Below are 72,089 nucleotides of genomic sequence, written 5' to 3'. Positions count from 1 at the left end.
TAGATGTGATTTGAAATGGAGAATTGTATTAACATTTAGGCTCACTGAACTCAAAGAAATGTAATGAGTTTTGATAAATATTCATTTTTTTTCCTAAATGACTTATATTGCTTCCTTTGTAGATTTCTATCTACCTAATTATCAAAATTAAGAAATTAGAAAGTGAAATAAATACAATTATGATTTTTACACAGTATATTCCAATTTATTACATGTGTAAGAAATATCTGCAAACCACAGTACCTTAACTACATAAATCTTTGGAAATGTAATATTTTCTGTAAAACATCGCATGCAAAAAGTATGTTAAAAGAACATTAAGCCTGCAAAATCAAGCACTCAGTAGTTAGAAAATGCTAGAATTAAGGTTGCCTGCGCAACCTTACCTGAGCCTTTTATGCATATGCATTATGATACAGTCTTTAAATACATGAACACATTTTTTCCAGTGGACCTCTGTCTCATTAATCTCACCTTTCTCTTAGCTGTTTTTAATTCTTAAATGACCTTCATGTAGCCTTTATAGCATTTTTCTGTAACACCTTAGAAATTGCCATCCTGGTATCTTTTAACAAAATCCCATTTACTACTGAGAGCTCCCTTTTAAATTGAGAATAGGGCCTGGGAATATGCTATCCCAGCCACTCTGTACTAATAGCCTTAATCACTTTTTGCAAAGTATCATCCTCAGCAGTACCTCTGGCAATCACAGTCCACGTTTTGTCTGAGACTGGGCAGGATTTAATCAGCTTGAAATGTACAAAATCTAGCACTGCACTTTTGTCAAATGCTGTAGCGTATGTCTGCAATCACCAAATCTCACCCAGATTTGTGTTCTAGTTGCAAGTCATACAGTTGTAGCTGAAAAAAACCATCACCATATTCTTGAAGAGGCTGCCAGGGCCCTTTTGGCAATGGCAATAACTGGTTTATGGTTCATTGCAGTTAACACAGGCCTCCCATAAATAAACAGTAGTTTTTACACTCATGGATTAAGCCAAGTCTCCTTCGCTATTTGAGCATACTAACACTGAGTTTTTGTTAGCACCTGTGATACATAAATCACTGGTCTCAGTTTTGACCACACTGTTATAAGAGGACTGTGTCAATCTGTCCTTGGAGGTGTCAGTGTGCAGTTTTGTTTTGTGCTGCTGTCACGTTACTCCAGGACTGGGGCCTCTTTAATTAACTCCTTCAATTTCTCAAACTCTTCATTGAGATTTGCATCCCATTTCCACTGTACATCTTTGCACAGTAGCATTGATTCAGGCAGCTAGATTAAACACGAATTTCTCTACACACTTCACCATTCCAAGGAATCTTTGTATCCGTTCCTTGTCTGTTGAGGCAGACATGTTTCTGATGGTCTCAACTGTACTGTGTTAACTTCTCTCCCAGGTATGTAATTTCCAAAACACAGAATTTACTTTTTTGTTGTTGTTTATCTTTGGCCAAGCAGCTCTGGATCTTTCCATAGCTGGTTGGAGCCTCTGGTTATGCTCTCTTTCTCCTCAATCATCATTTAGATCAGAGGTACCCCCAGAAATGTTTCATGTGGTACACACCAAATCTCCTCATACCCACCTCCCAGTGATGCTGGAACATTAATAGTGAGGGTATTGAAAGCCAGCCCCTCACACCTGTCTGCATCCCCCCAGAGCTGGGGCTGGGAGCAGGGCCGTGACTCTGGGAGGAGGCCAAGGCTGGGGCCACAGCTGGGGGTGGGCATGGGGTTAGGAGTGGAGTCCCAGGCTGGGAGCCTGTATGAGGAGCTGGGAGCTGAGTCCCACCTAAAACCTGGGGTGCTGCAGCACCATCCCACACCCCGAGTTCCTACATCTACGCCACCTCCCCTCTCCCAGTCAGTTCCCCAGTGAGCTCTATTCTGTATTTGAGCACTTCTCTATCCCCTGAAAGACATCCTCAAACTCTTCTTCTATTTTGGTCATCTGCTTTTCTAATGTCTCTAGAGGACACAAAAGGCTTGAAATATATGTTTAACCCAATAATGGGTGCTCTTTTCCCAGGCACTATTACCAATTAAATCTTTTCCAGTTTGTTATTTATTCACCAATTTAGTTCACATAAGGCTTTAAATGAGGATAAGGCCACCACTTGCATTTTCCCTGTTTACCTACTAGCTATGGTTTTTCTTTTAGACTTACTAGGTTCTGGCAACATATTGACTTGCGACCAGTGTCCAAATGAAAAGTATTAGATTTCCAAGTTGCTTTAAGACTGATAGTTCAATCACCTTCTGCTGCAACATTGTACATTGCTCCTATGATGAAGTTATCTGAGCTAATGGTGCTGTTGCCGTCCTCTTCATCCATACTGTGGGCACACTGCTGGCGCTTACCAACTCTTACCAAGTGATAGAATCCATTGCATTCCTTGCATCTTTTTCCGTATGCTAGACATTGTCCTGATTTATGTTGGTTGCCACAGCATACACAGTTTTGTGTGTAATTTTTGCTTGACTCTGAGTTCGCCTTTTTGCCTCAGCTGTCTTTTCTTGTAGTATTTTTTTTTTCTTTACCGTATTTAAAGTGACAGAGGTCTGTCTACCCTCCACAAGCATCATTCTGGACTGGGTGACTGCCTCTACTTGGCAAATTCTAATTGCTTTGTCAAGGATTAATACTGGTGTTGACTATAGGACTAACTTGCTTGCTTGTATATAGATCTATATCTTTTCTTATAGTTTAAGTATTTGGTTTATTGTAATAGGTTTATAGATTTATATTAAAGTAAGTTTGGCTGTAATGCAAGAGACCTACAGGCCAAAACCCTGTATGTTAAGCTAAGGCAAAGTTAGCATAGCTATATTAAGATCTTTTACCCAGAAAGCAAAGTTGACCTATGTCATGTTACCTAAATAGATAAGTATCCACACATATGTCTAGGACCTTTTATCTAGACCAATAGACAATAGAAAAATGGCATAAGGGGTTTTTCAATTTGTGCCCACAGATTTAACAGGTACACCACAAGGAAACTTATGTGTGTGTATATACATGTCATCAATACGCACAAACATACTAGCCTATGGAGAAAGCATACCCTAACATTTTGTGTGTGAGGAATGAAATTTGGGCATAAGAGGAAGGATTTCTGGCACTTGTCTCCTATAAAATAGGTGACCCACCTCGCTAGAATACTTCACGCTATCTTACTTACTTTCACTCACTCTTTCTATTTTATTCTATCTACTATGACTACTACTATTAGTAGGCTATACTTGTTCTTCTTAAACTTTAAGTTTCAAGGGAACTAGGCTAAGCTTGGTTTCCCTAAGTTTTTATTCTTTGTTTATTAGGTTTTGATTTTAAGTTTAGGTTAGTCAAGTAAATCCTACGTTAGCTTTGATAGCTCTTAGTATTAGTTTCTTCTAAGCACTGCATCCCTCATTCAAGAATTGAGGAACCTGAATTGCAAGGCTGATCCTGTGTCTCTTACCACCAGGTGATCAAGGAAGGGTGTGAGTATATTAACCAAAGCTTTGTAGCATATAATACTATATTACCATATGTATCTTTTGAACAACAGTAATGCAGTTGTAACTTGAGTATTTTACCATTTACTTACTATTATTGATTTTAATAAAAAGTCTTTAAGGCTATATCTGTCTCAGTGTGAGCTTCCTGTCATACCCCCGAGAGTCCTTTGTAAATTCTGTGGAGCCTGATTCGGACAAGAACTTTTATCTTCTGATCAAACAGATTGGCGAGCCTAAAACTCATACTATTAATATTATTAATTAATTTAATTAAATAAGAATTAAATTATCATCAGTGCACCCTAAATCAGGCTACACTGGGTCTTTCAGTAGTCCCTTTCTGAGTTTTCTGTTCCAGTTTCCAATCTCAATGTGGTTGCAATGCTGAGTGCCACAGCCTCAAATGTTTAGGTGCCTAGAAAAATCAAAGGAACAACCTTGTAATCCACAAAGCCTGAGTTAGGTGCCTAGGTTTCCTATAAAAAGAGGGGAGATAGGCACTTTAGAATGCAATCCACAAAAGCCAGCATGACAGGTGGCTCCCCACACAAGCTAGTGAGTGGAAGATGCCAACAACAGGGCTGTATACTACACTCCTCCCTCAGAGATAGGCATTTAAATCCAGGCTGTAGAGAGGCACATATCTCTGCTTTGCAATCCATGAACAGGAACCAGCTGCCTGAAGTCAGGCAGTTTAGGTGCCTAAAGTATTTCTTGCAGCACTGAGTTAGATGCCTGCCTCACTCCACATAAAGCCACTAGAGGATGTTGTGGTGGAGAAAGTTCTGAACAGGGGGCTCTTACCTCTCAGGAGAGTGCACTGAGCTATCCAGTATTGTGATGTAGGGCTTCCTCAAGCTCTCCTGTTTAAGCCATTCCACAGTGGACAAATACTTAAATAATCCCTGGGCCGAGAGAGAGAGAGAGAGAGAGAGAGAGAGAGAGAGAGACAGTGAGCATCTATGCCGGGGCTAGGGCTCCCGCTTGGGAGGTGGGAGCCCCCACATCCAGTCCCCCTGCTCCAATCACTCTTATTTATCCACATGGAATAGCGTCAACAGGAGAGATTGTGGGAGCCTGTGGCGGGCCTGGTACCACACCGCCCCTTTGTGGCAGGGGTGGGATGGGGTGTCAGAACCTCGTCACTCACAAGTTCACATGCTTGCCTCTCTGTGGCCAGCTGGTTGCAGCCTAATGGCCTCCCTCCACACAATCACCCCTTGGTCAGGGTAGTGTGGCCTAGCATCCAGGTAACTCGCCCCCAAGTGTCAGGGCAGTGTGGCCCAATGGCCAGGGTCCATATAACTTGTTCCCCACATGGGAGCAATGCGGCCTAAGGGCCAGAATCCATACAATCCCCCTCTCAAGTGGGGAGTGTGGCCTAGCAGCCAGAGTCCATAGGATTCCCACAGTGCAGCAGGGGGTGGTGGTAATAGGGGGACCCGGGCCCAGCCTCTCCACTGGGTCCCGACCCAGGGCCCTGGTAGTGGCAAGTTCCCCTTGCCACCAGCTCAGCGGGGATCCACCCACAACACGCCGAGCGTCTGTGTGGCTCTAATGCTGTTTGCCTCTAAAAGTTCCCCTGGGTCACTTCCTACCATAAACGCCAGGTTCTCCGCTTCAGGTGGTTCTCCAGTCTGTTCCCCTCCTCTGACATACTACGTCTGGGTATCAGGGTGTGTCCTGGTTTGGCTTGGCTAGCCTTCATATCCTGGTGCACTGGCTGTCCCCTCCTCGGGAGCTGGCAGCATGCCTCCTTCCCCTCTGGCAGTCAGCCTAGACTGAGGCAGCTCTGCAGGCTTTTATACCTGTTCTCCAGTTGGAGCATGCCCAGCGGAGCTTCTGGGGTGTGGCTTTCTCTGCTAGGAAGGAAGAGTTAACCCCTGCAGTACCAGCGCGGGACCGCTCTGCCCAGTCACAGAGCCCCACATCAGAATGTCCCACAACTCGGTAGTTTGTGAACTCTCCTGAGAGGTTGGAGAATCCCCTCTCCCTGTGGAAGAGGGAGGAATTGAACCTGGTTTTCCCACATCCCAGGCAAGCATTCTAATAACTGGAATGAAAGTCACAAGTAGGCTAGAAGGGACTGGATTTTTATTGGCAAATGTCAATAAACATCAATTTCTTAATGTACGCACAAACCAACCAAAATTTTTTCCCCTCAATAATAATTGTAATTGACACATAGGCAAATAACCTGCTGCTTGAAAACTTTGATTTGATTAAAGTATATTTACTTGGTATATTTTGACATATGATGTTGACAATTTGAATTTTAATGTTTATAACGCTTTAAAATTTTGAGTCTCAAAATCTATTGTCGTTAAATAATTGTCTGAGCCCTCTATTTCTTATCTTCCCCACCTAATTTCCTGCAACTGTGAAAATTTAAATGGATAAACATAGAAAAAGAATTGCTTAAAAATAAAGATATTATCCACTGAAATTAACAAAAATAAAAATTGAATTGTGCCAAGCCTGATTATAAAGTGAGTGTCACCACCATTCCCACCTCCTCCTCAATTTTGAATGGGCTGCAATCTGATAGCAGCCTCTGAGCACACCTACTAGATCAGGCCCTTTACATGACCTAGACATTCATCCACCTTCCTTTTTGGTTTGTGAATCACTCTGGGCTTAGGCAGGAGATAGGGGTCCATTCATAGAGTGAGGCAGCTAGATGTATGCTCAGCAGCAGAAGGAATATTGGCACCTAGGGAACTTTTACCCTTCAAAATTAAGTGCCTGAAATCACTTGGCTCCTACAGGATTGCGCAGGAGTTTTGTGGATCACAGTTGAGACAAAACTGGGACGTAAATGCCTAAATCTGTAGATCCCACCCTTAGCGCTTAAGGTACTTGCAAAAACTCTGCCTTTATTCCATGTCCAGTTCCAACTGATTATGCAAAACAACAAGAGTTTCAAAGAAACTTGCCCAGACTCTGCCTGGGAAGCTCAGCCCTTAAAGGCCCAGTCCCCAATACCCCATAGTCTTTACCAATATATAGCTGCCCACCTATTAAGCAAGAGAGACTGTTGAAAATATATCACACTGGTACTCTACCGCCTACATTGTCTCAATATTTGTTTCCAGATCAGAGTCTTAGGGTTCTATTCTGCCCCCTGCCCCTGTATACTGCTCTGGTAACATGTAGGGTTGTAAAAATGCCATAAAAAGCTGGGCTGGGGGTTGAATTCAGCATTTGTAATACATGAAGTCCTAGCAATACAGAAGATGGACAAGTCTCACTACAAGTGTGTATTATTAACTCCCTCTGTGAGGGAGTTAATGCCATGGTCAGGATGTTAATGCTGCTCCAAGGAGAATTATCCACTCCATCATCCTTACTGAACACTTTAGCTCTCTTTTGTCAGGTTACATGCTGATTTGAATGGCTGATGTGACAGTAGGATAAACCTGTATCAGATTAGGAACTCCATTTTGTACTAGGTGTTGAACACAAGCCTGGACATGACCAAAGACAATTTATTGTACTCCATTATAGACAGTTTCCCCATTCAGGAAAAGTGCTTGACTTCTCTTTGAAGGACTACCACAGAGCAGCCATCAAGATTGTAATCTGGCGCCATCAAAGGAAACAATGGTTCTCCTAAATGAGGGCCCACAGGTAGGCCAGGCACGACAAAGGCAGTGGGTGGAGGGGAGAAGGCCTGGAGCTTCTCAGAACAAGTCCACACTACAAACTGTGGCGCTTCTGGTGAAGATGCCCTAAGATGATGGGAGAGAGCTCTCCCATTGTCTTAATAACTCCACTTCCATGAGAGGCAGGAGAAGCTCTTCTGCCAACATAGCACTGTCTACACCAGCACTTAGGTCAGTATAACTACATCATTCAGGGGTGTGGATTATTCACACCCAAGTGACATAGTTATACGGAAGTAATTCTGTAGTGTAGACCAGGGCTGAGTTAAGCACTTGGCACAGAAGAGAGACCCTACTTAAGAGTAAGGTTCTGACCACTGCCACACATAAGAAGGACCTACAGCAGAGAAAGGCCAGGAGGGACTCTCCCCAGCCTGAAATACTGAGAAACCTTGGACTCTCGAAAGGGGTGATATCAGACTAGGGGAGAGTGAAGCTCAGAACTTTTGTTGTTTTCAAAAATCTGTAACCCATGAATGCTTTTAAGAGTACAGTGTATGTGGTTAAGAAATGTGTTGGCTAAACCTATTTTCCTGGCTTTCCTAGCACATCATCAAAGGGATTAAACTAAAAGTCCAGCATGCCCACAGCCTGGGTGAGGGATCAGGTGTAAGCAACTTGGAGACTCAAAATCTCAAACACTGATTTGGGGGTTTAGGGCAGCGGGGCAGCAATGTCTCCATCCCACCCACACAAAAGTGTCAGATAAGAGGTCTGAGCTCATGAATGTGCCTTGGGGCCCCAGATCTGGAAATGGTGACAAGACTCAGTTGTCTTGGAAGCACAGGAGACCAACTGATTGGTAGTAAGACCAATCAGTGACCGTACGAACTGTTCCAAGTTGTAACACTTGCTCCCCAATTCACCATTTCAGCTGACCAGGCTTTCTATCACCCAGTTTCTAGTAGGAGTTATTTTCACAGAGTGGCTGTCATTGGCTCAGTAGAAGGAAAGAATATACAGCATGCCACTGTTTCCTTCTGTGCAGCCACACAACTGTGCTCTGAAGGAGAGAGGAGCATCTGACCCTTAACAAACAACAAATGCAGCTTCTGTATTTGTTTTGAGTCCAGCTGTCTCTCTTTAAATTCATTGTGATCGGTGAGGTGTTGGAAACATTTCCAACATAATAGAAGTCTGACTTTAACTGTTAGAGCTTTGGCTTATAGCCCTGGCTAATTTTCTAGGTTGGGCATGTGCCTTGTTGTGTTTTGCCAAGTTTAGAAGAGATCTCAGCTTGTGTTTCTCTCTGAGGTTTTTAAACTTCTGCTAATTGGTGTGACATTTTAAATAAATTCTATTTAGAGTGTACTTGACTGTATTTAATCCTTCTGACACCACCTCCACAAGAATCCTGCATCTGTACTTTGTCATATTTTTAGTGTGTAAAAATCTAATCTGCTCAGATTTGACTAATTTACAGATGGATTTTAAATCTGCTTCATTCTGGTTGTGTTGAATTTTCAGGAAAGTGAATTAATGGGCATATGCAAAGGCTGCTCTACTCTGGGTTTTGCCTAGAATAGTAACTATCTCAGGGGGACTCTCTCTGACTACCTGTGCTCTTTTGTTTCTGTTCTGCCTAGCTGAATATTGGCTTTGCTATGTTTTTCTACTTATCCACCTGGTCTTGCAAGGTTGTTTCATGGATGTATCTAATTTTCTCTCACTTTGCTGGATTAAAACTCTGCTCCAATTTTGCTTTTGCCAGCTGGAAGATTGAGGGAAACATTCAAAGCAGTGCATGGGAGTAGAGCAAACAGATTTTGTGAATAAATAACAGGATTTGTGCTTTTACAGTCAAAGAACAATTCTGAAAATGGATCCCCAACTGCCTGATTAAGTAAAACATGCTCTGAAGAATCATGAAAGCCATGCAATCTGACAATGTATTATATGCATGCAAGGTCAGGCTGGAACTCAATGGAGGCCTTAACTAGGCAAGCTGCAGGCTGTGAAAGCTAGCTATAATGTGAAACAGTGCATGCATGTGTGCATGGATGTTAAGTGCCTTTAGCCTATGAATAAGTCTGTCTTTGGTTCAGGAACTAATACATTCATTTTAAACAACTAGAGAGAGGTTTGCATTGAATTTTACCTAAGGAATATTATTTTATAACCGGTTTCACAGTAGCAGCCGTGTTAGTCTGTATTCGCAAAAATAAAAGGAGTACTTGTGGCACCTTAGAGACTACCAAATTTATTTGAACATAAGCTTTCGTGAGCTACAGCTCACTTCATCAGATGCAGTAGCTCACGAAAGCTTATGCTCAAATAAATTTGTTAGTCTCTAAGGTGCCACAAGTACTCCTTTTCTTTTCTAACAATTTTTTCCCTCTCTCAAAAGAAGCTTAGGAGAGAAGGCTATAACAGCTGCAGAGACAGTGAATGGAAGAGACAGTGAAGGTGACTGGATGTAGAAGCTTGGGGGGGGGGGGGGGGGGGGAGGATGTACATTATTCTGGAAAAGGTACCTGAAAGGTCCTTTATTTGCAGGAAGTGCCGCCTGATAGAATGGATAAAAGAGAAGATCCAAGGTTTGGAGATGCAGCTAGAAACTAGAGTTGAATTTAGAAGGGGATTTGAACAGATGATAGAGAAAAGGCAAGAGGAGACTGAAGGGAAACCTCAAGACTTGCAGCTGTGTGCTGGACAAGAGAACTGTAAGAGTAGACTGCTGGTTGAAGAAAGTGGCCCATGGCAATATTTGACTAGGAGAACAAGGCAGAAGAAAAGACTGTCTAGCAAAGGAGAAATAGAGCTGAAGGTTTGCTAAGTTGGAAAATGAAGGGGAGAGTAACAGAAGATCGGGAAGAGACAATGGATATAGCCAGAGATTGCAGCCCCAGGAGGGGAGTGAATAACTCACAGAAGATTGCAAGTAAGAACAGAAGACAAGATGACTTGCATCCAGAAAGAAGAACAGATGGGCAAAGGCCGGAGAATTGCACCAACATCAGGAATAGGCAGGTCTACTCCTTACTAAAAAGAACAGACAGGTCTGTCACCAGAACTGATCTGAAGAACAGAAAGGTTTGTTGTCTGACAGGAGCTAAGATATGGACGTGGACAGGTGGCTAAAGAGAATCCTAATGGGAGTGGGAAAGAATCCACTCATTTTCCTTCATATAGGAACAAATGATACTGCAACACATCAAGGAAGACTGTGCCAGGCTGGGAAAGATGCTTAAGAAAATGGAGGCTCAGATGGTCTTCAGTGGGAAGACCCTTCACTGTCTCTAGAGGAGGGGAATGAAGGTGCGACAAATTATGATCAGCAGATGGCTCGGGTAGTGGTACTATACAGGAGAGTTTGGGGATGTTTGACTACTGGGGGGCATTCACAGACAGAGTACTGTTCTCATGGAATGGACTCCACCTGAGTAAGGTTGGTAATAGACTTATGGAATGGAGGCTGGCACAAGTGATTAAAACAACTTTAAACTAGCAATTCAGGGGAGAAAGTTGGGAGATGCTCATGTAATTTCCACACCTGATTCTAATACTGAGCAGGAGGAAAATCAAGTAAAAAGATACAGCAATGGAGAAAGGAACAACAGAGGGTAGGAGAATGGACAAGAGGAAAGGTAATACTAATGCCAATGATAGGTGATACTGACTGTACCTAATCTGACAATGAATCTGGGAGAACCAAGCAGAAACAAATAAGATGCCTGTACACCAGTGTGAGGAGCTAGGGTAACAAAATTGAAGAACTGGAGCTATTGGTGGAGGAAGTGAAACCAGATATTATAGGGATAAAAGAAACATGGTGGAATAGTAATCATGACTGGAATACAGGTATTGAAGGGTATGTGCTATTTGACAGAAATAAAGGTAAAAAGTGGTGGAATAGCATTGTATATTAATAAAAGGTAGACCGTGAAGAAACGAGAAGTGGTGGAATGGATAAAATGGAATCTGTTTGGGTCAAAATCACTTTGGGGAAGAATGGTAACAGGCTCCACTGGGATAGTGCCAGGGATCTGCTACAGATCCCCGGGATTTGATATGGATATGGATAGAGACATCTAATATTTGTAATGCTACTGGGAATTGTGTGATTATGGGAGACTTTAATTTCCTAGAAATAGATTTGAAGACAAATCCTACTAATAATGGTAGGATTCCTGGATGTAATAGCTGACAAATTTCTTCACCAAATAGTCTCCTAACCAACAAGAGGTGATACAGGAAAGTAGCGAGGATCTCATAAAACTGGGGTTCCCAAACTTGGTTCGCAGCTTATTCAGGGTAAGCCCTTGACAGGCTGTGAGACGCTTTGTTTACCTGAGCATCCGCAGGTATGGCCACTCGCAGCGGCTGCGGTTCACCATTCCCAGCCAATTGGAGCTGCAGGAAGTGGTGCAGGCTGGGCCACCACTTCCCACAGCTCCCATTGGCTGGGAACAGCAAACTGCGGCCACTGGGAGCTGCGAGCAGCCATACCTGCAGATGCTCAGGTAAACAAAGCATCTCACAGCCCACCAGAGGCTTACCCTGAACAAGCCATGGACCAAGTTTGGGAACCCCTGTCATAGAACAACTGATTTTAGAGGATAACCTTGGTTTGAGTAATCATGAGTTTATTTGGTTTAACTAAATGTAAGGATAAACAAAAATAGATCTGCAAATATTGTCCTTGATTTCAGAAGGGCAAATTTAAAAACAATTAAGGGAATTAGTTAAGGAAGAACTAGACTGAAGAACTCAAGGATTTGAATGTGGAAGAAGCTTGGAATTACTTTAAGTCAAAGTTGCAGAAACTATCTGGAGCCTGCTTCCCAAGAAAGAGGGGCAAATATGTAGGAAAGGGTTGAAGACCAACCTGGATAAACAGGCATCTCAAATAGGTTATTAAGATAAAACAGAAAGCCTACCAGTAATGGAAGAAGGGATCGCTCAGCAAGGAAGCCTACCTCTTAGAGGACAGAAAGTGTAGGAATAAAGTGAACTTCCAAAAGCGAAGCAGAGCTGGACCTTGCAAAGGAAATTAAAATCAACAGTAAAGGTTCTTTAGCCATATAAATGAAAAGGAAAGAAGTGGGACAGCTAAACACTGAGGACAGAGTCCAGATTATCTTTAATCTAGGTATGGCCCAACACCTAAACAAGAACTTTGCCTCAGTATTTAAATAATGGTAATGAGGAATTTGGGGGGAGTGGCAGGTTAGCTAATGGAAACAAGGATATGGAAGTAGAAATAAGCACATCTGAAGCCAAACACAAGCATCTTAATGGCACCAAATTGTGGGGCCCAGATAATCTACATCCAAGACTATTAAAGGAACGGTCACATGAAATTGCAAGCCCAAAAGCAAGGATTTTTAGTGAATCCATAAACTTGAGGGGTCATACCCTATAACTGGATAATTGCAAATACAGTACTTCTATTTAATAAAGGGGGAAAATTACCTGGGAAACTATGAGCCTGTTAGTTTGACTTTAATTATATGCATGGACCACCGGTATTAGAACAAATTTTGAAAGCGAGAGTAATAAAGACAGAGGTAAACAAACTAGGATAAAGGTTTCAGAGTAGCAGCCGTGGATAAAATACAACATGGTTTTACAAAAGGGAGATCATGCCAGACCAACCTGTTCTTTTGCTTTGAGATGATAACCCATTTTCTAGACAAAGGAAATCTACCTAGATTTCAGTAAAGCATTTGATACATTTCCACACAGGAAATTTAGATAAACTATAGAAGATGGGAATTAATATGAGAATTGAAACCTGGGTAAGGAACTGGTTAAAGGGGAGACTACCAAAGGTCATACTGAAAAGTGAACGGTCATGCTGGAGGGATGTTACTAGTGGAGTTCCTCAAGAATCAATCTTGGGACCAATATTATTTAACATTTTCATTAGTGACTCTGGCACAAAAAGTAGGACTGTGCTAATAAAATTTGTGGCTGACACAAAGTTGGGAGGTATTGCTAATATAAGGAGGACCAGAATATCATACAAGACTGGATGACCTTGAAAATTGGAGTAATAGAAATGGTATGCAATTTAACAGTGCAAATTACAAGGTCATGCACTCAGGGACTAACAACAACAATTTTTGCTATATGCTGGGGATTTACCAGTTGGAGGTGACAGAGGAGGAAAAAGACCTAGGTGGTACTGGTCAATCACAGGATGACTATGAGCTGCCAATGTGATGTGGCCATGAAAAAAGGCTAATGCAATCCTCAGAGGCATCAGGTGATATATTTCCAGTAGAGATAGGGAAGTGTTATTAAAATTATACAAGGTACTGTGAGACTTCATGTTTAAGGAAGATGAATCTGGGACAGGTGCAGAGAAGGGCTACTAGGGTGATCCAAGGAATTGAAAACCTACCTTATGAGAGGAGACTTAAGGAGCTTGGCTTGTTTAGCCTGACAAAATGAAGTTCTGAAGGGAAATACGATTGCTTTTTATAAATACATCAGAGGAATAAACACTAGAGAGGGAGAGGAGTTATTTAAGTTAAGGGCCAATGTTCAAACTACAAGGGATATAAAAGGTCATCAACAAGTTTAGGCTTTAAAATTAGGCAAGGGTTTCTAACCATCAGAGGAATGAAACTCAAGAACAGCCTTCCAAGGGGAATAGTGGGGTCAAAAAACCTAACTAGTTTCACAACTAAGTTTGATAAGTTTATGAAGAGGATGGTATGATGAGGTTGCCTACAATGTCACATGGAGTACCTGCGACTGCTATTAGCAAATATCTCCAAGAGCTGGACAAGGACACTAGATGGGTCAGGCTCTGAGATAATACAGAGAATTCTTTTCCAGGTGTCCCACTGATCAGTCTTGTCAACATGTTCAGGGCCTAACTGATCGCCATATTTGTGGTTGGAAAGAAATTTCCCTCCAGGTCAGATTGGCAGAGACCTTGCATTTTTTGTTTGTTTGGCCTTCGTCTGCAGCAAGGGAGATGGGTGACTTGCTGGTTTGAACTAGAGTAAATGGTAGGTTCTCCAGAACTTGAAGTCTTAAATCAAGGTTTGAGGACTTCAGTAACTCAGGCAGAGGTTATGGGTCTATTACAGGAATGAGGTGCTATGGCCTGTGATGTGCAGGAGGTCAGACTAGATAATCATGATGGTCCCTTCTGACCTTAAAGTCTATGAGAACATTTTAAGACAGTAATACATTCTGATTTTAAGTTCTAAGTATCCAGTACACACACTGTAAGAAAATAGTGTTAATTGCTCAAACAGGGAAAGTAACTGAGAAATCTTAAATGGAATCTGCCATATATTTGATAGGTAAATTTAATTTAAGCAGTTAGGGGGCTGCTGTGGGTCTTGTTTTAATATTCCAAAACTTCTGAACAGCCTCCTTTCCAAAACAATTGTGAGGTGTGTGTCCAGGTATATTTACCTTAATCCCTTAGAATAAGTGGGAAGGATGACATGCCTCCTGGTATTCCCACTCCTTCCCCATGTCACCCAGTCCCCATTCTGACCCTCCCCAGGCATATACCTACAGAAAGCCCTGCAGTGGGTCCTAGTAAAGAGGATTAGTGTCACATAGGTAGCTGACCTCTTTTTACACATGGGAGAGGTGAGATCTGTGCACAGAGTCTTCTCTGAATGTTTTTCAGAAGTCTGTTAGTAGGCTCATTTTATTTTGCGTTATACAAAACACCCAGGAAAGATATTGTTTGAGCTCTAACACTTTAATACACATTCTGCATAGCAGAGAGAGAGGAGAAACAAATCACGAAGGTTAAACTGTTGAGTGGAGACCAACAGTGAAATCCTGGCTCTACTGAAGTCAATAATCAAACTCCCATTGAACTTCACTGGGGCCAGGATTTAACCCCAAATTCCTACATATTTGTCCTGATTATTCAATCCTTGACATCAGTGATGTCAAGGACTGAATAATCAGGACAAATATGTAGGAATCTGAGGTGAAATCCTGGTCATAATCCAATAGAAAGATTTCCATAATCCAATGGAAAGATTTCCTCAATGATACCTGCAAGAGCAGCCTCCTTACGGTGAACAGGGAGCTGAAGTAACATCAACTGCATCCATCCTCTTCCTATTATTTCCGTCTATATCACCTCATGTCTTGGTACCTTTCTCAATTTATTCTAGATACAGATTAGAAATTCTAATAGCGTGAAAAATACTCATCATAAATCATGCAGGTTACTTAATTAGTACCCATTGTAGATAAGTCAAAGTGACACAACCTTTCCACAATGCATCATATTAACCTAAGAAAGATGTTTGGCTTTTGATTTAGTGAGCTGGTGGAGTGCATTAAATAGTGCAAGGTATCAGTTTGCTTCAGTTAGTAGAAGATAAACTTGATTGCCATATTTTGCTTACACGGCTTTCCTCTGTCACAAAGAATGGAGAAAAGAAAGAAAGAAACGATACGACATAACAAGGAACAAATCTACGAATTTTGGTGAAGTTATGAACTTAATGATAGTGCAGCTGGGTGGGAAGAGTTTGAGCATAACTGGAGAATGTAAAAATAATGAAATAAACGTCGCAAAATGAGTAAAAGGGTCTTGAGTTTATTATTTCAGGGTAGTGGTAGATTTTAGAGGCGGACATTGACATAAATAGATACCATACCATTTGCATTTCCACTGTATTATCCAACAATGAAAAAGTACAAAATTCGGATCCATTCTCTCAAGCACTTACTACTGAGGACAGTAGTTAATACTGGGAGTAGTACCTTTTCAGGATCAGGCCCTGAAAAAGTAATTAAATATCTGCTGAGAACTTGATTACATGCTCTTGAATCTACGTAAGGATAATATTTGGAAAATGTGGTATTTTTTCTTGCTGTATCTGAACTCAATGAGTTCCCACTTCACTTTGCAAATAAAATATTCAGGGGTGAGATAAGCTTATTCAGGTAGAAATAATTGTGGTCTCCTGAGATACATCAGCTACTGAAAGCCATGTGAAACCATGGCTTCATAAAGGTCATAAATAAATCAATAAATTTTAAAAGACCTTTCTTTGCTGGGTGATGCAGAGCTGCTCTTGGAAGAGACTTTCTAGAAGACAGCTGGTGCCTCCTGCGCAAGACATCTAGCCAGCCAATCTGGTTTCTGCCCTCTCCCTTCTTGCTGCAGCAGTATAGCAGCATGATCTCTGTGTAGGAACTCCACAGCCCACGGAAGTTACCATAGCCCAAGGAAATATATTTTTTTAAAAAATACATTTTTGAACAGTAACCATACTATAGATGGCTAAAAATCTTCCTTTGATGTACCAGAGTAAGAAAAATACAGATTATTCCATAGCACTGTTTCATGACTCATTCTTTGGGGTTTTTTGTACCTCCCATGTAATTTTTTTTAATGTGAATTTCAAGGTACAGCTTAACAACAAGGTAGCTAATTCAGCAAAAGGACTGTCTGTTACTGCATGCCTGATCACCATCTAACACTATAGGGTTTAGATTCTGATAGGACCACTAAGAGCTTCAGCATTCTCTTTCTTTAGTTCTTTGTTTAAGAAGCTGCATACTATGCGCAATCCTACACTTGCATTTTTCTTTTCCTGAAATTTAGTGTTTCACGGATGCGAATTATGTAGGTGAATTCATACTGCTCATACAAATAGCAGTAAAACAGAAAAGTAGTGGGCTTAGAATACTAAACTGACATCAGCAAAGCCTTCAATGACTGTCACACAGCATCCCCACTGACGACTATCATGATTTATTGAGCAAGGAAACTGTTTCTAAATGGCAAATACCACCACTTAACTGCTTACTATGTTAAAAAAAATACAACAATTGGATTCCAGATTAGATATGATGCAAGTCTGTTTGTCTCAGCTTTTTTTGCCTGCAATGCTGTGCAATTCTTTTTAGTGAAAAGTTTGGGGGGGGGGGGGGAAGAGAACAGGGTACAGAGCACTTTACAAAACTATCAGTCAATTCTTGATAATGAAGTGATTGTGTTGGGCTGTTGGCAAATACAGAAGGGTTTCTACTGAAAACAAAACAAGCCCCAAATATTTAAATACAGTCAAATTCATAGTTAAAGCATGGTTGCACCCCAGAAAGTGACTTTGTAGAATGACACTGTGGATTTCCATACACATTGCATCTCACTGATTTCCCAATCAAATTTGCTGAATTTTTAAATAAAAAAGCATTTTTTTTTCCAGACCGTCCTGGAAACAAACACTAGGGCCTGGTCTACACTTCGAGTTTATGTCAGATTTAGCAGCGTTAAATCCAAATTAACCCTGCACCCGTCCACACAACGAAGTCATTTTTTTGACGTAAAGGGCTCTTAAAACCGATTTCTGTACTCCTCCCCAACGAGGGGATTAGCACTGAAATCGACATCGCCGTTTCGAATTAGGGTTAGTGTGGATGCAATTCGAAGGTATTGGCCTCCGGGAGCTATCCCACAGTGCACCATTGTGAGTGCTCTGGACAGCACTCTGAACTCGGATGCACTGGCCAGGTGTACAGGAAAAGCCCTGGGAACTTTTGAATCTCATTTCCTGTTTGGCCAGGCAAGCTCATCAGCTCAAGTGACCATGCAGTCCCAGAATCGAAAAAGAGCTCCACCATGGACCGAACGGGAGGTATTGGATCTGATCACTGTATGGGGAGAGGAATCCGTGCTATCAGAACTATGTTCCAAAAGACGAAATGCCAAAACATTTCAACAAAAGCTCAGAGGCCATGAGGGACAGAGGCTAAATCAGAGACGCAACACAGTGCTGCATGAAACTTAAGGAGCTCAGACAAGCATACCAGAAAACCAAAAAATCAAACGGACGCTCCGCGACAGAGCCCCAGACATGCCGCTTCTATGCTGAGCTGCATGCAATTTCGGGGGGAGGGGGCGCCACCACTACCCCATCCCTGCCCGTGGACTCTGAGGATGGGATATTCTCAGCCATGGCTGAGAATTTTGCAGATGGGGAAGATGATGAGGAGAATGAGCTTGGGGAGAGCACACAGCCAGGATCTCCCCGACAGCCAGGATCTTTTTATCATCCTGACTGAAATACCCTCCCAACCCAACGAAGCCAGAGAAGGGACCTCTGGTGAATGTACCTTTTTAAATATAATACATGTTATAAAAGCAAGCGTTTCTTAATGATTAAGTAGCCCTGAGGACTTGGGATGCATTCGTGGCCAGTACTGCTACTGGAAAAGTCTGTTAAAGTGTCTGGAGATGGAGCGGAAATCCTCCAGGGACATCTCCATGAAGCTCTCCTGGAGGTACTCTAAAAGCCTTTGCAGAAGGTTTCTGGGGAGGGCAGCCTTATTCCGTCCTCCATGGTAGGACACTTTACCACGCCATGCTAGTAGCAAGTCATCTGGTATCATTGCATGACAAAGCCTGGCAGCGTATGGTCTCGGTGTTTGCTGGCATTCAAGCAAAATCCGTTCTTTATCTCTCTGTGTTATCCTCAGGAGAGTGATATCGTTCATGGTAACCTGGTTGAAATAGGGGAATTTGATTAAGGGGACATTCAGAGGTGGCTGTTCCTACTGGGCTGTTTGCCTGTGGCTGAAAAGAAATCCTCCCCACAGTTAGCCACGCGGTGGGCGGGGGGGCATTGGTGCTGAGCTGTTCGCGTTTGGCTCGCAGGGATCTTCCTTGATACCAGGCAGGCGGTGGGGGGAGGGGAAAAGCGATTATCCCAGAGAATTGGATGCGGGGAGGGGGTTAGTTTGGTTTCTGCTGCTGCACGTTAACAGGAAAACTGCAGCAGTAAATGGCCAACTCAACGGGCTTTGCTTGGTATGGGAAAGGAGGGGGCTGCTATTATGAAGGTTGCAGAAGCTGAAAGACTATGGCTTACCATGGCCACCTGCAAGTCGAATTCTGTTGCCCGGCCCTGCGTGTGTGATCTCTAACACCAAAGCTGCAGGCACTCAATATAAGATAAAAAATGGGACCTTGTACCAAAAATCACATGGGCTATGTAATGTGAATAGTGTTGTTCACCGTGAAAGAGTATAGCCATTGTTCTGTAAAATGTATCTTTTTAAATACTTCGCTCTCTTTTTTACTCCAGCAGCTGCAAATGTTTCAAGCCTCCCTGCTCCGTCCCAGAGGCTATCTCAGATAAAGTGGCGAAAAAAAAAACCACACACACGATGAAATGTTCTCTGAGCTCATGCAGTCGTCCAGCACTGACAGAGCTCAGCAGAATGTGTGGAGGGATGCAATAGCAGAGTACAGGATGGTGGCCGATGAATGTGAGGAGAGGTGGCAGCAGGAAGATCAGAGGAGGCATGAGAAAACACTGGGGATACTGCGGGATCAAATGGACATGCTCCGGCGTCTGATAGAGGATGGCATGAATGGCAGCAGGATCACAGACAGCCGCTGCAGCCCCTGCTTAACTGCCCTCCTTCCTCCCCAAGTTCCATAGCCTCCTCACCCAGATGCCCAAGAACATAAAAATTATGTTTATGGTATTCTGACTTAATCTATATCCATGCTGGGGCTCTGATAGAAGCTTTTCTGATACTGTTTTGACAAACAGATTGGTAAAATCCTCACTTATATTTTGTTCATCTACAGATAGCAGGGACATACTTGGTAACTGCCAGAATCAGATTTGTTGCATAATGTAACTATGGTTGCATCTTTGAAATCCTGAGGAATTCTCTCAATTTCCCAGATATTCTTAATAATTTTGTATACGTTGTTCACTGGTTGGGGGACTGCAAGTTTAAAGATTTCATCTGATATGTTGTCTTTGCCTGGTAATATACCTGATATCATTTTTGGTAGTTTTTTTGCACTCTCTCGATGGGAGCTAACTCAGCAATTTCTTCATGTATGGGGTTAGTTCCTCTAGCACCTGTCAGATGACAGAGGTATGGCTGAGTAGCTTAATAGAGTGCGCACCCATCTTTCTTTTGTCTTTAATTATGGCAGATCCACCTGAACTCTATGGCCCATCAAAATTAGGACCACCTCCATTAAATAGTCTTCAGGGAGTCAGAAAACAACTTTTTATGTTGTTAGTGTCAGCATAATGCTGTATTTCTTCTGCTTTACTTTTCCACCAGTTATCCTGTAGAACATGAAGCTATCTTTGAGTCGTGGCTTGCAGATACCTGAATTTCTCTCTCTCTGGTGTTAATTTACTGTCCTTTTTGCCAAGACATAAATACATTGTTCTTTTCCTGGAGGAGCTTTTTGATTTCATCATTATTTTCAGCAAATCAGTTCTGGTGTCATCCTTGATTTTTGCCTAAAGTTTCTTCTGAGTCTTGAAGGATGGCCAGTTTGAATACATTGCACTTTTCAAATATATTATTGGTAATGCTATCAAATTTTTCCTCTAAGCCTTAGATATTCTGGTGACTTTCCAGCTGTTGGACAAAGAAGTCTCCTTCATCCAGCCTGCTAAAGCAGCCTTAGTATACTGGGGATAAACATTTCCCCTCCTGACTACCCTCTACCTGGTTTAGCCCACCCATCAAAGGGAGAGCTGGATGTGAAATGTGAACCACCAAAAGAGGATCACTCAAAAATAATATGACTTTCCTGACTTTCAGAGGTACTACTTCTCCTACACCCCCATATAGGTTTCCACACTTCTTCAAAGACAATCTCTTTCTCATCTTGAGTTTTGAATGCTTAAAATAGAAGCCCTTATGTTAGTCAGTATACAATGTATATTAATGTAACAGAGGTATATGGTGGAAAACTCTTACTACACACATTGGAAATGTGTGCGGACTTGTATTGATAAAGAAAAGAACCAGAAAACAACCCTATAATCATGTAAAGCTAGGCTTCTGTCTTTTTTCTATGCTTATCTGTCTTCTCTCTAAGGTTATGGGTAAAAGGAATGTGAACTGTGTGTAACCTGTACTCCCCGTTTTGGGGAAAGAATTCCTTATACAGATAAGCTTCCATGTTCATACCTACCCCAGAACTTCAAACAGACTGGGTTAACTGGTTTGAACTGGAAGAGATATCACACTGTATGTTGAACCAGGCTATAAAAGCTCATCTCTGTTCTTTGTTCGGGGCTTCGCCATTTTCCTCTGTGAAGGAATTGGTGAGCCCTTCAGCTGTCGTACTTGCTAGCATTAAAGTGCCTCACTTTATCAAAGAGCCACGACTCTGTGTCTTGTTTGGCTAATACAGAAGTCCAGGGAAGGCTACCCTCCTAACCCTAGACGGGAGGGGAAACCTTTTTCCCTAACAGTATCATTATTGCTTACTGAGCTTCACAGTCATCCTGATGTATGCTCATTCTACTTTTCTTGTAGATTTTGTGATTTACCAATTCCAAAAAATGAGAAGGCAACACCTTCTGTCTTTCATCCCATCTCTCTTCCACTTCTCTATCCCACCTCCCTCTAGTACCCAACACTCTATTTAGCTCATAATGATTCAATATATTCTTCTCAACACCTATGAAATTCAGACGTACATTTCAATCAATCCTAATAACTCTATCAGTGTAGTACACAGAGATTGAAGTAGGCAGCTCCCATTAAAAAAGGAAATTTCCTATCTACAGTTTTAATCTGTGCTTAATTTTCCCTTGAAAAGAAAGAAGACTGGTTGTGGGTTTTTAAAATATTTTATATTATTTTAAACTTTGAAAAGTTTTATTTTAAATGATTATATATCATTTAAAATGTCCATGCTGACTCATTGTGTTGAGAACAACACTGACAGAACATGTAGAAAATAGCTTGTAAATGTAACAACAAGTGATATAACCTAAGACGAACATCTAAGAACAATGGGACATGCCAGTGGAGAAATATTAACACCAGTAGGGAAAAAAAATGCTCCTCTTGCTTGCTGGGGTGGCAGAGGTGGTCTGGAAGCAACACTGATACTCCTGCTTGGGGAATCTGCTGGGCTGGGAGCAGCATTCCCTATTACCCTCTTAAATACACACCACACCATGATTTATTTCCTCCTCCTTTTCTTTGTCTGCTTTTCCTTGTGGCGGTGTAGTGAGGGGGAAAGCAGAAGAAAGAAGGATACATGCAACATCCAGGTGCTAAGGCTTGTCCCATCTGCTGCTGCTGCCACTGCCATTGGGTGGTGGTGCAGGGCTCTACGATTGGTTCCTGTCTGGTGAGGGAGGTGTATAGGCAGCTTCCTGGGCATGAGGACTTCCTGTTTCAGCCCCACCTTTAAGCTAGTCTGCTGGATATCCTGTGATACTAGAGATTCAGATGACAGCCTGTTTGGGGATCCGGAAGGGATTTATTCCCATATACTAAAATTGGGAGATTGTTGGGTGAGTTATTTCTCCTTCCACTTGGCACCTGGAAGTCTGGAGGGGTCACAATAGGTAAAGCATCCCAACTTTGGCAGGTTATAGTGCAGCTGGTGGGTTAAGAGGGGTCTGATTGGGGGCCCTAGAGCCCAATGAGCTACTTGGGCGTTTGCCCTGGGCACTCAACACAGCACTGTGTGCCTCTATGTCTGGCATAGTTTGTGGCTTCTCTCATCTCCATCCTGTCACATTTCACCTGTCTTTGTTGTGGGAGAAGGGAGAGGTCAGGACCCTGACAGGGTCTCTTGGCCGGCCTAGAATTGGCATGGTCTTCAGAGCCGTACTAAGGTTCATAACACACTATTGCAGTGGTTCTCAACTTTCAGCCCAGTCAGCACAGGGCTGTTGTCCATGTGACATCCTCAGGGCCATACAGGTAGTATTGGATGAGGCCCACATAATACATTGTGGGCTGCATATGCGGCCCACAATGGTAAATAGGTTGAGAACTACTGCACTATTGGAACCCACTGAGAACTGCACTGGAACAATCCTGCCAGCTATTTTGGTTGGTTACTCCGATTCTGTAACAGTTTTAAATAAAGTTGTAGCATCCACATTCTACCACATTATGGTGTCTGTGTCTCAGTGATTCTATGTCCACTTCAGCCGGTGTCCTCTCTCTCCCCCTATTCTGTTTTAAATCATTTAACTACACAGAGAAGAACAAGTTAGTTTTCTCACCATTGTTTTTATGGGCAGTTCGTGGTCACCAGAAAAATGAAGTTCTAAAAATAATACAGCAACCCTCTAATGTTCAGAGATGCTCTAAAAAGTGAGCTGTTTACTTAAATTACGTACTTTCAGGACAGGGTGGCAATATTTTGTAACTGTAGGCTATATATGGAAACTCTGGAATTCATCCAATCAGTTAAGAGAAGAAATGGAAAGTGGAAGAGAAAAGTGATAGACAATGCCTGCTGCAATCTTCTCCTTAAATGAAAAATAGTTTGTAAGTGAAGAAAATCACACTACTTTTCAAAATTTTCCAATGCTAATAAATTATCAAAAGTCACAGCAGCAGCAGACAGATATTTGTATATGATTTGAAAGCCTGAATAAAGCCCTACCAATCTGCATGACATATTTTTGAGAATGCTTAGGGGATGTGTCTTGGATTAAGGAGTAGAAAAGGAGTAGAGCTGTGAGATCTGCAGGTTGGGGGAAGAAGGAGACAGACAGACAAACTGCAAAAGAAAAACTGGCTGAATTCCACATAGCTGATGGGATATTCATTAAACACAAGAAAGTTAGTTTCCAGAGAACAAGATAAAATTATATGTTTTAGCAGGACTGAAAGAATTATGGGGGAACAGAAATGCCAAAATCTTTAGGCATGATGATGGTACTAATCAATTAGAATAAGAATAAAAATGTAAGTAAAAGAATTTCAAATAAATCCCTCAAAAACCCCAACAAGAGACAGACATACAAGCAGCGATACTTAAAATGGTGTTTGCATTTTTCACTGATTACCATTGTGCTGATTTTCATTTAAAGGATTAGAAACAGAGCATCAAAGCTTACTCACAATCAAGTTCAAAGCAGCCATGCAAAAAAAGAAAATATTTGTTTTCCCCAGCAGAAACTTTTGTTGTTCTTTGAAAATATCTTTTTAAAGACTTTTTTTAAAGACAATTGAATTCAATGCAACTGTAAAAACAAAACAAAAAAAAACCCAACCAAAAACCCCTTTAGTTCTTTTCCATATTTAAGGAGTTTCAGTTTAAAGGCAAGAAAAGTCCCTCTCAAATACACTTAGATAGTTGGTCCGTTATCCTATATTCCCTGAACACTAAACAAATAGAGCCCACCACCTCCACACACACACCCCTACCTGTCGGCACTGGGGCATTTTTATCTCCAAAAAATGCCCCAGACTTGGCACTGAATTAAATCAGAGTCTTTTGGAGGTTCAGAAAAGTTTTTAAACAGCAAAACTGTGTGTGTGTGTGTGTGTGTGTGTGTGTGTGGAGGGAGGAGCAGCACACAAAAGACTAGAAGCCAAAATGTTAAAATATTAAATAAGCATTAAGAGATGGTATACTTGCAATATTTAGCAGAAATCAGAAAGTGGTGAAAGTGACATAGGAGATCTCATCTCATGAGATTTCCAGCCTAATATACATAGAGAGGTTTTGATGCTTATCCAAAGTGATATCACTGATCCTTTTGATATTTGCTCATCACAAGTACCAATATTTTCTTTGGGCCAGAGTATAATTATTTAACTGGCTGCTCCCTCCCTGTGCCCCCAGGTTGCATATGAGCCAACAGGAAGAAGGGAGCAATTAGGTCCTTAGCCTCATGGATCAAATAGGCTTTCTGGGGAGAATAAGCTGCATCATCCTTCAGAATTTCTCTGCACACTGTCTCTACTTCAGCTCCCTATGGGGAACAGCAGTTCTGCATTATCCCTTCCTCAGACAAGGGGGTAAATGCTACATTTTTGTCCCTGTATTTGTGTCTGTAATAAGAGTATGGATTAAAAAAATTCAAGAAGCCAATAGGATCATGACATCACTGTTCCTCATTAGCTAATAAATGAAGAAATCAGGGACAATGTGTTGGCACTTTGGTCCACAAAAATGTAACAGGATTGTATTTATTGGTTCCTCTGCAGTCCAGACAGCAATCAAGCAGTTGTTGTGATGTCTGCACCCAAGGACAATTGGCAAAGAAAGCAGAAATTGATTGATTTTTTTCAGATCTTTGGTACAGTAAGAGAGAGGGTATAATTCTTATGATTTTCAGTAGTGCAGCAGCAAAAGGAGAAGGTAGTCAAAAGTTACTTTTTAAAGAGAAGAGAAAGAGTGAGCTCCACCATTTAGAAAGCCCAATTAATTTTGCACTAGAGATATGCCCCAGTCTAGAGCTGGATACAATTTTTCAGTCAGAACTTTATTTCGGGGGAGGGTGGAGAAATATAGCTTTGGTAAAATAGTCTACTTTCTGAATTGTCTGCATCCAAACAAACAATTCCCCAACAAAATGTTTTGTTTCAACGTTTCATTTTGAAAATATTTTTGATTTTTTTTTTGTTCAAAATGACTTTGGTTTGAAATTGATCCCCGACCCCCACAAAAACCCTTTAAAGATGGCCAAAATTGAAATCAAAGGTTTAATTTTGGATTTAATGAAATGTTCCATTCAACACAAAACAAATTTTCTTTTCAACTTTCCAAAAATCCTTAACATTTTCATGATCCTTTAAAAAAATACTATTTCTTGAAATTGCCAGTGAACTGAAAATTCATTATTGATTTAGTACTACTATAGTCAATGGTTTTGGTTTATCAGGTGTTCTCTCTGTGAGAGCTCCGTGGACCTCTAGAAACTACACTTATCATGTCACCTGCGGCTTGGGCAGTCAGGTGTCAGAACTGAAGTGTCAAGATCAGGAGTCAAAACTTGGGTTGGAGTCTAAAAGCGGTAACCTGAGTTTGGGACTGGGTTCAGGGTCCTAGTATAAATTCCAAAGGGCAGGAACAGAGCCAGCATTCAAGAGTCAAAGCTGGGGTCATAGCCAGAGTCCAAGGACCAAAACCAGAGGTCAAAAGCCAGAGTCTCAACACCAAAACAAAGGTCAAAGTCCAAGTACAGAAGCCAGGGGTGAGGATTGGTGTTGGAGTTCAAGGGCAGAAGCCAAGGGTCCAAGCCGGAGTCAGGAGTCTGAGAGCGAGCCAGTATACAGGTCCATCACTACAGCTGGCTGGGGAATCCACCTTGTTGCACATACATTTCCTGGAACTCCTGCTGAGCTTTAACTGAGCATCTGGATGCGGGAAACTGTCAGTCCAGCCTTCTGAGGTGGTACATCCTGTGGTGTTCATCTCCACACGGTCAGCATGGTAATGTCTGCAGGCCTACTGTGATTACGCAGTAGCAGCATGGAGGTGTTGGCAGTTCCACTCCCTGCAGACTTGGGTTCTGTCAGGAATAGGAGATCCAAGGAGGCACAGCTGCAGGGTCCTGACAGCCTAGGGAGCATAGCTGGGCCGCATCAGCTGGACTGTCTGATGGATCACTCCCTCTGTTTGATTGGAAGAGTCAGCAGATGGGCTGCTCAAAGTATTCACTCCTGGATGCAATAGCTTCTGCACCTACTTGTTCCCAGTCTTGTTCCTGCTTTTTTTCACAGCCCAACTCCTGCCCTGGCCCAAGTTCAGGAAACCCAGTTCTGACCCTTGGTTTCTGTTTCTAGCCTCTGACTCCAGTTCTGATCCTGGGCTCCAATTCCTGACATTTACTCTGACCATTGGCTCTGGCTCCAACCACTGCACACAACCTTTTATGCTCCAGTCCCCTGACAGTTTCTAGTTCCATCCCTTCAGATCATCACACATGGTCACTAAAAGCGTCACAGTGCCTGTAAGGATCATAGAAATCACAAATGCTAGCTCTAAAAGCTGATACTTGTACCATATGAGCTCAAGAAGAATTTCTTAGTTCCACAGGGTCCATGATCAGAGATGACCCATGCCTGCTTATAGTGGGGGGAGGGCAAAGTGAGGGCAACTGACTTCAGCAGTGTTACTGAGCACGCACAGTTTGTGTGAGCATGCTCAGTACAAGTGAAGCAGCAAATCGGGTGAGGGGGGGAGAGAAAGAGTATGTAACCCCGCATGCCGTCTCATGCATCACCTCTGACCAGGATACTCACTGAGCAGCTCTTATTCTCTGCACTATGTCAAAGATATACTCACAATACAAAGCATTTTTGCAGTTTCACTTCATGTGAGTTTGTGCACATTTTGACTACTCCCCACTCTTATCTTCTTCTCCTCCCACTTCAGCTACACACAATAATTTCAAGTGACTCTCAGATGAAAAGGCCCAAGAATCATCTTTTTTGGGGTGTGAAAAAAAATCACTGTCCAGCTTTGATCAAAAGTTGGCCCAGATTTGCAGAAAATTCACAAAATTCAGTGAACCTGGTCTGAGATTCAGGTTTGTAATGAAACAAACTGGATTAATGTCTCATGGTTTCAGGTTTAATTAGGAAACTTTTGGACAACACAAGAGAGGACCTTTGTAATCTTGTTTATTCCCAAAGCACAGGAGTATTGTCTTACCATAAAGGGAAAAATGTGGCCCATCTGCAAGAGTTAAGAATAAAGGAGGTAGAGAGCAATATTTTCTTTCCTCTTCCCCACATGGTGACCACAAAAATACAATATAGTCTGTAAAGGATTTTTTGTGCATCTTCTGTAGCCAAATGCTTCAGAGTTAAATAGTAGAAGAGGAGAAAAAGAGAATGGTATAAGCAAGAAAGAACAGTTATTTTCAGCTGAAATTTGAAATCAGCTAAATTTTGAAGATGGTCTGAAAAAAAAGGAAAAAAGGAACAAAACTGTGGGACCCTTTTCCTTCATGTGCATGCCATATGAATAAATCAAAACATAAAAAAATGGCTTTTGGCACTTACACTGGTAGGAACAATTAAACTGAAGGTGGAAGATATGTTCCTCTCTGCATTTGCAGGGAATTGATCAGGTGGGATGTGACAGATATGGCAATTTCCTGCAATATCCTTGGGAGACCTTATTGAATGAAGTATCTTTTGGGTGCATTGTATTAAATGAACGGTTTATGTATTATTGTGGACAATGTGAAAAACGTGCCAGATAAAAATAGACTTTTGGAACAGAAAGTGTTAAGTGGTTTTCCTGGGGAACGTCTAGGGTGAGGTGAATGCAAATTCTCTACCTCTTGTTATGCCAAAACCCAGCTTTCAGAAGGTATGCCCTGAGGCATGGGCCATCATTGTCTGATCACTTGTTACCTGAGGCCAAGATCAAAGTCTGAAGCTGCATGAAGGAAAGACTGAATTACTTATGGTTGTTCTGGTTCTGAATCTGAGACGGTTATGAACTTGTAACCACAGAGAAAACCCATTTGTGGGTTTTGAAGGACAGACACCTACCAGAGTCCGAGGTTGAAGTTAGTGTGACCTCAGGTAAGCTTTTTAACATATGTGTAGATTCTTTTTTTGTTTTTAATGCTTTTTTCTGTAATGCTGTCACCTTATGAATAAATGCGCTTCCTTATAAAGGGCTGGGTGGAAAATTATAGACCATTATACTGTTCACAGCCTCTGGAGAGAAAGTAAAGTTTTAATGCTGGCCTCTTTAGGCAGTCTGGCTTGCTAGGAATATCACAGTGTAGCCAGGGAAGTGGAAAAACTCTGGTCAGGAGGGAGAGAGATGTGGGCCTTTATCAAGAGTGGTAATGGCTGAGGAGCTGGGAACCTAAAGAGGGCACCCTCGAGGGACCACAAAGGGGGAATATTAACTGGGACATGTGATAAATCCATTAACTCCTAAGAGAGGATCTCCACACAGTGGTCCAGAGAAAGACAAACAGAAGAATTTCACTTAAGTACTTATATGGTCCTAGCACCATAATATCTGAACACCTCCAGGGATTTCAAATAAAACCAACAATAAATCTTTCTTCCTTCCATTTGTTTATTTGTGTGCAGGTCTGGGGAGATGAAAGCCAAGTCAAAGAGCTGAGATACACCTTACGGTATGAATTCATGGAGGTGAATCAGCATTCTTATTTTTTTTTGCTGAAAGTGAGTATCAGTGTAATTCAGCTCCCATAAAAGCTGAGTCCCATTGTGATGATTTGAGAAACTGTCTGTACAATTTTTGAATTCTGGTTGAAATTATGAAGATTATGATGAAATTGTTACTATGAAAAGCATTGTACCATGAATGCTCCTCTGAATGTGTATCCACCATCAGATGGCAGGGTTGTGCTAAGTCTCTGCCAGACTGGGGACAAAAGCCAATTGTTAAAGGACTATCAGCATATCAATAGGTTTTACTGGGGGAGAACAAAGGAGTAACTGCATCCTAGGAGAAACCAGTTCTCAATCTTCCCTCTGCTGTGCAGGAACAATGGGAGAGTGGAAAGTTACCAAACACAGAACAAAGAAGCCAAGGTGTTGCTAGACGGATATACAAACAGACTAACAGAGCCACTGAATGCATCCAATGAAGTGAGCTGTAGCTCACGAAAGCTTATGCTTAAATAAATTTGTTAGTCTCTAAGGTGCCACAAGTACTCCTTTTCTTTTTGCAAATACAAACTAACACGGCTGCTACTCTGAAAAGAGCCATAGAGGGGAACTTGACTCAAGACATACTGAAAGTTTGGGAAGAGGATGAACTTATACCAGTCAGTTCTGTGTTCTTGGGGAACCAGGGCACAGTATCTACCCTGTCTGACTCATGAAAGACACCCCCAACAACCAGTCTCTGCTTGAACCAAAACCGATCAGATAAAGACTTGCAGAGAGCAGTGAAGGGCATTGGGAAACACACCCAGATCTCTCCTGACAAGGTTAAGACATCTCCATTAGCATACAGAATGGAGAACAGAGGGAACTCCCCCAGCCTCATCTGCATGAAAGATGGCACAGGGAGACATCGCCATTACCATACAGAATGGAGAACCGCACTGAACTCTGGGACCAGAAAAGCAAGGAAGCACTGCATCATGGGGGATCTCTGCTCCAGGCGTTAATGAACCTATGCCTGCACACACCCAGGCAAGCAGTTATCAGACCAATTCTAGTAATGAATTCTTGATTGATATCCAAAATACTGAAACAGCCTAATTCCATTGTGAGCTCCCTGGAAGAAAACACCACCCATAGCAAAGCGTGATCAGCTCCTATTGTCTAGTCTAAAGAAAACCCTTGAGTCATCAGTTAACCCATAAACAAATCTAGTGTTCTCCCTTGAACCATTGTTCTTTCCCTAGAAAAACCCCTACCTTTGTTCAAGTAAGTGTTCTGATGCTTGGATCTAAACCATGCATCACTTCCTCTGGGACTCCATCTTCTCCTGACTGATCATGCTGGGGGCTCTGCCTGTCTCCAGCACTCAGAACCCTGAGCTACCACATCACCTGGGAACCCCGACCAGTTCAAGCCTCATGGCATGGGTGAGATCCCTCCCTCCCTTTCTCGGTTTTCTTTTCTACCTCAGGTATTAACCTTTAAGAATGTAACAGTTATATTGGTTTAGGTTCTCCTTGTGTAATTATTATCATTCAATAAATAACTTTTATGGTTAAGCTGGTTGCTTCTCTCCCTCTCTGAACTTTACTCTTCTGTGTTTTTAGCTTCCCCGTTCACTCTGCAACAATGCTTCTTTTACCTAATCTAAAGATCCCTGTAGCACCCAAAAATACTGTGGGGTTTGCTCATCAAGTGGGTTACTACCAGTACAACTGTGACATGAAAATGGGGATAGGGACGTGCTAAACCTGTGACATATGATGGCGGCAGCTTAAAAGTGCTGCTCGACCCAGTCCGCTGAGTCCAGAGGTACATAAGGGTGGTAGACTGGAAGTGTTGTTCCATCCAGCCTGCTCAGGCTTACTCTATTCTGGTGCGGTATCTTTGGCAGTAAGGGTGGCAGCCTGAAAGTGCTGCTTGACCCAGTCCACTGAGTCTAGGGACATATGAGGGGGTCAGCTTGAGAGTGCTGATTGACCTGGTCCACTCAGACTTGCTCTGTTAGTGTGCGTGTGCACGCGTGTGTGTTCGTTCATCTGGTTCTGGGGCTGGAGGAACCTGCAGCCTAGGTCCTGCAGGATAGCTCCATTGAGAGGAGACTTGCAGAAGGGAGGAGTAGAGCTCCATATGAAAACACACGTGACAAACAGTACATTGATAGAATTACAGACACACACACCCCCAAGGGTAACCCTAATAAATGAGCATACCCCAAAGTAACGGGCAAATCTGGTAACAGGAAGTGCCAAGGTCAGAGGAAGCAAGGTCATAACAGAAGCCATGCACTGCAGCAGAAGACTCTAGATGGGCCAACAGGACTCTGACTCCGGCCCAAACAATGCTCTGGAGTGGTAAGGAAACTGAGGTAGGGAAGTACATGCAGGGGTTTTTTAAATTTTGTATAAAGCTGTGTTTCTCTCATGAAATTAAGTAAAGAGCAATAATGTGATGCGATTCTGCACAAAGTATCAGTGACCCCTTGAAGAAAGAAACCAGAAGGCTCACATGTTTGGGTGGCGTTCTGGGAGAGGTTGTGCATAAGCTACAGGAGAATTCTGAGGTGCCAGCTCTGAGCCCAAGGGCTAGGCAGCTGGCCATGTGGCCACATCCCTCGAGGGTGTGTGTGTTTCTATATAGCAATAATGGACTCTTTTCACATATGAGGGGGAGGGAGCAAAGAGGGTCTTAAAAACACCCAGGATTCATTGGCTGAATCCCCACACAGAAATATGGTGAGCCCCGGGAAGGGGTAACCAGACCAGTTCTGTTACACACCTGCACTAATAATAATCCCTGAAGAGGTGGAGAGTAAAGAGGAGGAGGAAGGGAGAGTGCAGTCCCCTCCTCTCCCTGTGTTAGGTAAACAGTGCTCCCCTATACATTCCCTCCCACTTTAGCTGTGGCAGTCAGAGCTCCCCATTCCATTTCTGCCATACAGCTGTGGTTGCCTTTGCCAGTAACGCAGCACCTGTCTTTGGCTTTTCACTGTGGTCATCCAAAGCCAATTCCCCTCCTATTTACAGTCTGAAAACATTATTTCAGATAGAATGGCACCCTGCATCATCATATGCAACCATCAAAACAGAGTTATAAATGTATATTTTGAACTTCAATATATTGCCTTCAAGCAAAGGAGCCCAGAGTGTTTACAAACATGCATTATGTATGCCAACATCACATTACACCTGTTATATTGGCATGCAAGTACTATCCCTATCTGACCGAGGAGGAAACTGAGGTACAATGGAGTCTCACAGAGTCAGCAACAGATCCAGAGTGCTTAAACACACCTCGTCATGCTAACATGCCAGAGAATGATTTAAATTATAAGATGCTGAAGAGTCTGTTTTAGAATCAGAGCAGAAAGAGACCCATGCATATCCATACAAAAATACCTACCAGACCTAAAAGCTATTATTTAGTTACTTTCAAATGAGACACTTAAACAATTACATAAATTAATTTGCCTTTGCTGTCATATACCAATTTCAAGAGCCTCCATGGCAAAATACCTGCTTAAAAGAAGCATGTTATTTTCTTATCCTGTTCTGATATAATTCCTCATTTCCAGTGACTTAATTTCTCATAAAATTCAACAGGAGAACAATCATTAGAGGACGGTTAGCAGCTTGACTCTCAGACACAAATCTTTTTTTACATTTCATGAGACATATTTCAAATAATTTAACTGCGCTTTAAAAAACAGCCATTGACATATTTCAACAATGCAACAAAGCATGTTCTAAGGTACGTTAGACAATTAACATCACACTGACTCAGAGCTCTTCTGGTAATACAGCTGTGTACCCTCTCCAAATTGGAAAATACAACTGCAGATGCAGCGACAAATTAAAAAAAAAAAAAAGATACGAATAGTATGAGTAGCAAATTACTCCATAAATAGCAAAGGGTGAGGGATAGCAGTGAACAAGTAAATGGACAAATATATTAAACAGTTTGCACAAAGCTTTTTGTCTACATTGTGATGATCTGATTCTGAAATGGAATGAATTGCAAGAATACAATTGTTTCAAACAACAGTCTAGCAAGTGTGAAAGGGACAAAAATGTAAAACAAAAACAAAACAAAAAACCACAAAAGCCTAAATACAGTCTCTTGCTGAAAGCAATGGATGCCCATATCAAAAGAATCAAACACCTGAGCAGAGGGAGACACGCACACACACACACACACACACTAAAGCGCTCCAGAAATACAAGCAAAGCACAATACCACCCCACCACCTGCACCAAAAAAAAAAAAAGTTTCATTGTTTAATTCATTAGAATATTATTTTGTACATGAACTACCAAGTTAATTAAAAAAAAGTGGAATCTCTAATTTCTTTTTTCTATGCATGGAGAAACCACCTTAAGTGCCTTAATATATTAAAAAAAAAAAAAAAAGAAATAGACCCTACATTTAAAAAAAAATGGCGCTAATGGGAGCAGCAGTCACATACATTTTCCTAGGCTACATTTTATGACTCTTCCCTTCCTCTGGACCCCCCCCCCCCCCCAAAGACATAGATCAGACCTATCTTCGTACTTGTGTAGCCCTAAATCAGATGCAAACTGACGGAAGCCAAACAAAATTCAAAAGGTCAGGCTCACTCTATTTATTTATTATTTGGTTGCAGTAATGCCTGGGAGCACAAGTCGTGGAGCAGGACCCTATTGTCCTAAGTGCTGTACAAACACAGAAGGCAAAGACAGTCCATGTCCCAAACAGCTTATGATCTAAGATTCTCATATAGAGCAGTGGTTCTCAAAGCCGGTCCGCCGCTTGTTCAGGGAAAGCCCCTGGCTCGCCAGACCGGTTTGTTTACCTGCCGCGTCAGCAGGTTTGGCCGATTGGGGCTCCCACTGGCCGCGGTTCACTGCTCCAGGCCAATGGGGGCTGCGGGAAGGGCGGCCAGCATGTCCTTTGGCCCACGCCGCTTCCCGCAGCCCCCGTTGGCCTGGAGCAGAGAACCACGGCCAGTGGGAGCCCCGATCGGCCGAACCTGCGGATGCGGCAGATAAACAAACCGGTCTGGCGAGCCAGGGGCTTTCCCTGAACAAGCAGCGGACCGGCTTTGAGAACCACTGCACTAGAGTAAGCTACTATACCAATTGAAATGGCAGTAGCAGTAAATTCCAGCGTCCTCAGGAGTAAAAGTGCTGACAATAAGGGTGCCATCACTGTATTTATCCCAGCAGCTTCGACAGTTGGGTGTGCCAGGTCCAGTGCACTCTTCTTTTCCACAATCTTATAGTGGCATGCTATTGGCAGAGCTCCAGAGCATTGGATCTTGGTGGTAACTCCCAACTGAGATGAATAAGGCAGTTCAGCTCCCTGAGAACTCTAGTTTCAGAATTTGTCCATACTCAGGCAAGTGTCACTGCATCAGTTATACTTGGATCACATTTTCTAGCTTGTCTTCACAACCTAAAAATGTAGGGGTTATTTTGTTTGTTTTTAAAGCTGAAATTCTGCTGTAATCACATGACTCCAGGAGCCAAGGTCTTATGCATAGAAAATATAGGCTATGCCTTAATCTGGTCCTGGAGTCAGGAATTCTGGGTCTGCAAACAGTTGTGAAGGAACTGGAAAGTCTGTGCTTAACCATTTTATGAAGCAATTACATCGTGGGTTCTAGTGCATCTTATTATTGTAAGCTCCAGAACATAAATGCTTTGCAAACTGATGTGTGACTCTTAAATTCAGTAGTGCAATGAGTCAGACCACAATTCTCCAAACTGCACTCACTTATCTAAAATATACTTAAGCAAAAATAAAGAAATGAAATGTAATGAAAATAAAAAGGAAAACATTTAAAATGATTGAAGAGGTGTTAATACACCAGGCTTATTCTTGGACTGTATTACATTTCCTTCATTAACGTACCTTTCAGCATCAGTGTTTATTGGCAACAGTCTGTGTCCCAGATATTTTCCATCATTTTAGTTGCAGGTATATAAAAAAAAAAAATGGTCTCAGCATGTAATACCACTGACTGTTATCCAATCTGTTATTACAAGAGAGAGAATAAACACAGATTGGCAGAAATGCTTCAAATGCATGCCTCAACCATCAGTTTATGAAACTGAAGAGAAAGTGTGTAGCAGGCTTCTTCTAGATACCTTTATGAAGTTATCTTGCAAACATATTTTAAAAATCACTAATTTAAGAAGCTTTGTATTTAGGAAGATCTGGTATTGGCTGATTTGATGTGTGATGTGTACTGTTGAAAACCATATAAAATAAGCATCATCATAGTTTGTTTATTTAATCTGGGGCTAAGTTAGACCAGATAGCACATGTGAAAAATTGGGACGGAGGTGGAGGGGGTAAGAGGTGCCTCTGTAAAAAAAACCCTTGAATATTGGGACTGTCCCTATAAAAATTGGGACATCAGGTCACCATAGGCTAAGCCAAAATACAAAAGTAAATTGACAGGGTTTTCTAATTAATTGAAGAGATTGATTTTTGGTTTGTTTCTTTTTTAAATACCCTTTTCTACTACTAAATTTAATGCAGCTCTAAAAAAAATAAAAATAAAATAAAAAAAAAATCACACACTCTGACCTGTCTTTCATTTAGCTATTAAATATATAGAGAAAACAGGAAAATATCTTTTCAGAGCGCTTACAGCGTAGATTTTCATTGCTATGGAAACAGATTCTATTACTTATGCATGTTCCTAATAGCAGCAGATGACCTTTTAGTCTAGATAGACTGTTTTGAGTGACACAGAAACCAAACTGGAGGCTGATGATAGGAAGTGCACAAAAACTAGCCATAGAGCAATGACACATGGCTGCGTGTCCAGCACAAATAAGTTGCAGGGTAACCATGAACCAGGCCCTTCTGCATACTGCTTCTAACCCCCTAATGTTGTAGGAAAGGAGAGGACAGGGCCAACACCACATGGCATGATGGCCAGTCCTCAAACGCTTATGTTTAAAAATAAAAAACACCCTCCACACACCCCCCAGAAAAACCCTTAAAGCTTGAAAATGCCTCTGGGAAATGGGTTTTGTATAGGGGGATGGGGTATGAGTTTTAAAAACATATTTTAAAGGGTCTGCTTTTCTCTCACACACTAGAGTTCTGTTTCTCTTTGTCATTTATCCATGCTTCTCCCATGCCCTTGTTCCTCCTCTTCTCTTTCATTTCATCACTTTCTTTCATTCATCTCACACTTTACCTTCTCTTCCCAAATCTCCACAGCTCTCTGATTTGATCCCATCCCCTTTTACCTTCTCTTGTCTGATTTTAGAGAGGCTTATTTAGGGCCAGTGCTTACTAAGCAAATTGGGAGTTTTTGTCCTGAGAATGAATGGCAGGATCAAGCCCAAACACAATAAGAACTAGAGTATATCAAAAAGCTTCAGAAAAGGGGTTTGAGGGAAAGGAGAGTAAAGAAAAAGAAGAACCAACAAAAGGAGCAGCCAAGTGCTAATATATTCCTTGGCTATTCATGAGTGATTCTGTTTATCAAGCCTGACCTTGAATTCCAACAGCATCTCAAAATAAAAAAAAAAATCAAGCACACAAAGCCTACCTACTGGCTTTAGGTATATTGCTGAAGATATTTCCTTGTCTAGTCTCTAGTGGGATTTACATACATAATTCCACAGGGTGGGAAGGAAATTGGTCCCACTGTGACCATGGAAAGTTCCTGAGGAATGACACTCATTAGAGATAGGCTGCTTGTTGGTTACCTCACTTTAACAGGGGAAAGTCTAAGTAAACTGTAATGCTTGGATGACAGAAATGCATTTAAAATGTCAGCTTTTGCCTTTCAAAGCACCTGCATCTACCTGCCAGGAAATCCTTTGAAATCACAGTTTAGTTGTTACACCTCCGAGATAATAGCCTTGTCAATATTCCTGCCACGCTTCATCTATGAATACCTAAGTTGTAGATAGTTCATCTGAAACAAGTGCATTGGACATAAAGGAAGACAAGCGTTACATTGGTTACATACTGATGAACATCAACATTTACAACTTTTACTTAAAGCATAAAGCTTTTGGAAGTATGTTTGCATGTGAGTGCATCTTAAATGAAAGGAGACAGCTGTATATAATACTTTGAAGAGGAACTGTATTCTGGATTTCAAAAATCAGAACAAAGCACTGACTTATATTTCCCAGCAAGCCAAAAAGAATTCAGGCACAATTATCTAACTTTTATTTGTATTATCTGTATTTACGAGTCCCTGAAAGGTGTCCGAGCTAGACATTATTTGATTTTTTTAAATGGTAATAAATAATTTGCAAGCTGCTTTAGATTCATTCACTCTGGCAATACATTTCTCTAATTATGTAAGATCAGGTGCTGAATAAGTGTCCACTTGGTTCTGATTTTTGTGATATTTTCCATTCCTGACACTATCAAAAAAATCACAAAAAGTTATGCTCTCCTGGAGGAAGAATGAACCTTTTGAAGTTCAGGTGTGGGATGTAAAAAGAGAGTTTGACAAACGTAAACCCACATTCAATTTCCTCTCGGTGTTTTAGGAATGGGGGTCTGAATGAGGGCTGTCTCTGACTGTTATCACAGATTGATACTATAATTTTGGGCCAGATTCACAATGGACCAGAGTCACAAAAAGATATGAACAGACTGCTACAACTCCCGTTTATAAGTATTATGTGGAGGTGAATATGGAGGTATTTTCATCCTTCCAAATTTGAAGACCATACCTACTTGTATGAGTGTTCGTGCTAACTGCTGTACAGACACCGTGGGGATCAGACTACTAAAATATAGGTAAAAAATATTTTTTTCTTTGCCCCTCACCTGAAGTGGAAAGATAATAGGTTTAGAAAGCGCATGAATCTACCAGAAGGTTCCAATCAGATATTAGGTTATATCTAGCCCTGTTGTCACTCTTAGGATCACAGATGCAGTAATTTCCAGTCAGCTGAAACTTGAGTCAGCATGGAATGTCTATATACAAAGCCCTGTGGTAGAATCTAGGAAAGGGGATCGACAATATAGATAGGAAACAAGGAGGAGGAGAGTACTGAGTTCTAGGGGAAAAAAAATATATCAAGTGCTAGCTATAAAGAGATCAATCATTTTTAGATAATGGAGGGAAACGTTTTCCAATGTTTTAGTTCTACATCAGGTTGTTTAGGTGTGTGCGGATGTATTTGCGGGGCTGACTTTCAAATTGGACCTCCAGTTTCGTAGGTGTGATTTTGAATTCCCAAGTACTGGCACACACAATGAATGATCAGGAAAAAGCATGAATAAGTCAGAAGGACACGACTGTGAGGGCACAACTGCACCTAAACAGGAGGCCTACTTTGAAAAATGAGACATAGCATTTCTTCTCTTCTTGTTTTGAAGCATCAATTTACAAACTCATCTGATTGCTTAGCCTGTGACTTTCACAGGAACTGTTCACATTTTTTCTCTCTATTAGGCTGCCATTTGATCAATGGCTAATTGCCAAATACAGAAGCTGAATGTTATTTGAGTTGTGTCATCATCAGTGCCCTGACACTTACCCCTTATCTTCTGAAGAAGGACAATAAGACATTCTGTTCTAGAAACAGGACTTATGGACAATTTATGTTTTCAAGCTTTTAAGAAGTATTGTATTTGAGAACCTACTTCTTCAAATTCCTCAGAAGGCAACAAAAAACAAACAATAAAAATAGAAATACTACTGCAACATTAAAGTTGGACAAGCAAATGAGCCCATCAGCAGAGCATAAATGAAACAGGTCAGAGATGGGTGGATTATCAGTGTGGCTCTAGGTTACATTGAATATAAAGGTTTCAATTTTTCAAACACTATCAAACACAGTAGAAAATGGTGCTGTGTTCATAAAACTGAATACAGTTTCAGAGGATTGTTTTCCTTGTGTGTGCTTATTATTATTATAAATATTTTAAAGAAGATGAAATTAGAATAGATTGTCTCCTTGGCAAAGAAGAAAGCATCCTCTCCTTAGGAGACAATATGTATTTTTATTTCCCAGTTAAAAAGTAAATGGTACAGATAAAATGGCAGAAGTAATTGAATTAAAAGAACAAAAACAAACAAACAAAAACGCATGCCAGTGGATCTGCTGGAATGCTAATTAAAACCAAAAGCTACTGTAATGATGACAGAACTAAATTTCTTTAGTGATAGTTAACTCTCCCTGTTATACTTCGATATCTGTTTTCATAATTTTTTTTCCTAGTCACATTAACAGCATATAATAGCAGAGAACAGCCAACCCAAAAACCTGGATGCAAAACTTTGGATTCAAATTTGATCTCTGCAGCTCAGACACATCTCTGACTAGAAGATGATTTTTCTGTAAGTCCATATGATAAAATCTGTAATGAACACCAAGGAAGTTATACACTCACTTATATTATTCCAAGTACTGTAATATCTGAGCACCTGTAAAAATAAATTAATTAATGAATGTCAACACTCTAGTGAGATAGGGAATTGTTATTATCCCCATTTTACAGAGGGGGAATGGAGGCACAGAGGGCAAGTGATTTGCCCAAATTCACAAAGGAAGTTGTGCAGGGCTGGGAATTGAACCAAGACCTTTCATCAAAAGACCATTATTCTTTCCAATTCCCATAGCTAATGTATTTATAAAGATGCCACAAAACATTGTTCAAGGCCTCTCAGCACCAGCAGGTCCATTTATACTGTCAGTCAGCACAGGATGCCTTTTGTGGGCCAGACGTTCTCATGGTTTAAGCTGTGTGATGTAGATTTAAGAGAACTTCCTCCATAATCTCAGTAAAAATCAGGTAATTTACACTGATTTATGAACCTTTGTCCCCTCTATGATTTTTGGTTTGTTTCTTTTTTAAATACCCTTTTCTACTACTAAATTTAATGCAGCTCTAAAAAAAATAATAAACCTTCTGACCTGTCTTTCATTTAGCTATTAAATATATAGAGAAAACAGGAAAAGAGCTTTTCAGAGTGCTTACAGGGTAGATTTTCATTGCTATGGAAACAGATTCTATTACTTATGCATGTTCCTAATAGCAGCAGATGACCTTTTAGTCTAGATAGACTGTTTTGAGTGAAACCAGAAACTGGAGGCTGATGATAGGAAGTGCACAAAAACTAGCCATACAGCAATGACACATGGCTGCGTGTCCAGCACAAATAAGTTGCAGGGTAACCATGAACCAGGCCCTTCTGCATACTGCTTCTAACCCCCTAATGTTGTAGGAAAGGAGAGGACAGGGCCAACACCACATGGCATGATGGCCAGTCCTCAAACTCTTATGTTTAAAAATAAAAAACACCCTCCACACACACCCCAGAAAAACCCTTAAAGCTTGAAAATGCCTCTGGGAAATGGGTTTTGTATAGGGGGATGGGGTATGAGTTTTAAAAACATATTTTAAAGGGTCTGCTTTTCTCTCACACACTAGAGTTCTGTTTCTCTTTGTCATTTATCCATGCTTCTCCCATGCCCTTGTTCCTCCTCTTCTCTTTCATTTCATCACTTTCTTTCACTCATCTCACACTTTACCTTCTCTTCCCAAATCTCCACCGCTCTCTGATTTGATCCCATCCCCTTTTACCTTTTCTTGTTTGATTTTAGAGAGGTTTATTTAGGGCCAGTGCTTACTAAGCAAATTGGGAGTTTTTGTCCTGAGAATGAATGGCAGGATCAAGCCCAAACACAATAAGAACTAGAGTATATCAAAAAGCTACAGAAAACGGGTTTCCTGGCTTCCTGCTGGAAGAATCAGCCAGAATCTGTTAAAGGTGTTGAACAGTAGATGTGCTTATGTAATGAAAGGTATTGAAAAAGGCTCCAAGGAAACAGTGTGCTATTCTCTCCGAACCCAAAGTAATCTGCAGATTAAAATAACAAAACTAATAATGTAATTCACCTCTAGCTGGATTAGTGTCACAGGGGCTGTAAGTGATGTCAGCAACACTCTGCCAAGGCTTTTACTGTTCAGAGATATTTTCAATCCATGTTGAGATGAATGCTGATTCTATTGTAGATATCACTTTTACGGTTTTAAAATACAAAAAGAAATTTTCCTGGCTGACCTGTATATGTTGCAAACTGAAGTCTGGAATTATCCAGACAAAGATGGTCACTGACTGTTGGCAAAGTTTAGAGTATTCTATTAAACACACACATTACTGAAAACAGCATTTCACCTACTCCCAAACAAGCAGCGGTAGGACTGATCACATTTGTCTTTCATGACATGAACCAAACCATCCTATTTCCACTCTGCCAACTAGCATTATGACCAGGGTCAATCTGTGTGCCATGTCTAAAGAGTAACACAATGCAAGAGCATGTACAAACTTGCCAAGATTGGGCCACTGAGATGAATTAGTGCCGCTGCCTTTGTGGCCATCTGACCTGCCTTACCGAATATGCTAAGATGTAAGTTCCTGTTACAACTCTAAATTCAGTGGAGCATGGCCAGAACAACACAACAAAAATAACAAACCATGCAGATCATCTCCCTGGAGCACAACAAATACATTACCCAAGTGGAACTTATTTATGGAACTGAGTCCCTAATGTGAGAAAATACTTTAGGAAATTACAGGTAAACACTAGAAGAGCTCAGATATTTTCTTTCTATGATATGATCTAGCCCTGCATTAGTACTTACATTACCACTGGGTCAAAGGGTTAATTGTTGTTGGGTGTAAGTAATATTTATTTTTATCATCTCTTATCTGCTTTGAAGTTCGCTGCTACTAAAATCAGTTTGTTGCTGGTTCTTTGGTGTGTTGAAATCATTTAGTGAAATCTGGAAAGAGTTAATACAGTCAGAAAGGCAACGTTCCACAATAACGTGTCTAAATCCCTTACAGATTAAGACCACCTTATTTTGTATGCAGGCATGTAATTTCAATGGATCAAACCTAACACTTTTTCAATAATGAAGAGGAAACTTTGTACTTTCTTTAGAGGTATTGTTATTACAGGAATGCAGAGCTTCATAATCATTACTGTAATTATAAAACAGAGCTGTCCTAGTGTATTTAGCTGTTATCAGGTAAAGCAACATGTGGAGTATTGTATTTGAGAACCAGTATTGGAGTATTGTATTTATAATCAGTCAGGGATTATAGAACATAGAATGACACAATGACTCCTACTTCTCTGGAGTTCAGTTTCTGGCATCATCAGTTGAATTATGGTCCTCAGCCACATTATTTAGCAATGAGTGTCCATATCTTGACGTGTCAGACAAGGTATTATTCTAAAGAGCAGTAAACTAAATCTGTTCCCAACAGTGACACTGGAAAAGTTCTGTAGAACTAGCTTTCAAAGCAGTATTTCCTTACCCTGAACTAATGGTTCCCACTTTGGGCATGGGGGAAAGCAGAACCAAACAAAAAGGAAACTGAAAATTAAAAAAAAAAAGTGATGCAACTCAATTATTAACCCAACAAAAATATGCAATAGTTTTCAGGATAGAAAATTAAAGTATTTCTTCCAATAAAATACATTTTAACAATCTACTTTACCCACCTGAACACAGAAGGATATGTATATTCCTCCTAATTTTATTCTAGAGCATCACTTTCTAGAATTTTGAACAAAAAAGTCATTTCAATATGACAACATTTCATGTCAATATAATGACAACATGGTATACGCAAATGTTTTGAGTTTTAAAAAGACTCAGATTTAAGAGAGTTTGAGATATTTTCCCTGTGCCTCAAGGAGAAATTATAGGTTATACTTTTAATTGAATAATACAACTAGCTATAGATTTATATTCAGATTTTATTATTAGCACATTCAATTACATCTTTCTTTTATAGATAACAAATGTGAGTTACGTATGTTGTTTCTTAATTTTGGGGGGAATTGGGGTGGGTGACTGAATATAGGAATACTTAAATGTGAAAGGCCTAATTTCACAAACACCAGGTGTACAGTTGTATGTACACATATGCGCATTTTGCTTAATTTGTACACAATTCCTGTGCTTCCACCGACCAGTTGAATATTTGTATATCCAAACTGTCAGCTATGTGTCCAGTTGGTTATTTGTGTTTGAAGATATCTGATTTGTGTGTGCAGCTAGTGTGATTACATATACAATTTAGGCATGAAGTTGTGCTCATATTTTGCATGCACAGTTGGGTTCCTAACTTTTTGAAAATAGTCTCCATATTATTTATACACATGAGAACATATACATAATTAAATAGAATTTTATGTATCTATTTAAATGTATAATTCTAAGTGGAAAGTATATACATTCCATTGTTTACAAAATTAATTTTAATATTTAGAAAAAAAAAGTGAGTTAACATATACCAATAGAACTCAATAATTATACTGTGTTACTGAAAAACCCTGCGGGATCTCGTAAGTAAGAAAATCACAATATGGTCCAAAGAAAAGATTTGCAAAATTTTCTTCATAAAATACAAAACTGCCAGTAGGCTAAGGGCCAAAGACAGTTTGTTGCTCTGCCCTGCCCAGAGCCCACAGACTATTTAACTGTTGTCTGCCCCAGCCAGGAGACGGTGGGCTATAGACTGCTTTGATTTCTCTGTTCGCCAAAGGGCCAGACCACAAACTGTGGTTACTGCTCCACCCAGGGGGCTGAGAGCCACAGACCACATTTGTTTGCTCTGCCCGGCCAAGGGGCCAGAGCACAGACTATTGGTAGCAGCTGTAGTGAGGCAGAGTGGTCTCCCTCCAGACCCCAAAGGGAGGGACCATGACAGAAACTCTCAAGTGTACCCCTTAGCTGACAGCACTGGCTTTCTGCATCTCACTTGGAGCAGAACTGCATGGTACAACCACGCTCAGACTGGATTTCTGGGCTGCAGCCCCCAGATTCCCAGCTGTGTTAATGACACATGCCCAACTCAGTTTTGGCACATGTAAGGGTTTCCCTTTGAGAGCCTGTCATAATATAACTTTGCAATGACATAGAAGCAGCATCTTTGGCAGGGAGAAACAGACTGTTCCTGCTGAACTTTCTACCTTCCCTCCCTCCCAGTGTGTGCATTGTCAGCTTGTCAGCTTTTCACTGACACAAATTGAGCAGCCCCTCCTAGCTCACCCAAACTCCCTCCATTTTCCAGGATCTCTGAAGCTTTAAATACCCTTTGATTCCTTAGCCTTAGGAAGAGTAAACAGTTTTAGCCTGGACCGAGTGAGACAGGTAGTTTCTTCCCATTGAATGCCCAGCCATTGTTTCCTCAAGGAGCTCTTATCTGAGTCATTATTTTACCTTTCCTACTTTAACAACTTCATCTGATCTGACGCCATACGAAGTAACCTGCCATAACCAAACACACAAATACAGATATTTCCCAGGTCATCACACATGGACATACTGCAGCAATTACCACAATCTAAATGCCTAAGCATACATTAAAATATATAGAACTAAAATGATTTCAAGAAGAGATGGGGGATGCAAATGAGGTTAGCTTAACCTTTATGCAAGATGACTTTTTTTCAAATCAACAAATATTTAAGCTGCATTCTTTTCACTGCTAGACAGCATAGGATGCAGACTTCTTGGAAAGAACTTTGCCCTAAATGAAATATGCAATTCCCTTCCACTTGTGATTAAAAACAAATGTGGTGACCTGAAAAAGAAAATGCGTTAAATAGCCTTATTCTATGAAACATTCCTCATATTTTGAACCACACTGATGAAAACCAAAACAAATTTCATTAGTCTCCAATACTCCCTACAGAATAGACTAAACGCTCAGAAACCTATTCAGGTTGAGACACTGGCAGACATACTTTCTTTGATTAATTAAGCCTGTTACCAAAGGAAATTGCTCAATTGTTAATTCAATTGAGTGTGAAAGAAATTTCAAGTAGTTCTTATAGGAAAAATAAAGGTTTTTAATTTGTGCTGTAAATACAAGTGGTTTGACTACATTCATTATAATCTGGGAATTGGTTCATATAGAATCTGCCAGAATTTAAATATTGCTTTGTACAAGAAAAGTTATTATTCTGATAAGACTGTAAATCACTAATTTTGGGAAACAGTGAGAACTTGGTGAATATCCAGGTGATCATCAGTATTCTAGTCGAATTTGCAATTTAGCAGAAATCAAATATGAATAGTTTCTACTGGGAATGCTAAACTAGAGAATTGGTGTTAACATTTTAAATACAGATGCACTGAAGCAGTTCAGAAGGGCCCAGGCTCCTCCAGAAAGCGCTAGACTCAGCTGTAGGCAAAGAGCAAGTCTGATTGCTTATTCTTGATCCAAAGTTCCACTAACAATAAGCTGTGCAATGGAACAGTCCATTACTTGACTCTTGAAGAGTAGGTGGATCAGTGTAACATACATATCCTGTTCTGCTGTTATAACGTATTGGGGAAATTTTTTAAAAGATGGCTTCTAAATTTATACCAACCCTTTCTGGAAAGGTGTGTTTACATGGCTCATGAAGCAGACCATACCTGCAAACCAGTTGCCTCAAAAACACACAAAGTAATTTAAATTTAAAACCATTGTATCAATTCTGTGGCTACTTAGGAACCTACAGTTTACACAATGAGGCATAATAGGTCCACTTGGAACTTGATGGTTACAGAAACAATAGAACCCAGATTCTCCTGCTTTAAAACCACAGATCTCTATCATTTGAAGTAAAGAGGAATCTCCACTAGTTAGTAATGGTACAGGATTTATGAAATGAAGCTGAGCAGTTTTTATTCTCTCCTAATGGGAAGTGGTACCCATACACAGTGACTAGCTCATTACACTATTAACAAATCACAACATGCATACCCATTTATCAAAGGGATCAAAACAGAAGTACCTCACTTGATTTTTTCTCTATTACATGGTAACTACTTCAGTTGTTACAAAAGCTGCTGTGTGACTGTTGCCTGTGGAAGGAAAGAATGATTTAGTAGAGTGCTAATAAAACAGTCTTAGTGGGGTTCGGTTTTAGCTACCACTATAAGAAATATTCTTCTGTGGTTTAACGGTCCCTGATTAGGGTTTGTTTTAAGACAGATTAATCCCATGCCTGTGTGGTCAGAGCAATGTCATCAGCATAGACAAATATCCATGATGATGTTTGAGGAAGATCGCTGGTATAAATATAACAGAAGATTGGTGCTACAATTGAGCCTGTTGTATACCATTGCTGGAAGTGTTTTGGCCCGCTCATCAGATCACCAAGGAAAATGCAAAACCAACAATTGTCAGAATTTGTTGAAAGGATTCCACTGCTGCATTGCATGGGATAATTTCACTATCTTTCAGGAGAAGGCCATTCCTCCATATGGTATCATAGGTGGCAGATAAGTCTAGGAAAGCTGCCCCTGTCTTGAGTTTTTGGTGGCATCCTGTCTCAATGTGTGGTATTAAGGCAAATATTTGGTTGGTGCAGCTGCTGCTGCTTAGTTGAAAACCCATTTGTTCATTTGATAACATTGCTTCCACAAGTAGCACAATCCTTGCCAGTAACATTCTCTCCATGGGTTTGTACAATGTGCAGAGGAGTGATATGGGCCACTATGATGGGGGATTACTGGTTGGCCTCCAGGACTTGGCAATGGCTATACCACAGCCTTGCACCAAATCCTTGGGACAAGCCCTGAGGAATGTGTATTAGAGAACAGCCATGCAGATAGAGCTACCAGACAGTTCCCTCCTTTACCTCTGAGATATTAAAGAAATTCTGGAAAGATGACATCAGGTCCTGTGGGTTTCCTGGCTTTTTGGAGAGAGAGGGAATAGTTTGTCCTGGACTATGATGGAGATAATGATGTGGTGATGAGGCAAGTAGTGAGATGACTATTTGTCAGAGCTCTCTTCACACTTTGCGCTTAATAGACTTGTCCCCTAGTGCTTTTGAATGTATAAGCTGCATCCTTGCAATCACATCTGCTGAGACTTCAGGATTTTGATGTTTTGCAACCCCAAACTCATGCAATCATAGCCAAGTTTTGCATCTGGACTAAGTAAAGCCAAGAGCTTTATTCATCTTTGACAGCATACTAAATTCAGGTTTCAGAGTAACAGCCGTGTTAGTCTGTATTCGCAAAAAGAAAAGGAGGACTTGTGGCACCTTAGAGACTAACCAATTTATTTGAGCATGAGCTTTCGTGAGCTACAGCTCACTTCATCGGATGCATACTGTGGAAATCGCAGAAGACATTATATACACAGACACCATGAAACAATGGTGTCAACAACTTTGTCCTTACCCATAACTATTTTACATTTGGGGACAATGTATACCTTCAGATCAGCGGCACTGCTATGGGTACCCGCATGGCCCCACAGTATGCCAACATTTTTATGGCTGATTTAGAACAACGCTTCCTCAGCTCTCGTCCCCTAACGCCCCTACTCTACTTGCGCTATATTGATGACATCTTCATCATCTGGACCCATGGAAAAGAAGCCCTTGAGGAATTCCACCATGATTTCAACAATTTCCATCCCACCATCAACCTCAGCTTGGTCCAGTCCACACAAGAGATCCACTTCCTGGACACTACAGTGCTAATAAACAATGGTCACATAAACACCACCCTATACCGGAAACCTACTGACCGCTATTCCTACCTACATGCCTCCAGCTTTCACCCTGACCACACCACACGATTCATCGTCTACAGCCAAGCTCTGCGATACAACCGCATTTGCTCCAATCCCTCAGACAGAGACAAACACCTACAAGATCTCTATCAAGCATTCTTACAACTACAATACCCACCTGCGGAAGTGAAGAAACAGATTGATAGAGCCAGAAGAGTTCCCAGAAGTCACCTACTACAGGACAGGCCTAACAAAGAAAATAACAGAACGCCACTAGCTGTCACCTTCAGCCCCCAACTAAAACCCCTCCAACGCATTATTAAGGATCTACAACCTATCCTGAAGGATGACCCAACACTCTCACAAATCTTGGGAGACAGGCCAGTCGTTGCCTACAGACAACCCCCCAACCTGAAGCGAATACTCACCAACAACCACATACCACACAACAGAACCACTAACCCAGGAACCTATCCTTGCAACAAAGCCCGTTGCCAACTGTGCCCACATATCTATTCAGGGGACACCATCACAGGGCCTAATAACATCAGCCACGCTATCAGAGGCTCGTTCACCTGCACATCCACCAATGTGATATATGCCATCATGTGCCAGCAATGCCCCTCTGCCATGTACATTGGTCAAACTGGACAGTCTCTACGTAAAAGAATAAATGGACACAAATCAGATGTCAAGAATTATAACATTCATAAACCAGTCGGAGAACACTTCAATCTCTCTGGTCACGCAATCAGAGACATGAAGGTCGCTATCTTACAACAAAAAAACTTCAAATCCAGAGTCCAGCGAGAAACTGCTGAATTGGAATTCATTTGCAAATTGGATACTATTAATTTAGGCTTAAATAGAGACTGGGAGTGGCTAAGTCATTATGCAAGGTAGCCTATTTTCCCTTGTTTTTTCCTTCCCCCCCCCCCCGACGTTCTGGTTAAACTTGGATTTATGCTGGAAGTGGCCCACCTTGATTGTCATGCACAGTGTGGGGAGAGTGGTCAGTTTGGATGAGCTATTGCCAGCAGGAGAGTTTGTGTGTGTGTGTGGGGGGGGGGGGGGGGTGAGAGAACCTGGATTAGTGCTGGAAATGGCCCACTTTGATTTTCATGCAGGTTGTAAGGAGAGTGGTCACTTTGAATAGGCTATTACAAGCAGGAGAGTGAGTTTGTGTGTGTGGTTTTTGGAGGGGGGTGAGGGGGTGAGAGAACCTGGATTTCTGCAGGAAATGGCCCACCTTGATTATCATACGCATTGTGAAGACAGTGGTCACTTTGGATGGGCTATTACCAGCAAGAGAGTGAGTTTGTTTGTGGGAGGGCGGAGGGTGAGAAATCCTGGATTTGTGCTGGAAATGGCCCAACTTGATGATCACTTTAGATAAGCTATTACCAGCAGGAGAGTGGGGTGGGAGGAGGTATTGTTTCATGGTGTCTGTGTATATAATGTCTTCTGCGATTTCCACAGTATGCATCCGATGAACTGAGCTGTAGCTCACGAAAGCTCATGCTCAAATAAATTGGTTAGTGTCTAAGGTGCCACAAGTCCTCCTTTTCTTTATACTAAATTCAGTGACTCTAGCAGGGATGTTACAGAGTTTGGGTCACAATATGTTTAGTACTTCTTAATAGTTTATCAGTTTCTGATTTCTGGCATGGAGCGTACCTTTTCTGTAGACACTGATGATTGTTCTAAGATATGAACACCTATTTAAAGAGGAACTAGAGTGAAATGGCCAGCTCATTTCACTTACACCAATGGTTCTCAATGTTTTCCATACCAGGACCCTCCTCCCATCTAGCTGAAACCCTCTTCTCATTTAATAATATAGGGAGTGCAGTGTGATCATGACCCCCTTACATGGTTAGGCCACTGATTAGGCATCAAATTGTTTAAAATTGCTCTATTGATATGTATTGGCAAAGAATTGAACCAGTTATCTCCCCTGGGCCATCCAGTACCTTGATATATTATTTTATATATATATTTTTAAAGTTCTGTGTTGTTTGCCCTTGGCAAAATGAAAGTGTTCTGCACACATAGCAGGGACAGACTGATTATCTCCTTCAAACAGAATGACTTATACAGATATAATTAATAAGAACATCTGTGTGTATTTCAAACAACAGGCATGAATTTTTATTTTATTAAACTACAACTATCACACAATGAATTGAGTTAAAAATTATGCATCTTTCTTATCATTTGGGAGCTGCTTTGGGGTTCCTGCAAAGTTCAGTTGTTCCCTCGTGACATATTGATCAAGTTAATGTGGTTACTTTGTTCCATATTGGCTCCTTTGCTAGCAGGAAATAATCAGATACAAATCGTGCAGGTATTTGGCAAAAACCTAGGAAGGTAATTTTCAATGTGATAAAGCAACTGGTAAAAGTTTAATCAACATCAGTTAGAACAATTCCTCATAGTCATTAGTTAAAATACCACTAATGCTGTATTGGTAAATGTTCTAGAAATATAGGAAAGAAATATTGTATCATTTGCTCAGATAAATACATTCACAAATTTAAATATGTACAGTTCAGCCAACAAAGGAGCATCAGCTAGAACATCATCTTAATTAGGAAACTGCTAGTTACAAATTACAGCCTGCTACTGCTGAGAGATGTGTTCTGTGCACTCTGTATTGTGTTGTGGGAAGGGAAAGGCGTGAACTAGGCAAAACATATATTATGGGAAATAGGGGTGGCTTAGGTGTTTTGTTTCGGGGAGTGAGAAAGAACATCCAATTAAATACATAACACAATAAAAAAATCATTTTGTATAGCTGCTGCTAGCCTATCAACTACTTATCATGTCCAAAGGCAGCTCCCTCTCATTAGTCATTTAGGTAAAGCCCTGCCACTGGCAATATTCATCTGGGACTGTGGAAATGCTACCTAAGACTATGCATCCGATGAAGTGAGCTGTAGCTCACGAAAGCTCATGCTCAAATAAACTGGTTAGTCTCTAAGGTGCCACAAGTACTCCTTTTCTTTTTACGAATACAGACTAACACGGCTGTTACTCTGAAACCTACCTAAGACTGTCACTCATGCCATTTACTGCAAGAGAAGCATTATTGTGTGCCCATACTTAGAGCATACAGATTTCACCCAACATAGAAATTAAAAAGTCACTGAAACCATGATTGTACCATGAAAGTAACCCTACCTTCTGCTGTTGCTGTATTTCTATTCATGCTCAAGGAACAGGCTCAGCAAATAACACAGATCCTACTAGCGAGCATAGCACCCATGCTTCAAATTAGATCTACCTGCTATGTATATAAGACCACTTGATACTTTGTTTCTTCATTAATGCACTTAGGGTCAGCTGCTAAGTGGTGACTCCAACAATTTGGCAGTAAAGCACAGTCAAGCAGGGCATTTGCTAACAAAATTAAAACACTTTTATTTGTATTCTGCAGCCAGGGTTAGGCAAAGACTTTGCTTTTGCCGCTTTCCCTCAATAATCCAACAAAAGTGCTATGAAACTACTCAGGCCCTTTTACAGGCAACTGCACTTTGCAGGCCAGATCCTCAGCTGTTGTAAATCAGCATAGTTCCATTGAAGTCAATGGAGCTACATTGATTTACATCAGCTGAGGTTCTGCCCTGCATCTTTACTATCATGCTAGGTGCTGATTATCCACCTGGCTACTTTTCCATTAGTCCTCACTTTGTGTTTCTTCATTTCAGACACATCCAACAGTGGAAATAACTAAATACCACAAGACAGATTATTTTTACAATAGTTCTTTTCCACTGTGAAATGGGAAGCAGTAAGAATCTCATGCATGCTAGCATGAGATTTCAAACCCAATTTGTGCAAATTTGGATTATATTTGGCTCTCCAAATGTTTGAGGGCTTAACCAGGCACCAAACTAAACCTCCAAGGCTCTTGAAATTATCCATCACTGAATACATAATTTATTTTGATTTTATTAGCATATATAGCCATGTTTCTGATTTTTCTATGTTCAAAAATAGTAAATATCTTCTTTATGTAGGTTTCTTAATAGATCTAACTCACAGGGGAAGAGTTTTTGAGAAATGCAAGAAAAGATGCAACAGCTGTCAGTCTTCAGGACAGAAAATGAAAATATAGATGCATTTTGGGTCTGATCCAAACTCCATTAAAGTCAAGGGAAAGACTTCAGCGTTCTTTGGATCAGGCCCTTTACAACTAAGAGTTCTAATCGGTTTGAGATCACCATATATTTTTTAATATATCAAGACAGGTAATACACAATGCAGAATAAGGAACCCGCTATAGTCATTTTTTTTATTTACACAGATACAAAACTTATTTTTAGAGAAATGCTGCCCCAAGCCACACCTGAATGAAAATATGATTGATTTATTGATCTGTTTGTTTATTTGGTGTGGTGGTGGTAGTGAAAACTGCAGTTCTGTAAAAGCAAGATTCTTACAGACAAATAGTAAATACATATACCCCTTAAAATTAGATCGTCACCTTCTTGAGTCTCACAAAGCTGCCTTGCATTTTGGCAGTCTCATACCTATGCTGAGTTCTGCCTTTGCCAGTAAAAATGATACCTGGCTTCCTGGCTCAAGGGAAAGGAAAACTGTCAACTGTTGATCATGCTTTGAGAATGAAGAGGTATGTGAGTGCCTAAAATACTATTTATGCTACAGTATCACCTAGAGGCCCCAGCTAAAACTGGGCACTGTTGTGCTAGGCATATAGATGCATAGTAAGAAATGTCGCCTACCCTGAAACTCTTACAATCTAGCTAGACAAGACCAAAATGGGTGAGAGAGGAGGTACTCACACAAGCTCACACAACTAGTAAATGAAAGAGCCAGGAACAGAATGTTGGCCTCCTTAGTCCTAATCTAGTGCCCTGGCTGCTGAACTACACAGCCTCTCCTGTACCCTGTGGACAAATGTCTGCTCTCTTCTCTCCCTAACGTCCAATAAGTGAGCCTAGTAATTACCTCCACATTACCTTTTCATGCCCTAAGTACACACTGTTTTTACCTTAAATAAGATAGGACAACAGAAATTATTACAAATGAGAAATGACTTGTCTTTATAAACTTACAAAATATATCAGAACTTGTACTGTCTCAGTTGTCACATGAAGCCCATCTGCCAGGTGGTGCCAGCAGCACTAAGAGCCAGGTTCAATATCTAGGGGTTCCTCTCAACAAAACAAACAGAACCAACTTGAGCCCCCCACCCAGAAATCTGGGAAAACTAAATACTTTCCCACTCACACGCCTTGAGTCTGTGTGTATCAAAAGAAAATGTTCATTGAAATGGAGAGGGAAGTCAACATTAATTTGGGAAAAGAACACCACAATGATTCAGAAGTATGCAAACCATAAGTAAACACCTGCCCCACAGTATCTTGGGCAGTGTCCTTTGCCTCAGTTTCCCATCTTGCAATATGACAGGCCCACGAACAAAAGTCCCTTTAACACACCACTCCCCTTTTCCTCTGCTGCATCCCACTCACAGTTGGTTGTCCAAAGCCAGTGAAGTCCAGGGATGTTTTCACGTGGGTTCACCTCCCACCATTGATAGTGTGTGTGGTGGGCATGGGGGGAAATTGAGCAAAGCCTCTGCTGCTGGTCACCACTGCTACTGTTCTCTCTGGTGCAGCTTACCACTCTCTATGCCACTTTTGCTGTTGCAACTTGCTTCACTGATACTTTTGATGTTCAACATTGTCCCTTCTGCTGCTTGGTACCACCTTTGCTTTTAGTTATGATGCTGTGTTCTGAGGTCACACCAGTTAGCACAGGTCTTAATGATTTCATCCGGGAACCTTACTGCTGCTGCACCCTCTGCATTGTCTTTCACTGCATCACTGTCCTCTCACCACATCTAAGGTTCAGCTCCATAGACCTGCTCATCAGTGATTTCAGCTCTACTGACCACTGATCAGAAACAAAGATGCTCAATTCAGTCTGATGAGCTCTGTCTTTAAACACTGGAGGGGGGAGGTCAAATAGTATCTAGAACTTTTTAAACAAAATACATGCATGCATGTAAAAACACCTGTCCCCACCCCCCTCTGACTTTCACTTGGATTTGGCATCACTACACAGACCCTTCAGATAAAATCTAACAATTTCTCAGCGGGGCCTAAGGATGGAAGGAGCTAAGTGATGATTGCTATGGGGCTTCTTCATCTTAAGTAGTTTTTCCAGGAGATGATGTGAGTGCATGTGACCAGATACAGCACTACATTCCAAATTCTTGCTCTTTTTAATTTTCTAGCTAAGGGGGAAGTACCACCCCTAGATAACTCGCTTCCATAGAGCAACACATTCTGATACAGAAATAGATGAACAACTTTCTATGTCAACATCTTGAGAAAATTAAGACCCTGATTCTGCACTCCATAGCATGCAGATGGCCTGCTCTGCCTGCACCAAACACTGTTTACTTAATTGGGCTCTTCACAAGTGAAGCAGTCCCTCTGCAAGATGTCAGTTGCACTATTAGGATCTAAATATGAATTTAAAAAATCTTGACATTATAATAAGAATCAAACAAACCCTTACAGAAGCACTGCCCTGTGCCATTGTAGGTCATCCCAGATACACAGCATTTAAAAAATCATAATACTATTCAATCATCCAAAATGTATTAATATTAAGTAAGAACAGGAACATTTGCCAATAAAATAAAAGTGAACGTGCATGGGGAGAAAAATACATCCAAAGATTAATTATAGTTACCAGAAAGTGTTTGTATGTTTAGCCTCCCTTCCTTGCAGACAGCTAAGAAAACACAAGCTTTTTATGAATGGAATTGATTGTATAAGTGAAAATGTACATATGTGTTGTAAAGACCAGAGAAGAATGACCATTGAACAGTTTCCCATTCTTCTTCACTAATGATACTTAAACATTTTCAATAAGGTTTGCTAATTGTGCATTGTCAAGCCTCCACCAACTATATATTGGTAGGCTGTCTTTCTCCTTTGTTCTTTTTGTTTCTAGACAGCAACTAATGAACTGGAATGATCAAAACTGGCAGTGTACAATTCATTGGAAAATACATTGCTTGAGGAATTCTTTAAGTGTCAGTGTGAAAAGCACATGAAAAATCTAGCAAAATTGACAACAATATGGATTTGAATTCTGTTCAAATTTGATAGAGCCACATACTATTAATGTGACAACAGGGATTGAACAGCAGACATCCAGAGCTTGAGCAAAAAGAGAATTTCTGCAGCTTAAAGCTATAACAAACCCACTCCATGAATCCTCAGTCCTCTGTCGATTGGACACAGAGTAACACACACACACACACACACACACACACACACATATACACATAACACATGATGGTCATGGGTTACACTAATGCAAATAGATTTATACAAATTTAAGACTACATAGCGTTATGATATTGGGGAAATATTTTAATAATCACTTCTGCTTCAGGTTTGCCATGGTGGGAAAAAAAGTCAGGGACAGTATGATTTTCCCAATTGTCTTTATTTTTATGTGTGTCTGTGACTCACACTGCAGTGGCAGCTCCACCCCAGGGGATTGGGTCCAGATCCCCACTCCATGTGTTGTGTGATCAGGCGTGTGGGGTCACAGTGCCTCTCAGATTTGGCCCAACTGCCCCTCCGTCATGACGGGGGAAGACAAACCTGAGTGTTGCTGTGACCTAGCATGCCAGGTTGCAAAGCCCAGACTGGGGAGCTGGGCCTGGCCCCATTGGACACAGGAGCTGCTGCTTCGTGACGTGAGCTCACTGTCCACTCCCATGCTCTCCCCCTGTCCCACCTCTCCTCTGCACCCAGGTTTGGGTTACAGTTGTGGTGCCGGTGCAGAAAGTGCTGCAGCAGCTGATTGGTGTCCCCTCATTTGTCAGGGAATTTTTTAACCGAAGAATCACAGAGCAATCACTAAACCCATGAATTTTACTAAATTCACCATGGGTGTGTGCAATACCATATTCACATTGGATTATTGCTGGAATCTCTGGGTATAGTTCTGGGGCTGATACAGAGGCAGATTGCATTAGGAGTGTCACAAATGGAAAACAGTGATACACTGGAGTCCAGAGTAATATAAATCATGACTTGGCTTAAACTGGCAATGCTGTAAATATTGTTACGGAATTGACCCTTTTAGACTCTTTGAATAGTACATGAACAACAAAGCAAAAATGAAGAAAATGTAAGGCAGGTGTTTCCAGGAGATACATATTTTGCTTAGAACTGTGCATTCCGTTTCAGGTTGTGAGGATAGTTACAGATGAGTAAAAAGATTATAACGTCTATCTATAGTCAGATAAGTGTGCTGTTTCATAGGTGCCTGAAACAAAGAAATGATTATTTTTGTTTTAATATTATCTTCATCAAACACTACACACTAAAGTCCAAAACCTTCCACTGCCCCTTAACCTTAGCCTCGGTAATCTGGCTTGAGGCAGAAGCTTCCTCCAGGCCTGGAGCAGAGGAACGCTCCCACCACAGACTACACACTGTACTGCCTGTACAGCAGGACTGATACTACAGAAGCCCTTGGTGTTCTGCAGGGAGCAGTGGTTAGTGAATCCATTGGCCTGGCCCCCACTTCCTTGTGCAAGCTCCACAAATCCTGCCCAATCCTAGCCAGGAGACCCACATTGCTTCTGGAAGCCCCCCAGTTGAAATTAGTAGAATTTAATAGGGATGCAACAGGAGCTCATAAAAAATAGGGTTTTTCCCCCCATGGCATAATTTGATGAAAATGAAAAAAAAAATAATATAAAATTTTCATGGAATATTTTGATTTTTGGCAAAAATTTGAATACCAAAATATTCTGGGCAAAAAATGAAATATTTTGACTCAGAAATGTTGCCATAGTGCCTTATGATATCTGCAATTTGAATAATTCATACTTCCATTTTCTTCTACACACTGGGCTCTCTGGTCAAACTACATCATGGTCTCACCTCTTGTAAAAGGAAGGTAGTGCATTATGGGAGTTAATCCAGCCTGAAAACCCAATAAATCATGTGTAATATAACCAATTCCATCCAATGTATTATACAGTGGTCTTTAGGAATCTAAAATCCTCATGGGCCAGGTCCTCATTTGCTATATATTGGTGGAGATATGCTAGTTTACACCTGCTGAGTATCTGGACTGATATTCTTCAACAATTGCTGCCTGCATGCATAGACTGAAGATTTGTGATTATCACAGTCTATTGCATGTAGGTGTTATCTAAATGCCCTCCAAAAAAAAAAAAAAGTGGAATTCAACTCTCTTTGGTTGAAAAGAAAACCCTGAATGCAAATATAATATTTTAGTTCTTGGGTATCCTTTGGGAAATGTTGGTTGAAGGGGGAAAGAAGCACAGAACAGAAGAACAAATACAATTTATCCTGGTTCACACAGTTACTTTAAAAATCTAACACCTACAAATAATTTTAAAATTTAATAATTTTAGTTTGAACATGTAATTTTCTCCAGTGGTCCCAAAGAAGTATTCTATATACATAGACAAATTCCACAGTTGTCCAAGTTTTTGTATTAACCTTCAGGACAGCAGAAGAGAATCATCATAGGTTTTGCAATTAGCTGTGGTTTTGTAATGTCACAATCAAAGGGAAGAATGTTACTGTAAAACTGAACATCCGATCAAAGTAAAAATGTATTTATAGAAATAAATCTGTTGCTGTGGCAACTATTTTCCACTCTTTCCTGAAAACTACCAAAAGCAAAAATGACAACAATAGCAATAACACACAAACAAAATTATAATCTGTTTTATTGTGTGGAAAAGTGTCAACTAAATACAGAGTTGCAGAGTGAATCGTTTGAGAAAACACAGGCCTGTAAGAGGTGTTAAATAACAATGAGTAATGGTGAAAAAGAATTAAGGCAAAAATGATTTTTGGGGTGCTAAGCTGAAAGTTCAGATCACTTCTTCTCTCTTACCCAAACTTTGTGAATTTGCAAAATTTGCTAGAAATCTTGTGAGAAGAGAATTTCTTGTGAAGTGGCTTGTATGCCGCACATCACAGCAAAAATATCTCCCTTCTTGCAGCACTTAAACTTCCCAACTCCCTTTACACTTACAATCACTGGCATTCTTCAGCTCAATTCCTAAAAGATAAAATGCTAAGGGCCCAATCCTACTCATGGGAAGTTGCCCCATAAAAGTAAGGGGATAAGGCTTACTCAGAGATGGGAAGGTTGCAGAATTGGTCCCTAAATGACTTTCTTGTTATATTTATAAATAAATATAATTCACTATTCAACACTGAGTATAGGAGCAACTGATGTGTAAAATGTCTGCTCATATGCTTCAGAAATATTACCAGAAACAGCAGAACCTACCTTCACAGTCTTGTTATTATAATGAAGCTCTCCTGATTTTAAGTGTTTTGCCATAGAAGTAGGCACAAGCACAGAATGAATTGGAGCATGTCATATAGAACTAACTATGAAAGCAATGCCTTGTTGTCCTGTTACTAGATGCATCCGTTTGAAAGTGACCTTTTTGGCCTATGAATTTCCTAGTAATTTCCTAATGTTCAGAAGCTTATCTTCTATGAAGATGGGCATTTCTTCACATTGTAAGTAGGAAAAGGAGTATAAGGAAAAAACAAAATAAAAGCTTTAGATATATTTGGGTAAATTCCAGATAGTAATCTCAAACTTTGGGGGATTTAATGAACTTCTCAAAATCTTCAGAAGTGTTTTCATGCTCATAATCATCACTTTATGAGGAGAAAAAAAGATGTATAGTATATCTTTAAACTCACCGCACATCTTCCTTGCACCAAAACTGATACTGGTCTGAATAACAGTTCCATTTACAGAGTTAGCCAAACTTACTCCAATGTACATTTATGGATTTAGCAATATAGAATATAGCAATTCTGATGCTCTGAGAGTTGATATGCACATTGGTCGTATAATAATCATAAATATTATAATGACTATAGCACCTTTCACCACAAGGTCTCAAAATAGTTTACAGACTTTATTTAAGACTTGCCACACCCCTGCAAGGTTAAATCATGTGTGATTGTTTTCTCATCTGTAAAATGGATCTAAGACCCCAGCATAGCAATGACAGATTTAGGAATAGAATCCAGAAAGCCTGATACTTATCTGTCCTGCCCGAGATAACATTTCATTGTCAGTATCCAGAAGACTGTTTCAACTCTCAGCATTGTTGATGTCTAATTTTCATAAAGAAACAGTCCTGAATATGCTGGTGGGTGCACTTTCTTTGTGTGTGTGTGTTTTCTAGCCAGAATTATGGAAGACATTTCCCACTTTTATTGTCTATACCAAGAGTAGGTCTGAGTTTCTCAATCTGAATAACATTGCTCTACTTTATGACAGCTATATTGAAAAGTGTATTGGTATTACTGGGGTACCTGGGGTTATACATTGTCAGATTATTGGCCTCATTATGCTGCCCCCCTTCATGTGCTCTCCATCCCCATAATACTAAGGATGCAATGTAGGAGCTTTTCTCCCATGGTGCTGTACAGCAGCCAGGATGCTCCTAGCCCATCCTCAGGGAGGGATTTGGTTAAAACATGGAGGAGGAACTCAAGTCAGTAAACTTACTTCATGATACCCCATGGGGAATTGTGTATGTCTGGGGGACAATGCAAAGGCTAATATCTATTCCTTCACCTGTGTCTCTGGCCCAAATTCTCCCCATTTGTGAAGCCTAACAGCTGTGGAGAATACACAGAAGACCTACTGGGAGACTGAGGGAAAGTAAAGTGCATGATGTGGAGCCAGCACATCACCCTCTTCCATGCCTCTCCTGACTGGATCCATGGCTGTTTACTATCCATGGCTGCTTTTGGCTCCCTGGTAGTAAATAAATAAAAACTGTCTTCATTATTTAGCTAGGTGCAGTCTTTAAGAAGCACATATTTAAGAAGCACAGTGCATGTCAAAGAGTAGACAAAATTGTTCTTGCAAAGTTAGCTTTGTTCTTGGCGTCTCTCTCACAGTAACCGAGTGCAAAGTGTTAATATTTCACAAGTGGACACCACTGGAGCAAGTACACTAAACTATTATTTAGGAAATAAGATGGTAGTTCTAAGTTCTTAAGGCAAACAAACACATATGTATATATAGTATACATAAATATACAAAAAACCCACCCTATTTTAAAATAACAGTATTAAGGGTAAAAAGTCAAGCAATCAAGGAAATGCCTTAATTCTGTCATTCTGCCTATACAACCTAAATTCAGTCTTCTTATGTGTATACATTATGATACAATCTTTAACAATGTAATCACATAGTAATTTTTCCACAGGACTCCTCCCTCATTCAGTGTACATGGTGGACAGCGCTCACTTTGGGTATGTCTACTCTTTGAGCTGGTGGTGTGATTCCCAGCTCAAGGAGACATCTTAGCACTAGTTATGGTTGAGCCAGCACACTAAAAATAGAATGTAGCTGTGGCAGGGTGAGCTGCAGGATGGCAAACCACTCTGAGTACATAATCATCAAAGACAGTAGGCTTGCACTTGGGGTGGCTAACCCATCCTGCCACTCAGTGAGAGCTGGGCACACCCTTGACACAAAGGCCTGCCAAATTTCAAGTTCCTGCTCCAAAGCATGGAGGCTTTAGTGTTTCTCAAAGGAAAGGACTCAAGAGGTTATTAACATAGTGTTGCCCATTTTCACCTGAATGGCTAGTCAAAGTTTGAGGCCCTTTAGGCTTTCCATTTGGGAGTAGAAATCTGTGATAGGTATTTCTTTGGTGCGGCTTTCTTTATTTACAAAGAACATAGAAAGTCCTGTGTCTCTGAATGCAGAAGGAAGCAAATAGCAGGAAATAGTTTCTTTTGCTCGCTGCACCAAGAGCACTCAAGTATGCACCCTGACCCAAAAATCACTCCCCAGATTTCTTTCAATCACTTACCATGATTTTAGCTGCTCCTTTAGGCTCTCTCTCTCTCTCTCTCTCTCTCTCTCTCAGAGTGTCTACATTTAAAATGCTACAGCTGTGCCATTCTAGTGCTTCAGTGTAGACACTATCTACACTGATGAGAAGGATTTTCTCATCAGTGTAGGTAATCCACCTTCATGAGAGGTGGTAGATCGGTCAACAGAAGAATCTACACCAATGTAAGCGCATGTCTACACTATATACTTAAGTCGAACTATGTTAGGTCGACTTACATGCATCATGGTAAATACTGTGGTGGTTCATGTCCACACTGCCCTTCTTCTGTCAGCGGTGTGCGTCCTCACCAGGAGCGCTGCCATTGACTTACGAGGGGCAGTGTGTGTGTGTGTGTGTGTGTGGGAATGGGGCAACTGACCTGACACTGGGTACGGATCTCCCTGCCAGGAGCCCAGCTGCCATCCTGGGCTCTCAGCTCCACACTCCCTGCTGGGACAATGGCAACTGACTGGACTATGGACCCAGAGCTCTCCCTGGGCACAGCTGTGCTTACAGTGTGGGGGAGGGGAGGGGAGCAGCTGGGCTCACGGCAGGGAGATCCACACCTGGTGTCTGGTCAGCTATCCCATTCCTGGTGGGGAGCAGGGAGCTGAGAGCCAGGGGAAGCAGCATGAGACGAGAGCCTGGGTGGCAGCCCAGCTTGGAGCGGAGACCAGGCAGCAGCCTAACTGGGGAGCCAGGATATGGAAATGGACAAGAATGACAGCCAATAGATGTTAGCAATGGAGTGTCTATAGGGATGCTGCGTCACCCTAACTACACTGACATAAGCCCTATGCATTGCGTGGAGGTGGAGTTATTATGCTGGTGTAGTAGTGCATTTACATCGGTGGGTGCAAGGCTGCAGTGTATGCACAGACATAATTAGGTTGACGTAAACTGCCTTACATCCACCTGAGACTGTAGTGTAGACCAGGCCTAAGTTTCTAGTGTAGGACAGGCCTCAGTCTTTCTTGTCTGTTCTCAGTTTCTTTGTGTTCTGACTTCACACACCCCTATCCAAAACAATACTTAGCAAAAGTTCCTGTGTGGGTTCACACACTTCTTTTGTGGAGTTACGTGGAGTTTTTGCTTACAGTTATGTTAACTGTGTGAGTTCGCACCTATCAGTCTCAATCCTCAAACAAGGTTTCAACCAGCTCATAACAATAGATAAAACAACTTATTTTTCCCAGCCTCATCTCAGGGGGAAAGGGGGGAACTGAACCGTCTTGCAACTCCCCCCTGCCCCCCAAAAAAATTAGCCTGAGGCAGACATCTTGCATGTAAAATTTCAGGTCAAATAGTTAAAGTTTGGCCTTTTTATATAAACTTAAAACAGTGTCTTATAACAGGACATTCTATGCTATCATAATAGGTGATGTTGCCAGTGCTGCATATAATATTTTACTTTATTTTACCAGTTGAGCAGCTATGTACAAGAAATGAATATTGATATGTCTCTCATGTGCAGCATGCTGCTTGCTGTGCATATGCACATAAATGCAAATGTAAAATCCTCTTATATATACACATGTTTTATCCCCAGGCATGCATCGCATCTGTTATACTATAGATATGCTCAAGTCATCATGAGAATGGCTTTTCTTAGTAAAGATTCAAGAAAAATAAATTTTTACATGGGGTTTTGAGGTTGCAGGCATAGAGTGGAAATGGGAAGATGTGTTCAGCGGGAATAAAAGTGATGAGAACTGAGGAATATGTGGTTTCTTTTCCTCGCCATTGAACAGAATGGCATCTTTCATCTCAATGGGAGATTTTTATAGGTGTTGACTGGTTGTTTGAGCTTCGCTTTTTAGATAGCGGAGAGATTTTTCATCAGGGAGAGGGATGTGTTAAGGTGTCAATGATTTTTTTTTTTTAATCTCAGTCTAAGTGTTGTGAAGGGACGTGGGTAGTGGCTATCATAAATTTAGGTGTTGCAGGAAATGAGTTCCTTGAGGAAAATGGACAGACAGACAACAAAATACAGCTTGATCCTGTATAGCATATTTCATGCAAATTGGTGTCTCAAATACTTCAAGTTTAAATAGTACAGAAGTCTGTTTCACATGGCAGTAGCTTCTGAGACAGTTTTTACACCAGTAGTGGAGGAATAGAGGAACTCAGTGAGAAGAGCAGGGGAGCAGAGAGAGAAAGTCTTGAGAAAGGCTGGAGCAAGTCCTGCAGGATTTGAAAACTGCAGCAGAAAAATCATTAAGGGCTAGACTGTGGCTAGCCTTATGAAACTGTGTGGGAAGAAGAAAGGGCTGGAGTGGGGGTGAGTAAGGAGTCTCTCCATCCTACTGCATAGCCCAAGTAAAGGCTACCCATAATTGCTATTCCTGAACTCAGGGGAGCACAGGAGTTGCTTCCAAGTTGCTCTATTTTGGGAACTACTCCATGGAAAACAGGAGGGATTCGGAGGGAGTGTACTTTAAAGGGCTGTAGAAAATTACTCTCTTCCTCTAATACCTTCGGGGATATTGGTGTAAAATATGGGGAGGGCGGGTTCTGCAGAAAATTTCAACTTTTCATCACAAAGTTTGCACTTTTCAGCCAAAAAGTTTAAGGGGTTTCAGGGTTTTTTAGATGAAAAGCTGAAATTTTCTGAGAAAAGCAGACACAGCTTTGTTTAGCCAAAAGTCCGTTTTGGGGATCAATAACCAACTTAAATGGAAAATTGTTGACCAGCTCTACTCTTGGTAGCCTAACTCAGAGATCCAATCAAGACAAAACTATGCCTATGTGCATTTTATAGAATTCCTGGAGAGCCTATCTTTGTGAAGCACTTCTTCCTACATTGGTGCAGACACCAGCAGAGGACATTAAGGTCAAGGATTTCACAATTTACAAAATAAATCATTCTGCTGGAACAAGTCCAATAAAATCTAATCATCTTCTAATTTCAGTGGTGTACAAATGTGAACTCAGGTGATTGTAAGTGTGCTTTTTTCTTTGTTTCTGGAAATAACAAAGAGGGATAATTTCAGTGTGGGGTAAAGGAAAATACCTACCTATTGCAGGTGGATCTGGGGTTCCAGGATCGGACTCCTGAGTCATCTCAGGACCCATATGTAAATCTGTGGTAGAGATCATCCTTGAATCGAGAGATTGACGATGATGATGACAGGAAAATTAGGAATACCTACAACTTCATTGCCATATATTAATTCCCCATACACTAGCCTTGTCATCTATTAGTTGTATGTGGATCCTTCAAGAATGGAATAAGGTCCATTTAATTTTAATGGAGAAAAATTATTTTCATATATAGTAAAATGAGGTGAAAAAGTCCTAAAAGACCAAGCTTTTTGGCAAAAGCAAGTCAATATTAGTTAGAGACAGCACAAATTAAACAGAGCCCTTTCCATTTCTCAGATATGTATCCAAAATGACACATTACACTGAGAGTAGGTTATTGAACATATCACAAATGTAAATGATTTCTTCTTAAAAAGGTTTCAGAGTAACAGCCGTGTTAGTCTGTATTCGCAAAAAGAAAAGGAGTACTTGTGGCACCTTAGAGACTAACCAATTTATTTGAGCATAAGCTTTGGTGAGGTAGGGTATTTTTAAACAAGTGTTTGGTTCTGTCATAAGAACATAATAACAATCACACTGAGTCACACCACTAGTCCATCTAGCTCAGTATCCTGTCTTTAGACAGTGGCCAGTGCCAGGTGCTTCAGAGGGAACGAACAGAACGGGGCAATTTTGAGTGATCCATCCTGTCATCCAGTCCCAGCTTCTGGCAGTTGGAAATGTAGGGACACATGAAGCATTAGGTTGTGTTCCTGACCATCTTGGTTAATAGCCATTGATGGACCTATGCTCCATGAGCTTATCTAATTCTTTTTTAAACCTAGTTATACTTTTGGCCTTCACAACATCCCCTGGCAATGAATTCCACAGGTTTCAGTTAAGAAATACTTCCTTATGTTTGTTTTAAACCTGCTGTCTATTAATTTAATTGGGCAACCGCTAGTTCTTTTGTTATATGAAGGGATAAATAATACTTTCCTATTCACTTTCTCCACACCATTCAGGATTTTATACACCTCTATCATGTCCCCCTTTAGTTGTCTTTTTTCTAAGCTGAACAGTCCCTGTCTTTTTAATCTCTCCTCATATGGCAGCTGTTCTATCCATACGCCCAATCATTTTTGTTGCCCTTCTCTCTATCCCTTCCAATTCCAATAGATCTTTGAGATCGGGCAAACAGATCTGCAGTCAACTTTCAAGGTGTCAGTGTAGCATGGCTTTCTATAGTGGCATTATGATATTTTCGGTTTTATTTATCCTTTTCCTAATGATTGCTAACATTATTAGTCTTTTTTTTATTATTTTTTATTTTATTTTTTATTAAACTGCTGCTGCACTTTGTCTGCAGGGCTGGAATTGCCTGCCCCCTGCATTAGATTCACTAGCAGTTCAATGCATCTGATGAAGTGAGCTGTAGCTCACAAAAGCTTATGCTCAAATAAATTTGTTAGTCTCTAAGGTGCCATAAGTACTCCTTTTCTTTTTGCGAATACAGACTAACACGGCTGCTACTCTGAAACCTAGCAGTTCAAAGATTCCCTCTGTGTGGGGAGGGGAGTTAATCAGACTCCCTGAGCCTCTCTCTCAGCTCCCAAACTCAACGTTCAAACTGAAACGAAAACCAGTCTTTGGGCTTGTCTACACTAGCAACACAGCACTTTAACGTGGCTTGTGTACTCGCAGCACAGCGCTGGGAGAGAGCTCTCCCAGTGCTCTAAAAAAAAACACCCCCACGAGGGGAGTAGCTGCCAGCACTGATACGGACAGGCAGCTTGCTGTGCCAATAACGAGCCAGGGCTGCTCTGTACCTTCATTGAGAGGGGACAGCCTGACTCAGAGACTAAGGGCTTGTCTACACAAGCATGTTACAGCGCTGAAACTTGCAGTGCTCAGGGGGTGGGGTTCACACCCCTGACCAAGAAAGTTGCAGCATTGTAAAGTGCCAGTGTAGACAAGCCCTTAATCTCTGAGTCAGGCTGTCCCCTCTCAATGAGGGAACTGAGCAGCCCTGGCTCATTATTGGCCCAGCAAGTTGCCTGTCCATATTACCCCATCCTGAAACCTCCCTATTGACTTCAGCATGAATTTCTAGTCCATTCTGTCCCCACCCCTGACTCCAGGCATGCTGGGAAATGGTGTCAGAGCGTTCTGGTTGTCATTATTGTTGTAGATCTACCCTGTAGAGATTCAGTCTGGCATTCTAGAAGCTGGCAAACTCCAAGTGGGAGATTACATAAATGAATAAATAATTGTGATGAAAAGATTAATTTTCTTCAACACATTTTGTTTGGCATTGCTAGCAGAAGAAAATTGTTTGAAATGTGTCCTGTTAAATGTGGTTTTAAACTTTGCTGGTAGCAAAACAAAATAGTAAATTTGCTGTAAGTAAATAGAAATCAGTTGGGTGTATAATCCATCCTTCACACTGTGAATCAAGGGACTAGCTTGAAATAATGAGTTTTTCCACAATTTAATCTGATTTTTTTTCAGGTTCACAGTTTCTGTTCTTGGTCATTTTTAATAAAACATTGATACAAATATGTATTACAAGAGTAAATATTATTTACTTGGTTTTCACTAAGTTAATCTGAAGATGTATCTGAATCCAATTTAAACATGAGTTGATTTTATAGACATCTACCCTAGAAAAAAAACAGATAAAATCAATAAGTACCATTGTAGAGGTAATGAAAAAATAGATCCAAAAATTAGATGTTTTGCTCTTCAACTTTTATTTTGCCTTGTTAACAGTTCTGTTGATCTATACTGGGCATATGCTAGAATTGAGCTTTAAGTGCCACCTACAGAAAGTTCTATAGTTTTAAGTAGTCATAGCAACAAGTAGAGCTACCTGAATTTTCATTGCCAGAGGATGTATTCCCATTTAGCTGTTGTGAGCAATAGCGGTAATGACGGCAGTTAGAAACACGTGCAAATCTTACTGCTCAGAAAAGTTTGGGGGATTTTGAATTGCAGCTAGCTGGGTTTTGAAATGCCTACATGTGCACACTGGGAATACATACGAAAACCTCCACTCAGTCCTGTCAGCTTCAAACAGCTGACAAGTTGATACATATATATATTTTTACAAAAAAAAGTATTTTAAAAAAAATTGCATCTTTTATTTCTAGCCAACTAATTTGGTTCCACCTAACTCTCCAATACATTCCTACTGTGTCTATTTTGTATACTATCCCCCCCTTCCCATCAAGTAGATCTACAGTATGAAATGACTGCCCTCAGTCATCATAATACTTGTATAAGTAGTCTAGGTTCTGAGTTCTCTGTAGTTTTACTTTATAAGAAGGACCAGTGTCAATTGTTTAGCAAACTCCCAGTTGTCCTTTTCAACAAGATACACATCAAGTGACAGTGTGTCAAAAATGTTGTTATGCCTTGATGTCTGAGGAGAGGCTTTTGGAGGCTTAATTTTCATTCCTGTCTGCAGCCAGGTTCATAGCTGGCTGCTTTACCTCTTGCAGTAGAATTCCTTTGACTTATGAACATCCTGATTCACCAGGACACACATATGAGTGAAAGAAACACAGGGATGGATTTACGCAGCAGGCTGCTATTTTATTAACTTAACACTGAGGAGGGGCACTGTTGCTCTCACATATTAGGCACTTAACTGAGTCCAGTGCAGGGCCTCTCCCTCCCTCCCTCCCTGAGGCATACTCTGACATGGACTTTGAGGCACAAGAAGGGGTTTAGCTCCAGCATGTCTGAGCATGAACCCCCTCCCCCGCCCCGCTTCTCCCTCCCAGGAATTGGCCATACCCCTTCTGGTCCAGTTCCCCCCGATGGGCGGGGAATTGGCTTTAGCTCTTTCTGCTGGGTAATATGGATCTCTTTACGCTATTTTTTCCCCTCCCCCTGAACTAAACTCAGCATGACAGTATCCAACAAGAAAACATTGGGTCTATTTTCTCCCTCAGTATTCAGAGTGAAGTATCCACAAACGTGTTTGTTATTCATATTTCTTCATCAGATATTTTCTGCTACTTTATTTCAGATTATGGATTGTTCCTGAGTTATTTGCTCCAACTATAAGAATAATCATTATCTCTGGGGAATAATTTCTTACCCCCTGTGATGGGGCAGACTGGCCCTGCACTGGGAATGAGACCGTCAACCGTTCCCTGCTGGCAGAAGAAGCCACGCCCCTGAGGCTCTGCCAGGCATGCTCCAACAGAGAGTCAAGTACAAAAGCCTGCAGAGTTGCTCAGTGTGGGCTGGTGGCTGAGGAAGGAGGACACCCAGCGGAGGCTCCAGCCCAGGAGCAGGAGCGACTCATACAGGAGGGAGCCGATGGGCCAGGAAGTGGGACTAGAGACTGGCTGCTGTGGGGACCCCAGGGGCTGAGGAACCTGAAGGCCCTGATGCCACAGGGACTGCTACGTCAGGCGAACTGGTAGGAAGTGACCAAGGGAAGGGAAGGGAATGGAAGGGAAGGGAGGGGAGGGGAGGGGAGTGGTATCTCCCACCATTCTGAGGGCAGCGTGTTGCGGTAGGATTCCCCGCTGATTCGGAGTGGATCACATCCTCAATGACCGGGCCCTGGGTTCGAGCCCGGTGAAGGTGGGTGGGCCTGGGCTCCTCTACTGGGGGTCTCTAACCTCCCCCCTGCCTTTTTTTGTGATGACATAGTTCACTGACCCCTCTCTTACCTCAGAAGAGATAGATGAACTCCGGCTCCTGGGCCACACTATTCTACGAGGGGAAGAAGATTTAGAGGGAGTGCCCCGATAGGGCTCACAGGGCCTGGGTTAGCCCTGAGGGAAGGGCTAGGCCTAAAACAAGCAGTATTAGGGCCGTGGCATTAGGAAGGCACTGGGAGTGCTTGCCCTGCCACACCAAGGGTCACATAAGGAGACATGGCCCCCTGAGGCAGAAAGAGGGAGTGCCAGAAAAACAGGCTCAGTCTGGGACTAGCCGCTAGAAAGGGGTAGTGCAGGCCGAGGCCCCCAGAGAGAAGGGGGCTGAGGCAGAGAGGCCCCACCTTAACCAGGGAACCCACCCTAGTGACAGGAGGGCCCCGGGGGGGGGAGACCCAAACTGAGACGGAAACCCATGTAGGACTGGAGCAGTCTACAGTGGGGATCCAGACCATGGAAGAGGGAAGCAGGTTGCTCCAGTTGGTGGAGAGCCTGCGGTAGGAAAGAGATTCCCTGAGGGCCCAGCTGCGAGGAGCACAAGGGCGCTAGGGGATTTCTTCCCACTTCCCCCGAGAGCATTCTTAAGGGGGAGGGTGTATAGTGGGGTGGCTGCCCCACTCCTATACTAGAGGGGGCTTCAGCAGACCAGAAAAGCTGTGCAGGTGGGCGGCCAATCAGAGAAGGCCTACTAGGGAGCCAATCAGAGACTGAGTAAGAGGCAGCCAATCAGGGCCAGGCTCAGTCCTATATAAAGGCTGCCCAGGAAGGGAGCAGGAGTCTCTCCCAGGCCTTCAGAGGGTGAAGGTGTGCCTCTAGTGTGAGGGAAGACTAGCACCAGGGACAGCGAAGTGCGGGGCAGGCAAGGGGAGCAAAAGGGAACTCCAGCCTGGTATCTGCCAGGCTGCAGGCCCTGAGGGAAGGGCCTAGCTGGTGCAAAGGGGAAGTGGCCCAGAGAGAGGAGGACAAGGGGAGAGAAGGAGGGCAGGAAGGCTGCTGCCAAAGGGTCCTTGGGTTGGGACCCAGAATAGAGGGTGGGCGTGGGTCCCCCACCTTGCACATACACCCAGCCATTGGACATGGCAATAGTGGATGGCATCAGACCCCTGGTACAAGGGGTTAGACTTTGGGGTGTGGTTGGCCACTATGGCTGGGTGAAGTGAAAGACTGCTGATAACCTCCCCCCGCCCCCGGAAGGGGGTGAGTGAGGACTATGGGCACTGCCGGAGGGCAGTATCTTGAAGAGGATGCTGCAAGAAGGGAGCAACGCGGGTCGAGGTGCTAAGGGCAGGCAAGAGACAGATGGGACACCACCACGGGAAGGCGGTCCACATTGGACTGAGCTATTTCCCTGACGAGTCAGCAGGAGGCACTGCGGTGGTGAGTCCCAACCCTGTCACACCTCCTAATTAACACAATATTATTCTTGATTGGAGAACAAAAATTTAATAACTGGAGGAGGGAAATCAAAGATTCTAAGATGTGATCACCTATTTTGTGTGTCTCACACCCTCTCTCTCTCTGATAAACAATGTATATATTATCAGATAGTAGGAAACTGAGTCATTAGGTAAAAGTTTTCAAAAGAGTGTTTACAAGACTGAGGACTAAGTTTCATTTTCAAAAGCTCCTAAGCAGGTTAGGAACCAAGCTCCCATTGAAAGTCAATGGGAGCTAGTCACCTAAATCACCTAGCATATGTCTATACTACACATTTTTAGCGACATGGCTGTGCCCTACAGCCATGCTGCTGAAAGACGCACAGCGTAGCCACTGTCAGCAGGAGAGAGCTCTCCTACCAACAAAACTTTCACCCCTGACGAGCGGTGTTAGCGTTGTCAGCAGGAGAGCATTCTTGCTGACAAAGCTCTGTTCGCACAGGCACTTGTCATCAGCAAAACTTTTGTCTTTCAGGGTGTGTGTGTGCTTAATACCTCTGAATGACAGTTTTGTCTTTCACTTGCCAGTGTAGACAAAGCCTTAATCATTTCTGTACATCCCACTAGGTGCCTATCCTCATATTTAGGTACCTTTGGAAATTTGACCCTAAGTCACTTTTGAATATTGGATAAAGGGCTTCTCATTACTATTCTTTATTATCTAACAGTGCCCAGGATACCAGTCATGGATCAGGTCCCATTGTGCTAAGTGCCGTACACACACAGAACAAAAAGTTGTCCCTTGCCCCAGACAGAGTACAATCAAAATAAGGCACTTCAGAAATTTTTGAAAATGTTACTCATCCTTCTTAATGTCAGAGTTTTCACGGTCACAAAAATGTTTCTCCATCTAAACTGTACATATAGGGCCTCCAAACAAAGTGAAACTAATTATCCTACAATGCTGCTCTTTCCTTCCATGATCCTTAGTGGCCCTCACAATCCTTTGGTGTATTATATTTAGAAATATGAATGTGGAGAATGCACATTTTATCTTTCATCTGGCATGCTGCCTATAATTTTTTCTGTGTCAAAAAGAAACTACTTGTGCTTTAGTGAGGAAGACATTTTCCTGTGTGTATAAGTTAAGCTTTTGGGGATGAGAACTATGCCTGCCATAAGGCCCTGAATGGAGGTGGACTGGAACCAGATTTTCCATTTTGTGGGAAAGTCTACTATTTTGACTTTTGACTATTGACTATTCTGGAATAAACTAAAATCAAAATTCAATTTTGATAAAATTGAAACTTTCCCCAATTTTTCCCTTTTAGAATGTTTTTAAATGATTTATATAAGTTTTGTCCCATTTTGACATTTTTAGAACAGAAGGTTTTGACTTTTGTTTTGAAATGACCTTTTGAAACATTTGCAAGTTATCAAAATGCTTCATATTTTTTCAAAACAAAATGTTGTCATAATGGATATCTTGCATCAAAAACTGTTTTTGTTTTTTGTTTTTTTTTTTTAAACCAGCTCTAGCCCTGAATCTGATTGTGGCCTCTATGCACTGCCATATCACCTCCAAGAATAGTGGGCCAAAGCATGCCCTTGATTTCTAAGCGGAATGCCCTGAGGATTTCAGCAGTTAAGTGATGGTGTGATATAGGTCAGTAATACTAATACTCTCCGTATTTTTTCTTTTACATATCTCCTACAACAATGGGCCTTAATGTATATATGCTGCAATATTGGTTAAGGGTAGCATTTTCAAAAACCCTTAGCATTGTTCTAACTTTGCTCCTAGTGAAGAAAAACTCACATTCGAAATAGAGTTAGATCAGCAATGAGGGCTTCTGAACATTAATTTTGGGGGGAGGAGGATTAAGCCAGTGTGGAGTACTTTTTAAAATCTCACCTAAATATTTTTAATCAAAGTATGACAAACAATATTACAATCCAGGATATAAAATCAACAATATTGAACTGATTGTAAAAAAGATAGACAAAATTGTAGTACCATTATAGATTTATTAAACATTATATCTTTTGCATAAAGTTCACAGGATATAAATAGGGAAGGAAGACTGACAATAATAATCAATAATTAATTAACAAGAAGAATGATTCAGAATTACATTTCCAATATTTATCACTCTGTCAGACTGGCTTCATGTATTTTTTAAGGGAATAAAGTAACTTCCATTAATTAGCTTACCTTGGAGAGGTCTTACTCAGACAGTAGGGAGTAGAATATTTTATATACCTACAAATCTTTAACCATTCAAGCTCCATTAAATTTACAATTCATGTGTTTTCCACCCCATTCTCTCAATGCAAAAAGATAGAGAACTGATCCCTCCTTTGAGCATAAAAGATGGGACATGAACCATATCAAAAGGCTAACCTTTGGCATGAACTCTTGACATTTACAGCATGAGCATCCAGGACCAAGTAATACAAATAATATAGCTTTGATATATCCATAATACCTAGTATCTGTATAAGAGATCAGTGAGAGAGAGACAACACGGGGGCTTTAATTTCCTTTGAGACCTAAACTTCGCTCAATTATA

The 72,089-nt window shown here is 41.3% G+C and overlaps 2 long non-coding RNA genes across 2 annotated transcripts; both read right to left on the bottom strand.

Annotated features, from left to right (window-relative positions):
- Window positions 1–3,810: 3,810 nt before the first annotated feature.
- On the bottom strand, window positions 3,811–5,261 carry LOC122466051. Its single transcript, XR_006291267.1, has 3 exons — window positions 5,098–5,261; window positions 4,304–4,404; window positions 3,811–3,914 (listed from the first exon to the last, which is right to left on the bottom strand). It is a non-coding gene; the product is annotated as an uncharacterized LOC122466051 (long non-coding RNA).
- Window positions 5,262–25,583: 20,322 nt separating this feature from the next.
- Window positions 25,584–50,780, bottom strand: LOC122466053. The gene is made up of 3 exons (XR_006291269.1): window positions 50,687–50,780; window positions 45,768–45,837; window positions 25,584–26,817 (listed from the first exon to the last, which is right to left on the bottom strand). It is a non-coding gene; the product is annotated as an uncharacterized LOC122466053 (long non-coding RNA).
- Between the last annotated feature and the right edge of the window lie 21,309 nt (window positions 50,781–72,089).

This window comes from Chelonia mydas, chromosome 5, assembly GCF_015237465.2.
Source record: "Chelonia mydas isolate rCheMyd1 chromosome 5, rCheMyd1.pri.v2, whole genome shotgun sequence".
NCBI lineage: Eukaryota > Metazoa > Chordata > Testudines > Cheloniidae > Chelonia > Chelonia mydas.
This window is presented reverse-complemented; position numbering and strand designations above follow the sequence as displayed.